Here is a 71,549-nt window from a genome sequence, read left to right as displayed (position 1 = left end):
TACAAATATGGATAAGTGTATATTTATGTATATGCCTCACATCTGAAAGGATATATATATAATGATATGTGTAATTATTCAGACCGTTTTAGGGCCCGGTGCTATACAGCAGAGAGGCAGTTATAGGGCCTTTTGCAGTCTGGCAAAGAGGCAGCATGGAGCTGTTCACACCTGACAGAGATCAGGTTGTAGGCCCCTCTGTAATCAGGTTGAGAGGCAGCATAACGTCCTATACAAGCCTGACTGAGGGGTAGCTTGAGGACCTGTGCAGTTAGGCTGAGAGACAGGATGGGATCCTGTTCAACCCTGGCGGAGAGGCAGCATGGAGCTGTGTGCAGCCCTGGCAGAAAGGCAGCATGGGGTCCTTTGTGTGGCATAGAGGCAGAATAGGGCCCTATGTAGGCCTTTCAGAAAGGCAGCGATAGGGCCCTGTGCAGACAGACAGGCAGCATGTGGTCCTGTGCACGGCTGGCAGAGAGACAGCATAGGGCCCTGTTCAGGCCTTGCAGAGAGGCAGTTGTAGGGTCCTGTGAACGCTAGCAGGGAGGCAGCATGGGGCTCTGTGCAGGCCTGGCCGAAAGGCAGCATAGGGTCCTGTGTAGTTCTGGCAAGGAGGCAGCATAGGGTTTTGTGCACGCTTGTTGGAGAGGCAGCATGGGACCCTGTGCTGTCTGGTGGAGAATTAGCGTGGGCTACTCTGTAGGCCTGGCAGAGAGGCAGCAGAGGGTCCTGTGCAAGCCTGTCAGTCAGGCAGTTGTAAGGTTTAGCACAGTCATAGCAAAGAGCCTGCACGGTGTCCTGTGCATGTCTGGCAGAAAGGTAAATGGGTCCCTGCAGGCCTGGCAGAGAGGCAGTTGTGGGGTTTTGTGTAGGTTTGGCAAAGAGGCAGCATGGGACCTTGCACCTTTTTTCTGAGTTAGTTCCTGCTTGTTAAAAGCTGTTTTCATGTGGGCTCTACTGGGGCGAGCACCCTAAGTTGAGCTTTTTAAAGACTCCTTGTCTGGACTGACAACAGTTTTGCAAAGTGGGGCCTGGTGGTGTCTGATGAGTGGGGCTGGAAGGGACTTGCTGTCTGGGTTTTTATCAACAAATGGAAACTGATGAGTTCTGGGCTGCCTAGAGGTCTTCTCTTCCCTTTCCCAGGAAGCCAGTGAAGGACTGGCTTGAAAATTGCTTTGAAATTGCACTCTAAGTAGGTTTTAGCTTAGTGCGTGCCTGCTCCTGAATGTACTCGCCCGAGGTAAGGAGAGACAGAGTCAAGGGGAAGATGTGAGCTTTGAAGGTCTCTTTGACAGGGCCAGGTAGACACTTGAAGTCTGGAGGATGCTATTTGGAAATGTTCAGTTGTTACATGCTGAGGTCTTGGCCTCACTCGTTAATCGACAGGTGTGATGCTGCTAGAAGAGTCCTTTGACCTGAGTGGATTTGCTGTTGCCAATCAAGTTAATTATCTTAATTATAATATTTTGGGATCCAAGTGGAGTATCTCTGCCCTTAGGTGGATTTTCTTTGGTTTTATTGGCTTTTTGTCTTTCTTTTCTGCATAGAAAATGATATCATCCTCTAATGATAGTTCTTTATATTTGTTAATGCATTAACTTACAAAGTTATTTTGCATAGAGAGATCATGTGGTATTTGTCTTTCTCTGATTGGCTTGTTTCACTTAAGATAATACTTTCCAGGTCCCTCCATGTTGTCTCAAAGGATAAGAGATCTTTCTTTCTTACAGCTGCATAGTACTCCATTGTGTATATGTACCACAGATTTTTTATCCATTCGTCTACTGATGGGCACTTGGGCTGTTTCCAGATCTTAGCTATTGTAAATAGCGCTGCTATGAACATGGGGGTACATATATTCTTTCTAATTGGTGTTTCAGGCTTCTTAGGATATACTCCTAGAAGCGGGATCACTGGGTCAAATGGAAGTTCAATTTTTAATTTTTTGAGGTAACGCCATATTGTTTTCCATATTGGCTGCACCAGTCTGCATTCCCACCAGCAGTGTACTAGAGTCCCCTTTTCTCCACACCCTCGCCAACACTTATTTGATGATTTGTTGATGGCGGCCATTCTGACAGGTGTGAGGTGATACCTCATTGTTGTTTTAATTTGCATCTCTCTGATGATTAGTGATGCTGAGCATTTCTTCATATGTCTCTTGGCCATTTGTATGTCCTATTTGGAGAGGTGTCTATTCAACTATTCTGCCCATTTTTAAATTGGGTTCTTTGTCTTCCTTTTGTTGAGTTGTATGAGTACTCTATATATTTTGGAAATTAACCCCTTATCTGATGTCTCATTTGCCAGGTATTTCTTGAGTGCCCAGCAGTATCAGACAGTTTGTGTGGTCACCAGAAATGTGGGAGGAGGAGAATCTGGTACTTTGCCAGTGAGATAACTAATTCAAACCCACACATTTTCCAAAAATTTTACTAATTTTAGAGAGAGAAGAAGGAAGGGAGAGGGATTTGTTGTTCTACTTGTTCATGCATTCATTGAGTTTTCTATTCGTGAGGTTTTTTTATTTTATTATTATTATTTTTTATTCCTCACCTGAGGATTTTTTTCCATTTATCACTAGATAGAGTGGGAAGGAGGGAGTGAGAGACAGAAACATCGATGTGATAGAGCCACATCGACTGGTTGCCTCTCGCACAACCCGACCAGGGCCGGGGACCAACCACAACCGAGGTACGAGCCCTTGACCGGAATTGAACCCAGACTCCCTGGTCTGCGGGCCGACGCTCTAACCGCTGAGCCAAACTGGCCAGGGCTCGTGAGGTTTTTATTTGGTATGACCTAAAGAGGTTTAAGAAATCATATGTACTTACATGTTAATAAATCCATTTTATTACAAAAATAAAATTTTATAAAATCAGGAAAGAGCCCTTCATTCCTGAACTGCTTCAACACGTCTGTGCTGGCTGCTCCTCTGTGGCACTAGCTGTACCTGGGTTTCAGGAGCAGGATCTTTACAGGTTACCTTTCAGGTGCTCAGAGGGGCTGGGAGACAGACAGGTGAAGATCAACAACACTTTATTTCAGAAGATACTAAGAACCATGGAGAAAACAGACTTAGGTGATGTGACTATGGAGTGAGAGGGACTATGTATTTGTTTCCTATTGTTGCCCTTACAAGTGACCTCAGACAGAGTGGCCTACATCACACAGTGTATGATCGCAGGGGGTGTGGGTCAGAAACCTGAAGTAGGTTCATTAGGCTGTGCTCCTCCCCAGGTCTGGAAGGCCCCCTGCTCATGGGGTGCTGGCAGGATCTGCTCCTTAAGGACAGCTCCATTCCAGTCCCTGCAAAAGCCATTCCCAGCTTCCAGAAACCTCCAGCATACCTTGGCCAGTAGTCCCTTTCTTCAGCCTCAAAACCAGCATCCCGGGTTGAGTCCCTCCCACAGCATCTCTGACCCACCCTTCTGCCCACTTCCCACTTTCAAGAACACTTGGTTACTGAGGGCCAGGACCTCTAGGTGGGGCCACACCTCTGTGCGTTCTGTAGAGGGTATGAGGTTTGTTAGTGCTCAATAAATGTTCACTCACTGATTTAAAAGAGAGAGAGAATGAACACCTGGTTACCTTGGCCACCCTGACCCCGGACGCTTGCCAGGTTACCTCTATGACCTGTCTTACCTCTGTAATCCGTTGCCATGTGATACCCCGCAGGGCTGGACTGGGGCCTCTGCAGGGTGACTCTTCAGCAGGCTCAGGGAAGGGCTTCCCAAGATCTTGTCATATTTAAACTCAGACTTGACTATTGAGACACAGCCGCCCACATGGAGAACTGGGGAAGCCGCCCCCACAGGGACAAGTGCCCTGGGGCAGAGAGAGCCAGGCTGGCTGGGGTGCAAAGGAGGGCAATCTTTTTAAAGATCCCTGGGATTTGATATTTGCGATGTCTTGAGAGAACAGGTAGGATTCAGACAGGTGAAGAGGATGAGAAAGGAGTTTCAGGTACAGAGAGTGGGCAGACGGCAGGAGGCAGGAGAGATGATGACTGGAGACCTGAGCAATCACCCCTCAGAGGCCCGTGAGTGACGGGAAGGGCAGGGAAACAGAAGAACCTCCATGGAGGAGACATAGCAGAGGGGAAACGGGACTATCTATGGAGAGGGCAGGGTAGGGGAGACAGGGTACTCTCCATGGAGAAGGCAGGGCAGGGGACATGGGACCCTCCATGGAGGGAGCAGGGCAAGGGGGACAGGGGACTCTCCATGGAGAAAACAGTGCAAAGGCGACAGGGGACCCTCCATGAAGTTTAAAGAATAGGGGGACAAAGGACCCTCCATGGAGGAGATCTGGCAGGGAGACAGGTGACCCTCCATGGAAGGGATAGAAAATGGAGACGGGACCCTGAGAGGGGGCAGGGCAGAAGGCACAGGGACCATTCATGGAAGGGGCATGGCAGAGGGGACAAGGGACCCTGGGAGGGGCAGGGCAAGAAGACAGGGGACCCTCCATAAAGGGGACAGGGCATAGAGATAGGGGACTCTCCATGTGTGATTACTTTCGGCCTCTGAGTTTGTAAAGCCCACCATGCAGGCCTCCCCTGAGCTTACCCAGTTTAGTATGTAGCCCCTTTTGCATCCACACTTCCGTCGTGTTCGCAAATCAAAGGATGCACCGGTGACCAACCTTTTGGTTGGATAATGTGGGTCCATGGTGCTCGGAAGGTTCATTCCTAGGAAGTTTTAGTGTCAGCACTTGTTTTGCTGAACAGTGGATCAGTGGGGATGGGCCAAGACCATAACCTTGGATGGAAGTCAATGTCATTTTTTTCTCAAAAGTAAAAATCAGGTAAAAGGGAGGTAGTTCTCTCTTATGGGCCTTCATTAAGAAAAACACCTTGGCCCTGGCCGGTTTGGCTCAGCAGTAGAGCGTTGGCTCATGGACCAATGAATCACAGGTTCAGTTCCGGCCAAGGGCATGTACCTCAGTTGCGGTTCATCCCTGGCCCTGGTAGGGGTCGTGCGGGAGGCAACCAGTCGATGTGTCCCTCTCACATCAATGTTTCTCTCTCCCTTTCTCTGCCTCACTCCCCCTCCCACTCTGTCTAAAGATAAATAGAAAAATATCCTCAGGTGAGGATTAAAAAAAAAAAAGAAAGGAAAACACTCTGGATCATTTCTAACCTACATGCTCCAGGTTTTATTGTCTGTCTCATTCTCTGCATTTTGCATCTAGTATAATATCTACTTATAGTTTGAGGGCATACCATACAACTCTTCAGTTTTCATAATCTGACCATGAGATGGTTTCCATTTACTATGGCCTGTCTACTTCCCTTTGGAAGCATTCAAGTGTCATTTATTATTCATCTGATGCCTGCTAGTTGTGCAATTGGAAGCTGTAACCTTAAGTTTTAATCGGGGCCAAGGCTGTAAGAACACAATGCTGTAAATTATAATTACCATCTAAAAATTTCCAGAGGCCAGGAAAACAGTGTTATGTCAGTAAATTTCCTGTGCTTCAGCAACTGTTATAGAAGGCCATATTTTTATAACCACGCCAGCTTCCATCTGAATTAATATAGTTAGCAGTCTCTGTTGGGTTAGGGGGTAAGCACATTTCTCTAATTGGGTTCTAGCATTATATACATAAAATTCCTTTCTTTTTGTTTTTGTTTTTTTTTAATCCTCACCCGAGGACATTTTCCATTCATCTTTAGACAGATTAGGAGGGAGGGCGAGAGGGAGGGAGAGAGAGAGAGATAGAGAGAGAGAGAAACATCGATGTGAGAGAGACACATTGACTGGTTGTCTCCCGAGGTACCCCGACCAGGGCCAGGGAGAAACTGAAACCAAGGTACATGCCCTTGGCCAGAATCAAACCCAGGTCTCATTGGTCCGCAGGTGGACGCTCTAACCGCTGAGCCAAACCAGCTAGGGCCATAAAATTCCTTTCTTGATATTTCTTTTTCACTAACTCTCTATAGCTTCCCATGTTCTTAGTTTGTCTCTTTACACACTGAGAAAGAACCAGCTTGTTAGAACACATTACTCTCTTAACTTCTCTTAAAAACATATACATTCCTTTCCTTCCTTCTGCACTAACATTCTTTTAAAATTTCAAAAAAGAAACCATAAAGATTACTATTGATAACACAAAAGTTATCTTATATACCTTCAGCAATTATTAACAGTTGAGCTATATACACAAGGTTTAAGAAAAGCCCAAAGAACAAGTGTAATTATTATTATGACTAATATTAGCAGACAGGTAATGGCAATCAAATAAAGTTCAACATCAGTTTGTAGGTACACAGGCCTTGCTGATGTCTTGGGAAAACTGTGTATCTCTGATGGTGGTGGCTTCTCATCTTTGAGAAGTCTGTGATCACCACTATTGGTGGAGGTAAATGTCAGAGACAGAGGCAGATGTCCATTCGTGGTTAGGTATCTGATAAGGTCCCTTCTGACAATGTTGGAGAGAGGCTTTAATTAATGTCTTTTTCAATGGACAAAATCTCATGGTTGTAAGTCATGGTCTTTGAAGTCCTTGTTTCCTGAGAGTGCACTGTGAAATGAATCAGTTACTAATTTATTAATCTCTCTAAGCTGGTTAATAAGCTCTCAACAATAATGCAGGATGCCTTCTTTTAGCAAGGTTGGTTCATATGCCCCTTCATCCAGATTTATAGGGTGGCCAGTGACTATTTCATACGGAGAAAGTCTATGTTTCCCAAAAGGAGTAGATAGGTTGAGAAACACTCTAGGGAGAGCTTTTGGCCAAGGGAAATTAAAAACTTCTGAAAATTTACTTCGTTGAATTTTAACTGTACCATTTGCATGTTCCACCAATCCAGAGAACTAGGGTGATAGGCACAACGAAAACACTGTAGAATAGGTAAAATATTATAAATGCATTATTTGAGCAATGAAATAAGTCCCTCAGTCACTGAAACTCTAAGGAATTGCCCAGTGGGAATTAACTTTTCCCTGGAGTAGTTTATCTACCATTAAGGCTGTTGCCCTCCTGCAAAGGAATGTCTCAACCCAGTGAGACAATATACAAATCATAAGTAACACATTTGTATTCTTGAGATAGTGGCATTTGGATAAAATCCAGTTACCATACTTCAAATGGATATAAATAAAATGGAAAATACCCTTGGCACCCATGGAATTATTTTCCAGGGTTGTATTTGGACAGATAGAACATCTGCTATATACTTTAGAAGCTACAGGAGAAGGGTTCCAGTAATATTGTTTACTCCATGAAATCTTTTCAGGACCCCAATGTGTTAGCTCATGTACATGTTGAAGTATAGAGAGTTGGGTCTCCTCTATAGGTAAGATTAGCTTCTGATTGGGTCCAAGTCATATCTGTTTGTTTGGGTCAAAGTTTCCCCCTGTTGTTGCCATACCATCTTTTCTCATGTAGCTGTCCATTGAAACTATAAAATAGAGCCTTTTATTAATTTAATAGGAAACAAGGAGCATTCTCAGGCTTAGATAATTTGGCTGTTTAATGCTGTCTAGCTGCAGCATCGGCTAAATGATTTTCTGTTGCTGTCATGGTGGCAGCTTTAGAATGTTCTGGAATTTTGATAATTGCCAATTGTTTCCACTTCTGTATGCCATTCAATAATTTTGCAATTTATTTTCTTTTCTTTATGGACTGCCCTGATAAATTAATAAGCCTTGCTGATTCCACAACATTTTAGTGTTGGGAGCTATACCAAGGGCATGGGTACTATCAATATAAAATATTGGCTATTTGATCTTTAGCCAACTAACAAGCCCAAGTTAGAACAATTAATTCAGCTTGCTGGGCAGATCTTATTTCAGGTAGATAAAAACTTTCAATTATGTCCACCACAGAAGTTATTGCATATCTCACTTAGTAATGTCTCTGTTCATCTTTTCAAGATCCATCTGTAAACCAATTACATCAGTGTTATCGATAGGAGCTTCCTGTAACCATTCCTAAAAACAAGAAGGTGGTCAGTAAGCAAAACACAATTGTGGATGTCTTTATCCTGCAAAGAAGATACCAACGTTTTGCTGGGTTAAGACTGTTACATCAAGTTAAAGCAATGTTAGGCATAGAAGGCAAAAGCCAGCTGACTGACAGACATGTTGAGTGTGATAAGAACTGAGTGGAGAGTCAACAGAATGAGGACCATAAACTAAGGAGAGTTCATAATTATTTTTTCTGTTTATTTACACAACATGGCTGTAGCAGAGATGGCTGCCAAGCAAGGAGGGAGCCCTTTGCTACCACTGAGTCTAACTGCTGACTGTAATATTCTATAGACCTATAATATTCTTTTTTTTCTATCCTCATCCAAGGACATTTTTTCATTTTTTTGTTCAGATAGAATGGGAGGGAGAGAGAGAAAGAGAAACATCTATGTGAAAGGGACACATTGAGTGGTTGCCTCCTGCACAACCCAACTAGGGCCGGGGACAAACTGCAACTGAGGTACATGCCCTTAGCGAGAACCAAACCCAGGTCTCTTTGGACTGCAGGCCGACGCTCTAACCGCTGAGCCAAACCGGCCAGGGCTAGAGCTATAATATTCTATAGGTCTATGATAATATCTATGTTTTGAAGTTAAAATTTCTAAAGTATTTCCCTTATATTCAGGTATAAAAAGTTAGGAAATTTATAATTAAGGTGTACCAGAGCAAGAGCTTCAGATAATTCTTTAGGGATTTTAGAGCATGTTTTTCTTCTGGATTCTACTGAATTGGATCAGATCAATTTGATTTTAATAATACATATAGAGGCTGTGAAACCAGACAACGAATGGGTCTGGGCTACCTGTCACTAGTTGAGCCAATGAAGCAGAGACACATTTGAACCATAGATGAACATGTATTCCCATATTGCCGGCAGTATGGGAGAACAGCAGGTCATCCCTGAAAAATCTGCTCTCCACTCCCTTGATAGTCAGTTGTTTATATTGGGTAGCTATGTGGGAAAGGACAGATAGGCAAAAAAGGAATAACAGCCCTGGCCGGTTTGGCTCAGCGGTTAGAGCGTCGGCCTGCGGTCCGGAGAGACCCAGGTTCGGTTCCCGCTAAGGGCACGTACTTCGGTTGCAGTTCATCCCCGGCCCTGGTTGGTCGTGTGGGTGGCAGCCACTCGATGTGTCCCTTTCACATCGATGTTTCCCTCTCTCTCTCTTCCTCTCTCTCCCTCCCACTCTGTCTGTACAAAAAATGGAAAAATGTCCTCGGATGAGGATTAAAAAAAAAAAAGGAATAACAATGAGGGAAATGGTTACAGATTAGTAGGCAAAAGGAATAACAATGGGTAAAACTGTTAAAGATTGTAGGCATGGGGAAGTAATGTCAGCTAGGGAATGTGAACTGGGGCCTATGGAAGGGTTGTCACCAATGCAATGCCTCCAGGGCTTCAAGGTTGTTAGTCTTCCCCTGATGTTGCACAATTTTCCCTTGTTCTCAGGTAAGGAGAATGGACAGCATTTCTGAGGTAAACTCCCAGGGCGTACTCCTCCCAGCCAGATCAGAATGGGCTTTCTTTAATCAGAACAAAGCAATCACGATGAACAGATCAAGAGTGTTTAACATGTCTTATATGTCTAGTATCCCCCCTATTATTAGTTCTCTATTATTCTATTATTCTCTCCCACCCAGCTGGGCCGTTAGTAAAACATTTTGGTATCCAACTGTGACAGTATCCAGTCAAAGCCAGGAACCCTCTAAGCTGTTTTTCTGTTTGTTTTAGAAGAAGAAAGGATATTATTCCCCCAAATCTTTCACAGTTAATTAGTAGCCCATCTTTAGATATTAAACAAAGCCCTGGCTGGTTTGGCTCAACGGTTAGAGTGTTGGCCCGCAGACCAGAGTGTCCTGGGTTCGGTTCCCGCTAAGGGCATATACCTCAGTTGTGGATTGTCCCCGGCCCCAGTTGGGGTCATGTGGGTGGCAACCAGTCAGTGTGTCTCTCTCACATTGATGTTTCTCTCTCTCTTGCCCCCACTCTCCCTCCCACTCTATCCGAAGATAGATGAAAAAATATATATATTAAACAAAATATTTTACCTGGGGTAAACAGAATCAAAGCTTGTCCTTTGAGACTTTATGTCCCTTTATGGTTAGTTGTTATAATAGGTAAATTGTGTCCTCTTGGGAGTTAATATGTTCTAGTCTAGAGCATAGAAATAAAGCATCTGCATGTTGGGTTAGAATGGAATCTCTGGGAAATTCAATGCCATTCAAATCAGCTTTTAGTATCTAAGACAAATTGGTGGGACTCTCCATATATCCCTGGGACATGGTAAAGTCTTGATCTTCCCAGGTGAAAGCAAAGAGATATTTTTCTCTCTCTCTCTCTTTCTCTTTCTCTCTCTCATTGCTGGAAAAGGCACTACACAAATCTACTACTGAAAACCATTGGTAGTCCACAGGAATTGCTGGTAATAGGTTATGTGAATTTGGGGACCAACCACAGCGGAGGTACATGCCCTTGACCAGAATCAAACCCTCGACTCTTTGATCCGAGGGCCGACGCTTTAACCACTAAGCCAAACGGGCCAGGGTGGTTATGTGACTTTGGAACCACAGGATGTTTGTGAATAACTATTTTATTTATAGCTATGAGATTCTGTACAAATCTCCATTCTTTCCCATTGAGTTTCTTTACTGAAAGGATAGGAGAATTACAGGGGCTCATACATGAAATTATAAGCTCCCTTTTATTTTATTTTTTCATTTTTTAATCTTCACCTGATGACATTTTTTTACTTATCTTCAGATAAAATGGGAGAAAGAGAGAAACATCAATGTGAGACACATCGACTGGTTGTCTCCTGCATGACCCTAACCAGGGCCGGGAACTGAACTGCAACCAAGGTACCTGCCCTTGACCGTTATCGAACCTGTGACTCTCTGGTCCACCAGCCAACACTCTAACCACGGAGCTAAACCGGCCAGGGCTATAAGCCCCCTTTTATTTATTTATTTATTTATTTTAATGTTTTTGTTTTTCTTTATTGATTTTAGAGTGAGAGGAAGGGAGAGGGAGAGAGAGATGGAAACATCGATGAGAGAGAACATTGATTGGCCGCCTCCTGCATGCCCCCCACTGGGGATCAGGCCCACAACCTGGGCATGTGTCCTGACTGGGAATTGAACCCGTGACTTCTTGGTGCATGGGTCAATGCTCAACCACTAAGCCACACCGGCTAGACTATAAGCCCCCTTTTAAAAGTAATGTACAATGGGCTCAATTCCAGCTCATGCATAAAGTATATCGGTGACTGGAAAAGGCCTGAAGTTGCACTGGAACATCCAGTGACAAACATTCAGTCAGGTTCCAGATTTCTTTCCTCTTGTGGAGCTTCCTTTAAAGTCATTCTTTTCCCAATTGGTTCAGTATTTGACTTATTTAGTTCTGAATACATTTCACCCTTCTGGAAAAAGGACTCGAGGGCATTATTGGTTTCAAGAAAATCTCACCCTTTTAGGTAAATTGGGGCATATTGTTGCCTGTAACATTCCCTAGTTGGAAGGGAACAGGTTCTGATTTTTATTTTTATGTATTTTGTTTTATTTATTTATTTTTTAATCCTCACCCGAGGATATTTTTCTATTTATCTTCACATAGAGTGGGAGAGAGGGAGCGAAAGAGAAACATCAACGTGAGAGGGACACATTGACTGGTTGCCTCCCGCATGACCCCAACCAGGGCCTAGGACGAACTGCAACCGAGGTACGTGCCCTTGACTGAAATCAAACCCGAAGGTCATTGGTCCACAGGCCAATGCTCTAATCACTCAGCCAAACCAGCCAGGGCAGTTCTGATTTTTAAAAAACAGACATTAGTTGATTAGATACATTTACCATTTGTACAGAAGCTTTACTGTGAGGGAGAAGGCAACTTCGTTGAGTGTGTTTAAGAACAAATAAAATAATCCTAGCATCTACAAGGGCCTTAGTAGCTTTATATGGTAATTTTAATTTCTCCTAAACTATTAATAAGGAGAGGGGGAAATACCCTTTCATAGTCTTCGGAGAAACCATATGCTTGCTTCTGTTTTTTTCCCCTTTCTATAACCCTTCTTAAGGTGACCTGGATTTTTACAATAACAACAGACTCCCCCACAGGAGTTTCCCAGCAAACCTTATTTAATATTTCTGTTGCTTTGCTCCCAGAAACCAGTAGGTATATTAATCGGAATAGGTTAGAATAACCAGGATCACATGTTCTAACCGTTAAATAAATTCCTCTTTAACCCATCAGGGTCATAGAGAAATTTGGGGAAATCTTTGGGTAGATTCCTTAATTCTGTTCTAGTCCAAGGAAAGTATACAATTGCTTCTTCCCCTGTTTGAGACTGGCTCTTCCTTGAAGGGAACAGCTAGAATCCCTGGATTACCCTTGTCTGAATTTCTATTCTCCTTTCCCCCCAGGTCAGTGGGGAGTGGTAGTGGAGGAGACAGGAGCAATAGAAGGGGAAGGGAAAGGGAGGGGAGGGCAAGTCCAGACAAGGAACTGAGAGTAAAGGAGATAGAGGAGGAGCTGTCGAAGGGGGAGGGGGAGGGTGTTGGCATGTATGAGCAACAGAAGCCTACTGTTCAGAGACAGTCTCTAACATTTTCTTATTAACTTCCTATAGAGACTAATTTCCAATCAACATATGCTTCTCCTTCATTCAATTAAATATTAGAGCTGGCATTTTCTAATTGTGCATGCAAAAAATTAATTCAGGTGCCAAAAAATCCTACTCCATTTTGGCCACTTGAAGGTGATAGCATTTTTAGTTACATCTCTCCATTTCTTTAAGTACTTGCAAGTAAAGGCTGCCTATTTATGGTATACTGGCAGGAATATTAATGGGGGCTGGGGGATGGGAGTTTCCAGCCTTGGAGTCACAATTTCCCATGTTAATTTTGGTTTTATTTTGAGATCTGAAAGTCTGAACAAATTTCTAGGAATATTGTGTGGTGGGTTGACGTGTGCTGCTTATGGGTGGGGCTCCAAGGGACTGTCACCACCTGAGTCACAGTCAACCCTCTTACATGTGTTGGTTTTTCTCCCTGGTTGTCTAATACAACCATGAGGACTCAGAGCACTAGGTCACCAACCTTTTTGTGCATATACCCAGATGAGTCAATTATGTAATTACAGTTGAGTTGGATTTCCCTATGGGGCTCCTGCATGTGGTGAGGGATGCCCTCTGACAGCTCCACAAAGAATCTAGTCACCTAAGAATACCTGAGATTTGAGCTGGAGGGAGGAAATGTCCCTTATCTTCCCAGCCGAATGAAGTCAAGCTCTCATTTATTAGGTAAAAGGTTTCGTTCAGACTCTCAGAAAGTGCCCTGGCTGGTTTGGCTCAGCAGTTAGAGCGTCGGCCTGCGGTCCAGACTCTCAGAAAGCAATTCCAATTAAGAAGCCAAAGCTAAAAAACCAGCCACCCATTTTCTTTCCTCCTGTTCTTAGTTATCTCCATTCTTAGCTTTAGCTTGGGTTCTCTCAACCCTTAACATTTAGCTTCACCTCTAGAATTTAAAGACAACAACAAAAAACACAGCTCAAATAAAGTCAGCCTCTTACCTTAGAACAGGGAGGTCCAGAATTCCAAGGGAAACTCACCCGAGTACATCCAATGCAAAACTAGGAGCCAATGGGGCAAAATGAACCCCTGCTGGTACCTAACCCCCTGCTGGATCCGAGTCTGCAAGGTGGTCCTGGGTGGGCTTCTTTGGAATCCTGCTGCACTATGCCAAGAAACATCTAAACCTGTAAGAATTTTTATGAGTTTATTTGAACCAAACTGATGACAATTACCAGGGAGTGAAATCACAACAAACTGAGAAAATGCTCCCTAAAATGGCAGTTTTACACTTTATTTTATATATTACAATGAAAAAAGAAAAAAAAAAAGGTGTAAGGGGGTTACATGAAATCTATCAGTGGTACATTAGGGAGGCGGGAGAAAGCAAAGCAGGGAAGTCTGTGAGATTGCATAGAACCAATAGACACATACTTCCTTTACATCGGTGGGCACAGAATAGTTAACAGTTAACATATAACAGAACAAAAATAATGAGTGATTTTTACTTTTTAATGATTTTAGAGAGAAAGGAAGGGAGGGAGGGAGGGAGAGAGAGATTGATTTGTTCCACACATATTTGCATTCATTGGTTGATTGTTGTATATACCCTGCTTGGAGATCAAACCCCCAACCATTGTTCAGTACAAGGCTCTAACCAACTGAGCTACCCATCCAGGGCACAATGAGCTGTTTCGTGGTATCTGCTCTGGTGCAGTGAGGGGTTCGGAAATAAGGAAATTACACTGTCATTCCAAAGGTATGTTATCGTACATGCAAAATGACAATAGACAGGCTCAGTTAAGGTCAAGATTGACCTTTTTAAAGAAAGAGACAGGCTTAGAACCTGACTACCAGCCATGACTCGCTTTTTGTTAGGAAGTTTTATTTCAGACCATGCAATGTGGTTACTTTTGGCCTCTAAGTTTGAAGGCCCACCATGCAGGCCTCCCCTGAGCTTGTCAGGTTTAGGATGTGGTTTTTTTTTCATCCACACCACCCTGCCCTGCCCCCTCCATGGAGTGTCTTATTTCACCTGCCCTGCCTTCTCCCAGGGTCCCCTCTACCCCCTGCCTTGCCCCATCCCTGGAGGATTCCCTGTCCCCTCTTCCCTGCCACCTCCATTGAGGGTCTCCTGTCCCCCCTGCCCAGCCTATTCCAGGGTCTCCAGTACCCCCTCCCCTGCCCCATCCATGGAGGGTCTCCTGTCCCCCTGCTCTACTCTTGCCTTGTAGAGTCCTCTGTTGCCCCTGCCTGTTCCCCCCTTGGAGGGTCCCCTCTCCCCCCTGCCCTGTACCTCCCATGGAGGGTTCCTTGTCACTCTGCCCTGTTTCTTCCATGGAAGGTCCCCTCTCCCCCTGCCCTGCCTCCTCCTTGTAAGGTACCCTGTCCCCCCTGCCTTGCCCCCTAAATGGAGGGTCCCCTCCCCCACATGTCCTGCCCCTTCCATGGAGGGTCCCCTGTCTTCCTGTCCTGCCTTCTCCATGGATGGTCCCCTGTTCCCCCTGTCCTACCTTATTTATTGTCCTGTCCTCCCCAATAGAGGGTCCCCTGTCCCCCTACCCTGTTTCCTCCTTGTAGGGTACCCTGTCCCCCCCTGCCTTGTCACCTCAATAAAGTGTCCCGTGTTGTCCTGCCCTGCCCCCTTCATGGAGGGTCTTCAGTTTCCCTTGTCCTGCCCCCTCCATAAATGGTCTCCTGTCCCCCTGCCCTGGCTTCTCCTTGGAGGGTTCCCTCTCCTCCTTACCCTGCCCCCTCCATGGATCGGCTCCTGTCTCTCCTACCCTGCCCCCTCCATAGTGGGTTCCTCTGTCCCTCCTACCCTGCCTTCTCCATGGAGGGTCCCCTGTCCCTCCTACCCTGCCTTCTCCATGGAGGGTCCCATCTCACTTGCCCTGCCCCCTCCTTGTAGGGTCCCCTGACCCCCCTGCCCTCTTCCCTCCATGGAGGGTCTTCTCTCTCCCTGCCCTGTCCCCTCACTCTCAGGCCTCCTAGGGGAGTGTCTTTGGTCTTTGGTCTTCATCTCTCTTGCCCACAGGCTGTGTGTCCGCTCTCTGTACCTGAAGCACAATCACCCTCTTCATCTGTCCTAACCTACCTGTGCTCTCAAGACACATCTCAAGCCATAAGAAAAGGTGAAATACTGCCATTTGCAACAGCGTGAATGGACCTTGAGAATATTATGCTAAGCAAAATAAGTCAGAAAAAGCTAAGAACTATGTGAGTTCACTCATATGTGGGATATAAAACTGAAACTCATTGAGACAGACAACAGTATGGTGGTTCCCAGAGGGAAGAGGGGTTGGGGTAGTAAAAAGTAAAGGGGGCCAAATATATGGTGACAGAAGATGATTTGACTTTGGGTAGTGGACACACAATGCAATATACAGATCATGCATCATAGAAATGCACACTTGAAACTTATATGATCTTATTTCCTGATAAACTTAATTAGAAATAGATACATCTCAAATATCATTTCAAATGTCAAATCTTAGAGTGATCTTTAAAAAATATAAATCAAATCACGTCATTCTCACATCTAAAAGCCTTAATGACTCCAGGGGTAGTCAGGTGTGCAGTCAGAGTCATTGCCGTGGTGGTTCCACCGCTGGGGGAGGACAGCCCTGCCTTCTCCCTCCAGGTGCCTCCACTGCTGCTCTGAGGGCTTCTGGCACTGGCGCAGGACAGAATCGCACCTCCTTCACGGTGCGCTAAGCATTCACTCCGGCTGCTTAGCTCTAGTGTGGGAGCAGACACAAAATTTTTTTTAAAGAAAATAAAAGCCTTACTGGTTCTGATAGCATTTTCAACCCACCCAAGGAAACTTTATCTAGCAGCCCACCCTCCCCTGCACCCTGCCAGCCTGGTTCACCCAGGCCCTGGGGGCAGAAGGCTGGGACAGTGCTGCCCGGGCAGCCAGTGAATGAACATGCATCTGGTCAGATGTCTGAACATAACTGCAGTACTCTTAGGAAGGATATGGAGGGAGGCCTCTGCTAAAATCAGCCATGCATGAGGGGCTATACTTTTCATAACACAGTGACGGGATCCAAGCTACATGATCCCACCATGCTCTTGCTCCCCCGCCACCTACCAGGGCACCCATGAATTGCCCACAACAGGAAGCAGTTCTCTGGCCTCTGAGAACTCACAGACCCTCTGCAGAGCCCTTGAGCTCACATGGCTAATCTGGGACTACAGATCCCAGACCCTGAAGTCCTGAGATGTGGCCTGTTTTGACATTTTAATTCCACTCTTACAAAGAAAGCCAGGTCTGGGTCTCTCTCGTACAATGTTGATGGGAATATAAAAGGGTGCAGCTGTTGTGGAAAACAGTGTAGAGGTTCCTTGGAAAAAAACACCGAACTATCATGTGATCCAGCTATACCACTTCTGGGTGTTTACTCAAAGAACTGAAGGCAGGGTCTTGAAAAGACATGTGCACTCCTATGTTCACAATAGCAAAAACGTGGAAGCTACTCGAGTGTTCTACTGATAGATGAATGGATAAACACAATGTGGTCCATTCACACAAGGAATATTATTCTTCCTTAAAAGAAAGGACATTGTGAGAGATCCAAGAGGGTGGCAGAGTAGGTGGATGTTACACTCGCCTTCTACCAGGACCAAACTGGAATTACAACTAAAATGTAAAGCAAGCAACCTGAATAACTAACTGAAGACTAGTTGAGAAGTCTTATAAACAAGAATTTATAGAAGAAGCCACATCAAGATTGATAGGAAGGGTGGAGATGCAAAAAGGGACAGACTGAGTTGTGCGGCTCTGAGGCAAGGACACTTCCCTCACCTTTTCCCAGCCTGATTGGCACCTCTCCCTCACAGGAGATCCACTAGCCCCACCCTTATGAGTCCCAGGCACCCCATCCTGCTGAGCTCAGCCTCCCAGAAGAATCTTGGAGAGACTGAGTTACGTGGTTCTAGGACAGGGTTTATTTTTCCCTCATACACCTGACTAGTGCAGAACCCTCCCATCACATGGCCAAATCTTTGTCTGTTGGGGCCAGATAAACTCTGCAGGCCTCTCCAGAATGACTCCCTGAGACCCTGGCACACCGTGTGCAAGTGGAAATGAAAAGTGCTGGGGTAGCAATACTTATATCTGACAAACAGACTTTAAAACAAAGGCTAGTAAGAGTTAAAGCAGGATACTACATAATGACAAAGGGAGCAATCCAACAAGAAGATATAACCCCTGTAAACATAGGAGCACCTAAATATATAAGGAAAATCTTGATGGATATTAAGGGAGAGATTGACAGTAATACAGTCATAGTAGGAGATTTTAACATCCCGTAGACATGAATAGATAGACTTTGCACACAGAAAATCAAAAAGGAGACAGCAGCCTTAATGATACACTAGATTAGATAGATTTAATTGATATCTTCAGAATATTTTACCCCAAAGCAGCAGAATATACATCTTTTCAGGGCATGTGGAACATTTTCTAGGATAGACCACATTGTTAGGACACAAAAAAAGTCTCAATAAATTTAAGAAGATTGAAATCATATCTTGCATCTTCTGTGACTATAATGTATGAAACTAGAAATCAATCACATGAAAAAAACTGGAAAACACATAAAGACGTGGAGGCTATATAACATGTTACTAAACAATAAATGGATTAAGCATGAGATCAAGGAAGAAATCAAAAGATACCTTGAGACAAATGAAAATGAGAATACAACTCAAAATCTATGAGACACAGTAAAAGCAATCCAAAGAGGGAAATTCATAGCATTACAGGCCTACCTCAAGAAACAAGAAAAAATATCAAATAAATAATCTAACTTTACACTTAAAAGGAACTAGGAAAGGAGCAACAAAGCCCAAAGTTAGCGGAAAGGAAATAATAAAGATAAGAGTAAAAATAAATAAAATAGAGTCTAAAAATCAATACAAAAGATCGCCCTGGCCGGTTTGGCTCAGCGGTTAGAGCATCGACCTGCGGTCCTGAGAGACCCGGGTTTGGTTCCCGCTAAGGGCACGTACCCCGGTTGCAGTTTGTCCCCGGCCCTGGTTGGTCGTGAGGGTGGCAGCCGCTCAATGTGTTCCTTTCGCGTTGATGTTTCTCTCTCTCTCTCTGTTCCTCTCTCTCCCTCCCACTCTATCTGAACAAAAAATGGAAAAATGTCCTCGAGTGAGGATTAAAAAAAAAAAAAATCAATACAAAAGATCAATGAAACCAAGATTTGGTTCTTTGAAAAGGTAAACAAAATTGATGAACACTTAATCAGACTCAGAAAAAAGAGAGAGAGGGGACCCAAATAAAATCTGAAAGGAAAGAGAAGCAACAACTGACATCACAGTAATACAAAGAATTATAAGAAATACTATGAACAACTATATGCCAACAAACTGGACAACCTGGGCAAAATGGATAAATTTCTAGAAACACACAATCTTCCCAAACTCAATCAGGAAGAATTAGAAAATTTGAATAGATCAATTACAACTAATGAAATTGAAGCAGTAAGTAGAAAGAAAAAACAAAACAAAACAAAACAACTGCCAGCAAACAAAGTCCTGGGCCAGTTGGCTTCACAGGCAAATTTTACCAAATATTCAAAACAGAAACACCTATCCTTCTCAAACTATTCCAAAAAATTCAAGAGGAGGGAAAACTTCCAAGCTGATTTTACAAGGCCAGCACTATTCTAATTCCAAAACCAGATAAAGAACCAGTTTTTATGATAAAAACTCTAAGCAAAGTGGAAATAGAGAGAACATACCTCAACATAATAAAGGAAATATATGACAAACCCACAGCTGCCAACATACGCAAGTAGAAAAACTAAAAAACTTTTCTTTAAGATCAGGAACAATGCAGGATGTTCACTCTTATTCACCATAATACTGGAATTCCTAGCCATAGCAATCAACAAAGAAGAAAAAAAAGGCATGCAAATTGAAAAGGAAGAAGTAAAATTTATTATTTGCAGATGACATGATACTGTATATAGAGAACCCTAAAGATTCCACCAAAAAGCTACTAGAACTGATAAATTAATTCAGTAAAGTATCAGGATACAAGATAAATATTGAGGTATCAGTTGCATTTTTTATACACCAAAATAAACTATCAGAAAGAGGAACTAAGAGAACAATCCCAGTTAGAAGTGCAATTTAAAAAATTACCTAGGGCCCTGGCTGGGTGGCTTAGTTGGTTGGAGAATTGCCTCATACACCAAAAAGTCACGGGTTCCATTCCCAGCCAGAGCACATACCTAGGTCTTGGATTCCATCCATAATGGGGGTACGTACAGGAGGCAACCAATTGATTTCTCACTCTCTCTTAAATCAATAAAAACGTATCCTCAAGTAAGGATTTTTTTTTAAGAAGAAGAAGAGGGACATTATCTCCTATAAAAATAAAATAAAATACCTAGAAATAAATTCAACCTTGTACTTGGAAAATTATAAGACACTAATGAAAGAAATTAAAGAAAATACAAATAAGTTGATGCACATACTGTTCATGGACAAGAAGAATAATATCATTAAAATGTCCATACTACCTAAAGCAATCTGTAGATTCAATGCAATTCCTCTCAAGATACCAATGGCATATTTCACAGAATTCGAACAAATATTCCAAAAATTTCTATGGAACCACAAAAGGCCCTGAATAGCCACAACAATCTTGAGAAAGAAGAGCAAAGTTGGAGGAATCACACTACCTGATATCAAACTATATTACAAGGCTATAGTAATCAAAATAGCATGGCACTGGCATAAAAACAGACATATAGATCAATAGAAATGAATGGAGAGCTCCCTCAAAAAACCCACGTCTTAAGGTCAAGCAATATTTGACAAAGAAGGAAAGTACATACGGGGGTAAAGATAGTCTATTCAATAAATAGTGTTGTGAAAATTGGACAGGTGCGTGCAAAAAAATGAAATTAGATCCCCTTCTTTTACCATATACAAGAATAAACTCAAAATGGATTAAAGACTGACATGTAACACTCAAAACCATAAAAATCCTTGAAGAAAACATAAGCAATAAGACCTCGGACATTTCTTGTAGCAATTTTTTTTTTTTCAAATATATATCCTCGGGCAAGGGAAACAACAACAAAAGAACAAACAAATGAGACTACATCAAACTAAAATTTTTGCACAACAAAGGAAACCATCAATAAAATGAAAAGACACCTCACTGAACAGGAGAACATATTCACCAATGTTACATCTGATAAGGGGTTAATATCCAAAATTTATGAAGAACATATAAAATTCAACACCAGCCCTGGCCAGTTTGGCTCAGCAGTTGGAGCGTCGGCCTGTGGACTAGAGAGTCCCGGGTTCAGTTCCCACTAGGGGCATGTACCAAAATAAATAAATAAATAAAATTTAACACCAAAAAAACAAATAAGCCAAGCCCTGGCCGGTTTGGCTCAGCGGTTGGAGCGTCCACCTGCGGTCCGGAGAGACCCGGGTTCGGTTCCCGCTAAGGGCATGTACCTTGGTTGCAGTTTGTCCCCGGCCCTGGTTGGTTGTGCGGGTGGCAGCCACTCGATGTGTCCCTTTCACATCGATGTTTCCCTCTCTCTCTCTTCCTGTCTCTCCCTCCCACTCTGTCTGTACAAAAAATGGAAAAATGTCCTCGGGTGAGGATAAAAAAACAAAACAAAACAAAACAAAACAAAAAACAAATAAGCCAATTAAAAAGTGGGCAAAAAACCAAAGAGGACACACAGATGGCCAATAGACATATAAAAGATGCGCAATGTCACTAATCATCAGAGAAATGTAAAGTAGCAAAACAATGGGTTATCACTTCACACCTGTCAGAATGTCATCAATAAATCAATAAACAACTTGTGTTGGTGAGTATGTGGAGAAAAGGAAACCTTTGTGCACTGTTGGTGGAAATGCAGACTGGTGTAGCCATTGTGGAAAGCACTGTGGAGTTACTTCAAAAAATAAAAGATGGAACTTCCTATGATCCAGCAATTCCACTTCTGGGAATTTATCAAAAGAAACCCAAAACACTAATTTGAAAAACTATATGTATCCCTATGTTCATTGCAGCGTTATTTACAATTGCCAAGATTTGGAAGTAGCCCAAATGCCCATAAGTAGATGAGTAGATATAAAAGCTGTGGTACATTAACACAATGGAATACTACTCAGCCATAAAAAAGAAGGAAATAAAGGAAATCTTATCCTTTGCAACAGCATGGATGGACCTGGTGAGTATTATGCTAAGTGACATAAACCAGTCAGAGAAACTCAAGTACCTTATGATTTCACTTATATGTGGAATCTAATGAACAAAATAAACTAACAAACAAAATAGAAACAGACTCATAGATACAGAGAACAGATTGACAGCTGTCAGAGGGGAGGAGGTTTGGGGAACTAGGTGAAAAAGGTAAAGGGATTAGCAAAGAAAAAAACTCATAGACACAGACAACAGTGTGGTGATTACCAGGGGGAAAGGTGGGCTATAGAAAAGGGCACAGAAAGGGTAAAAGGTGATGGAAGGTGACTGGACTTGGGTGGTGAACACACAATACAATGTATAGATGATGTGTTATAGAATTGTATACCTGAAACCTGTATAATTTTATTAACCCATCTCACCCCAATAAATTCAATTTTTTAAAAATTCTCACCCAATTGAATTTATTGGGGTGAGATGGGTTAATAAATTTATCCCATTTATCTTTAGATAGAGAGGGAGGGAGGGAGGGAGGGAGGAGGGAGGCAGGGAGGGTGGGAGGGTGGGTGTGAGGGAGGGAGGGAGGGAGGGAGGGAGGGAGGGAGGGAGGGAGGGAGGGAGAAAGGGAGGGACAGACAGAAACATTGATGTGAGAGAGACACACCGACTGGTTGCCTCCCGCAAACCGGACCAGGTCTGGGGACTGAACCACAACCGAGGTACATACCCTTGACCAGAATCTAACCTGCGACTCTGGTCTGTGGGCTGACAGTCTAACCACTAAGCCAAACCTGCAAGGGCTATAAATTCAATTTTTTTTAAAAAAAGGAAGGGCATTGTACATGTGCTACAGCCTGGATGGATGGACCTTGAAGACTTTATGCTCAGTGAAATAAGTTGTAGTTACAAAAAGACAAATTCTGTGGATTCCACTCACATAAGGTCCCTGGAGCCATCGGAGTCATAGAGACAGAAGGTAAGATGGCGGGTACCAGGGATGGGGAGAGGGTGGGGAGTTGTAAGTGGGGACAGAGTTTCATTTGGAAAACACAGAAATAGTGATGGAGATGATGGTGGTGACAGCCACATAACAACACGAATGTACTTAACACCACTAAACTATGCATCAAAAAATAGTTCAAATGGTAAATTTTATTGTGTATATTTTACTGTGATAAAAATATCCAACAAAGAAAAAGAAGACCAGGCCTTATAAACAGAACCGTGGTGGGATGTGCCGGGCTACCTGAACTCCTGCTCTCACCAGGCCTCTGGACACAGTGATGAGACAAGCCTGGGGTCTGGGGTCCATTGAGCAACCTCGGACAAGCCTCGGTTCCCTCCTGTCTACCTTACAGGCCTATTAAGAGAAGCAAAGGTTGTCATGTGGGGGGAGTCACCAGTGTGTGCAGGTGCAGAGAGGTGCACACGAAGGCCAGCCGCTGCCGTCTCCTGCATCTAAGGACAGCTGAGCAGCCCTGCCCGAGGCACAGCCACCTGCAGCTGACGGATGGGACCATGCATGGCGACTCCAGCAGCGCTGAGAAGTGCCAACAAGGCTTAAAATGGTGGCCTATTTTAAATGTTTACATTAATAAATAAATATGTGTGTGTGTGTGTGTGTGTGTGTGTGTGTGTGTGTGTGTGTATATGGTGGTTTTTTGGGTTTTTTTTTTTTTGGTTAATCCTCACCTGAGGATATTTTTCCATTTAATTTTAGATAGAGTGGAGGGAGGGAGGGAGAGAGAGAGAGAAAGAGAGAAACATCTATATGAGAGAGATACATGAATTGGTTGCTTCTTGCACAACCCCGACCAAGGCCAAGAATCGATCCTGCAACCTAGGCACGTGCCCTTAACCTGGAATCGAACCTGCGACCCTCCGGTCCGAGGGCCAATGTTCTAATCACTGAGAAACCTGGCCAGGGAAATAAATATTTTAATTTGAAATAATTGATGCCATGTGGTAATTGTGCTATCAGAAGAAAATTGTAGAATACTCTCTAAAATAATAACTCATAGGGCCGGGTTGGTGATGTGTCCACTATAAGACACATGTTAGAAATGCATGGCATCATTGTTCAAGGGTCGTTGTGACTTTGTTTAACTTCATCTGAAGAGGAAACCAAAGATCTAAATTTAAGGCCTTGAGGTTACAATGGAAGAACTCTCTTCCTGTGGCACATACACAGACACGCATATGCACATTCATACACACCCATTCACAATCATTCCTACACATTGACATTTACATTTACACAGTCACACACACACACACACACACACACACACAGTCTGTTGTGAAGGGCTGGGGTAGACTCTCATCACTGCCTGCACCTAGAGTTGGTCCCAGGGTCTTAGTCCTGCTCACTCCTCAGGTCTGGGCCAATGTCAAGATCTCCTACTTGAGAAATGTCATCAGGTTTCCTTGGGTTTCCTTAAACTCCCTCCTGGTGCAGCATTTCCAGCTGTGTACCCCTCCCCCAGACTGTCAGAACACTGTCAAATGACCTGTAACACAACAGCTGCAAACAAAAAACCAGAGGAACAGAAAGCTAGTCATGAAATTTACATTTCATAGGATCATTAAGAGCTCCTAAGAAAATGCTGAGCTTTGCAGATTCTTTAGGTCCCAACCTCTCTCTTCTTCACAGATAATTTTCTTCCTTTCCTTTCTAGCTGTCATCTGAAATGCATCTTTTATCAGAGAAGAAGAGAGAAAAGTTAGAGCCCAAATCCCACCACTGGCTGAGGAGAGGGAAATGATGCAGCCTGGTTCCCTCCTCGGGGGACATGCCCCTGAGTGTTGAAGCTGCCTCAGCAGACTCCTTCCCTATCTCCTTTCACATAAATTTCCTTGGACAGGTCAGTGCTGTAAGACAGATGTAAGACCAGGTTTCCTATGTGGCACATGTCATGTGCAGGGTCACTGTAACAAAGCAAACTGATGCATCAGTGACAGGAGCAAGAAAGATGGAATAGTTACTGACATTTACCATGTGTCCTGTGTATAGTAGTTAGGGCTTTCTGTGAATGCACTTGGCTTCATTTAGATCTCAAAACAGCCCATGTTGCAGTTATTATTACCCCATTTTGCAGATGTGAAAATTGAGGGTTAAATATCCTTCTCAAGGTAATAAAGCTGCATTCAAGGTCAAACAAGGAGGCTGGAGCCTGACCTTCACTGAGGTACAGCTAGCCAAAATGTCTGGTTCCACACCACTCTCCTGGCCACCAGGAAATATGTCAATCAACCAGAACCTGGGCTCCCACACGCCATCACCAGTCAGTCCAGCCCGGCTCCCACACTGGTGTATGGATGAAGACCTTTCCTCCTGCCCCTTCCCCCACACACAGACCCGGGAGTTGCTGGTTATCTATGTCACCAGCACATGGCCAGAGGCCCATCCCTCAGCACCTCTATCACTGGCTGAATGGACAAACAGATGGACAGATAGATGGTAGATGATTTAAGGTAGAGGAAAGGGCATGCATACATCTTTTCCATTCTCTTTAAGTCAGGCAGGATACTTCTCAGAGGACTGTGCTTGCAGTATTTCAAGGTCAGGCAGTGACCCCCAATGACTAACATTGGGGGTGTCCCAAGGCCAGGAACATGGAGCCTGCATTAATAAACAGATAAGAATGGTGCGTAAATTGCATATCAATTAATAATTCAGAGCCCCTCAAGTATTCAAAAAAACCTCTTGTTCTCTTCAGTAACCTAATTTCTAATGTTTACTTACTTTGCAAACCTTTAAATACTTTAAATGTTAATGAAAATAATGAACACACATGTTTAACATATGAAAGAGTGCAGAGGGCTGATTAGACAGGGAGAGAGGGGGGAGGAGGGAGGGAGCAAGGGATGGAGGAGGAGAGAGAAGGGGAGGGAGGAGAGTGGAGATGGGGAGGAGCCCCCTAACCCACCTCCCTATCTCCAGACTTGCTCCTTGGAGGGAACCACTTCAACTGGCTCTGAGGTCAGATCTCAGGGGTCACCTCCACACCTCTCCATACACCTAATGGCCTTCTTGATCCGCCTCAGTGCTTTTCCTGCTGACGGGGAAGGACATGGCTCCTTGACCATTGCCCCAGTTTCCAGTATGGTCACATCAGGCTCTGTATCGTATCATATTTGCTGATGTATCTACAGCAATCATTGATTCACAGCACTTTCCCCTAAAGAGGGAGGTGCCCTTGATGGCCCGCCATGCACGTGAAGGTGGCCGTGTGGTCACCCTCTGCTGCCGTCCTCCCCTCTGCCGCTGAGAAACGCTTCACCTTGTTAGGGTTGACACCATGTACAGTCTAATTTTACTCATTAAGTCTTCTGTGCTCTGCCTGTAGAGTCTAGAAAGTTGAAAACAAATTAACCTGACTTAGTTAGCATAGCTAATCACTGTACCAGATAAACCCCAAATGAAGAGTGGCACCAACACGACCGATGGTTTCCTATGTGCCTGCTCACAAAGGCCAACAGCTGCCGGAGCAGCGGCCTGGACCCCAGCTTCGAGGCTCTGCAACCCTGACCCTGTGACTTCCATGGCCGTCCTGGTTCATCACATTTCAGCCACAGCCCAGAGGACCCAAGCAGGGTCCACTCACGCGTCGGCAGCACCTGGTCACAGAGACCCCCCCTGCCCAGGTGGGAAGTCCCCTGGCCGGCTGACCCATTGCAGCTTGTCACACACACACGCCCCTGACTCAGGGGACCGTGTACCTAACCTGCATCAGGTCAGAATTATGTCACTCGTAGGAGAGGTTCCTAGTGCCAAACTGGGGAGAGTTTTTCTTTCTTACACTTTACCAAGTGTTCAAACCAGCCCTTGTTTTCACTGAACCACGCTGGGCCGGAGGTGACTACAGATGCTTGAGCCCAGCCTTGTGGGCCTCCAGGACTAGCTTTCCCGTAAGCGCCCACCATGTTCCAACCGGCTCGCCCGGTGGGCTGCCTGCTGTTCCCACACCGTGCTGGGTGCCTCCCACCTCCAGGCCCTGCTCATGCTCGTCCTGCCTGGAGTGCCCTCACCCCTGCCTTTACCTGAAGGAAAACTCCCACCTCCGAAACCCAATTCAAGAACCAGCCACACCCAGAAGCTGCCCAGGCAACCTGGCTGGACGTGGCCTTGTCCTCCCGTCACCATCCATAAGGCTGTCTGCCCACCACATTCTACTTCAATGATAGTTCCTCGTGTGTCTCATCTTTCCTCTGAGTGGGGGCTCACCGAGAGCCTAATTCATCGCAGAATAAGAGTAATAACAGTACAATCAACCAATGCTTACTGAACTCCTACTTGGTGCCAGACTCTACCTGTGTTATCTCTGTTAGCCATCCCAGTGACTCAATGAGGAAAGTATAGCTCTCCCCACTTTACAGATAAGGAAACTGAGGCACAGGGAGGAAAGTTACCTGGCCAGGCCACACGGCTGGTGAGCAGCAGAACTGGGGTCTGGCCCATGCCAGTCCATCTGGGAACACACCTCCACCTGTATGCCCAGCCTGAGCACAGGATCTGGCCCTTGGTAAGAGCTCAGCAGAGGTTTGTTGAATGAATGCATGATCTACAGCATTGGAAAACAGGGATCAATCCTTCATGTTCCCCTGTACCCCTCCCATCTGTCCTGAGACCCAGTGCCATGAAGAGCGAATGGGCTGTCCACACGGGAGATGGCAGACAGACAGAGCTACACCAGTGGTCACTGGCTCACATCCTTGGTGGCCCAGAGGTTCCAAGGACAGGTCATGGTTCAAATGCTGGCTTCATCCTCACTACTGTACTGTGTGACATGCCATCATGTCACCTCTCCCAACCTCATTGTCCTCATCAGTCAGTTGGCTTAGTAGTGCCCACTGCCCACCAGTTGTTGGGGTGACAAGCAAAGGACTGGGCACCATGGTCCTGGGGGGGCTTCTCCTCCTGGTCACTTGTACCCAAAGGGGCCCCCTCATGGAGAGAGCACATGGCTTTTTCTTCTCTATCATACGTCGTGAGTGACGTGGTCAGACACAGGCCAGGAGGGTGAGCCCGAAGGATGGGGCCTAAATGGGTCACTTTTTGTGAGCCACAGCCAAGGGCATGCCAGGGGTGATGGAGACAGGCCTGAGAAACGAGCTGGCACAAGGCACGTGCCCCACACATGTCAGTGTGCCTAAGTTTGCTCCCAGTCAGACCTGTCAGGGCATGATTGCCTGCGCCGAGCCTTGGCCCTCAGATTTAGAAGCCAGTGGCTGCAGTTAAACAGGCTGGGGTAAGAAGGAGGGGCAGGACAAGATTTGTGTGGGGGCTGAGGGGACAAGTGCACAGACGGTGCAGAAGCCAGCAAGGAGGCGGCTTTCTAGAGTGGGGAGGGGAGCTTGGATCAAGCAGAAACCAGGAGGACAAGCCCGGCTGTGTGTGGCCTATGGTTGTGCTGGGGGAAGGCTTCCCAGCCATCACTTGCCCTCCCAGCCTCCAGGATGCTCCTACCCCGAGGGAATGAGTGCTTCCCTCCTGAACAGGTCCCTGTAGCCCTTGTGGGATCCAGCTTCTGGCCGTCCCATGGAGGTGGGTCCTGGTTCTACCCCATTTTACAGAAGGGAAAGTGAAACCCAAAGTGTTTGGGAGTCTTGTTCGTGGTCACACAGAGGGCAGTGTGCACCAGGCTGTAGGACTCCCTGTCTTGTAAAGGGTTGTGGTTGTCTACGGGCAGCCAGGAGGGCCATCTGTACTCAGTCATCACCTCTCTCTCCATCAGTGCCCTCCCGGCCCCAGGACCACCTGTGCAGCCTAAGTGCCTTAGGTGAGCTCTTCTGCCTCCCAGAGCCTGGGTCTGTACCGGGAAGGTGGGTCTGGATGGCAGCAAACTCGTGGGGGCAATAAAGAAAAGCCACCTGTGCTGGGCCACCCTGGCCTTGGGAACCCGTGGAGGTTCCCAGGACCGGCTGCGCTTGCCTGGGGAGGCCAGGCCCAGCCCCGTGCAGGTAACTCACACCCAACCCCATCTCCAGCCGCCCTCGTTGTCCAAGTTGTTCAACCTTTGCTTTCCCGAAGGCGTGAAAGTGAGGGGCGGACTGGGGGGCCCTGAAAAGAAAACAGCCCCCCACCCTCAACTGAGGAGGTGAGCCAGTGCTCTGCATCAGGGCTCGGCCACCTCAGCCTCAGTTTCCCCACTGTTGGCCACTGCGGGCCCTGCAGAGTGGGCACAGCTTGCAGCTTTGTGTGGCCACACAGACAACGGCCCTGCCTGTGGGCTCCCCAGTCCCTCTCTCTCCTCCCCCAAATCTTTGTCACCATTTCTCGCTCAAGAGTACACTTTCAGGAAAGTCTCCAGAGAGTACTGCAGGACATGCCTGGGTGACAAAGGTTTTCATCTGTACATCTGGTTCCTGCCTGAATCCCTTCCCCCACTCCCTGGGCACTTACAAGGCTTCTCTCGCTGAATCACTGCGGTGGAGCGTGAAGGTGAGAGCCGCTGTCAGAAGACTTCCCCCACGGTCACTGCTTTATAAACTTTCCCTTCAGGGATCATCTCACTGGAACTCTGAAGATCTTTCCACAGAGCTGACCCCTCTTATTTATTTAATTTTTTTTTATCCTCACCAGAGGACACTTTTCCATTTCTTATTCAGACAGAGCGGGAGGGAGACAGAGGAAGAGAGAGAGAGAGAGAGAGAGAGAGAGAGAGAGAGAGAGAGAGAGACATCGACATAAAAGGGACACATTGAGTGGCTGCCACCCACACAACCTAACCAGGGCCAGGGACAAACTGCAACCGAAGTACATGCCCTTAGCGGGAACCGAACCCGGGTCTCTCTGGACCGCAGGCCGACGCTCTAACTGCTGAGCCAAACCGGCCAGGGCTGACCCCTCTTATTCTTCAACACTCTGCTCTTGCTTTTATTACATCCCTTCCTACTTCTGACTGTTCCTTATCAACCTCCTTTACCAGTCGTCTCCTCTACGAGGTCTTTAAATATCAGGGCTCATGAAGGTTCTCTCCTGGCACCTCTTCCTCTTTACCCTCACTGTTCATAGCGACAACGCACCAAGTCTTAGATCAGACAGGACCTGGGTTCAGCAACCTCCTTACTTGAGTTCTGGCTAGGAAAGAATTCAGAGCCAACACTCAAACTACAAGACAAAGATTATTTAGAAAGTCACAGAGGTAGACAAAATGAGTGGTAAAAGAAATGGGCTCAGGAAACAAGTTACGGAGGCAAAAGAAGGGCCCTTGGAGCTTGGAAGAAAGAGAGAGGCAGGGAAAACTCCCTGTGGGGAAGAAGTGGAGGAGGAGGAGGGAAAGGCAGGAAGAGAGTGAGCACTGTGTCCCCCTTAACTAAGGGTTTTTAAGGGTGGAGATTTTAGGGGCAGTCCCTGGGGAGGATCTCAGTAGAATATCCATCAACTTTCCAGGTGTATCCTTCCAAGTCATGGTCTCTAATGATTGGTTGGTGCCAAGGCAGGGGGGCATTAGTCAATGCAGCTAGTCCTGAGGTCAGCCATGGCTTAGCTTGTCTGGTTTTGCTTTTCTGGGCCTGGGTCTGAAACACAACTGAGGCCTAGATGTATTTGATGCAGGTCAGAACCTCTTTGTCCTGTGTCTTAATGCTTAAGGGCAAGTCTCCAACCCAATTGTTTGTTTCCCCTCTAAAGGAGTCTAACCAGCATGACTAGCAACAGGCCAAGGGAGGAAAAGTCAGGGGAGGGTGGGAACTGCTTGACCAGTGACATGAATAATCAGATGGCCTAAATCACATGACCAGAGATATGCTAGGGGAGGAAAGATTACCCTGGGGGTGAGGTTCTTGTTTTCCTAGTTTTGCCCATTGCTAGGCACCCGGGGCTTTCCGCCCTGGTGGCCTTCTGTACCTGACCCATCGTCCTCGATCCGCTCATATGTGTCCAACTGCCTACCACACTCACCTCAGTTATTTTATCCACTGCCATGCCTTTAAATACCGATATGCTGACAACTCTCAAATTTATCTCCATCCTGTTCTCTTCTCTGTGCTCCAGATCTGTATGTATCTGTTGCAGAGTTAATACATTTACAACAGAACAGATCTACCCCATAAGCTGCCTTTCGTCCCAATCTTTTCCATCTCAGTAATTGGAAACAACCAGTTCCCAGTTAGTTGACTGTGCCAGAAGCACAGGGTTCAGCCATGACTCACATCCAGCTCATCACTGAGACCTGTATATTCTTTTTCCAGAATAGATGTCAGTACCACCTACTTCTCTTTGTTGATCTAGTTCAGGTCAACTCCATCTCCTGTCCAGACAACTACAATAGTTGCAGTTGAATCTTAACTGATTCAGATTTTAAAGTGTAGATGGCATCATCCTTCTCCTGAAAACTTTTCAATGGCTTGCCACCTTGCTTCAAATAAAAGCCAAGATTCTTGGTGGCTGGTTACAGCCCCCTTCACTTTTCTCCTTGCCTGCCACATTCTTATCACACTGGTTTCTTTCAGTTCCTTGATCATAGTAAACTCTTACCTTCTTCAAAACCTTTGTACATGGTGTTGACTCTGAGTAGGACATCTTCCCTCTTTCTTCATTCAGTGAACTCATTTTCTGGGGTCTTGGCTTGAATAACATCTCCTTCAACACCCCAGTCTCTTGGGTTTCTCTTGCCTGTTTCACTCTCTAAATATATTTTTTTAGATAAGTTTTTAGAGAGAAAGAGATAGAAACATTGATTGGCCGCCTCCTGCATGCCCCCCCAACTGGGGACTGGACCCATAACATGGGCTTGTGCCCTGACTAGGAATCAAACCAGCAACCTCTTGGTGCATGGGTCGACGCTCAACCACTGAGCCACACCAGCTGGGCTCTTAATATTCTTAATGCATTCTATGCCTTTCCTCCTACTACTTACTGTGTAATTATTTGATTAATATTTGCCTTCTCCAATTGAATGTAAGCTCCAATAGGGCTATGTATTTTATTCCCCAATGTATATGACGGCAGAGGTCTGACCTTAGACTTAAGACCAAAATGGAAACTTTCATATGGCTTCTTTGCTGAGTGAGTTTTCACTGCCTGATAACTTGGGATTTCCCTTTTACAATCTTCAACCAGAGTCCTGAGATGACGGGCAGGGACAGTTTAGCTACTTCATTGTCTGTCTGCCTTTTTTTCAGCCTCTTATGATAGGGTCTAAAACAGAAACTGCGTCAGACAGCACCAAGTAGCTGGGAGGGGCAGAAACCTTACTGTGACCACAGCGGGAAGAGGCCCAGCATGAGGGAAGAGGCCCAGCATGAGGGTGGTTGTTAGGTTAAAGCTGGAGTTTTGTAAATGATGAGACAGGACACTTACACAGAATGAAAATGCAAGGTTGCAAATTCTGCCCCAGGGAGCTGGAAAGGGGAACTGTAATGAATGGGTGTTGGGGCAATGGGGGGTGGCAGAGGTTCAGGAAAGGCAGTACTGATGGCTTTATACTTTGCTGCTTAGCTTCTTCTTTCAAGCATCTGCTGTGACCAGATGGCGTGCAGAGATCGCTCTGACCAATTGATCTAAGGAAAGAGTAAAACCTTCCCAGTCTTTGTAAACTGTAGGCTGTGTGTGTGTGTGTGTGTGTGTGTGACAGGGGCAGACAAATTGCCCAACAGAAATTAGCACTGGCTCTCTATCTCAATCTCTCTCTCTCAGAAATTTTATCTTTATTAATAACCTGGTCCAATATTGACCTAGGATTTTTCCCAAATCCCTGAGGCTCCTTGCCTCTACCCCCACCCCAAATCTGTCTATCCTGAAAGGTTTTCCTAATACATAGCCAACTTTTTATATTCTCAGTGATTCTCAACTTGAAGAACAATGCCGTTAATGGGGAGTGCAGACTTTCATAAATTTCTTTATCTTCATGCTGCCTGGAAATATTTTTATGATAATTACATTATTTAAATAATATAAATGATTATAAAAGTACAAATCTATAAATATCCTTGCTTATAGCTTTTATACCACTATCAAATCACATGGCTATAAATTAAACACCAACAAAATTACAAAAGTTCAAATAAAAATGATATCATTATTTGATGTGACGTAATTTTTTGGATGAAATAAAATCATCTGCAACATGAACATGGTAGTGACAGGTACAGGGAAAGTTCTTTTGTGCTGGGCATCCTGTATCACCATTTCCTGAGCTGTGACTTGATTCTCCCACAATTTTTCTTTTCCTTGGTTTCTTCATTCCACCAGGTGTCATGACTGTTCCTTGGTGTTACTGCATCGTTTTCATATTGTATGCTTCCGTTAATGTTTCATTAGATAGTAACAACTTGGCACTTTGGTACCAACACAGCAAGCACAAATGGACCCATGGTACTGAAATTGTGTTTATAAGAAGATCATACAGATGATCTAGAACTGCACTGTCCAATATGGCAGCCACCAGCCACTGAGCATTTGAAATGTGACTAGTCCAACTTGAGCTGTAAATCTAAAATACCCTCACAACATATTTTGATTACTTAAAATGAAAAAAGTTAAATATCATAAAAAAATTTTAAACTGATTCCTAGTTAAAAATCACATTAGTTTGAATATATTGGGTTAAATAAAATATATTATCAAAATTAATTTTACCTGGAATTTTTGTTTTTATTTTTGCCTTTTAAATATATATATACTAAAAAATTTTTGATTGTACATTATACTTCTATTAGACCACACAGTCTAAAATAATTGTGTGTGAGAGAAAGTGTATACAACAAATTGAAAACACCATATAGAAAATTCTCATGGAGCCTGGCTGGTGTTGTTCAGTTGGTGGAGTGTCATTTTGTGCACCAAGAGGTCACCAGTTCAATTCTTGGTTGGGGCACATGCCCAGGTTGCAGGCTGGATCTCCAGCAGGGAGCATGCTGGATGCAGCCCATCAATGTTTCACTCTCTCTCCTTCTCCTTCTCCCTTCCTCTCTCTCTAAAAATCAGTAAAAATATTTTTAAAAAATATTCTCGTAGAAAACACATAGGTATCCAAGATACTTAAATTTAGTTTCCAGGGTAAACCACTGCTCTAGCATTTAAGGGCTATGTTCTTTCTTATAAGCCAAGGGTATAGAACCAACACAGGATTTTCCTTGTGGCTCTCACTCCAGTATCCTAGTGATATAATATCTCTGTGGTTTTCCCACATGGCTCCCTTACAAAGGTGTTTGGGGAAGTATCCAGGCACTTCCTTCCCTCCCGGGAAATATGTACTGCTATATCTGGTCATTTCACTACCATTTGATAAGAGATTGTTCTCCTGTAAGGAAACCCAACGTACATAAAGGTGAGAGAGAGAGAAAGAGAGAGAGAGAGAACTCTAAAATAATAGTAAAATATCCAATTGCATTTACTTAGCAAATATTTGCTGAATATCTACTCTGACACAAGACCCCACAGTAGGCACCTGTAAAATACTATACAAAGATAAGCAGTCAGGGATTTGCTTTCAGGATGCTGATCATCTAATAGAGGTGATAAGACATGTCAAACTCTGGTCGATGTGGCTCAGTGTGGTTGGGAGTCATCTCATGCACTAAAAGATTTCTGGTTCAATTTCCGGTCAGAGTGCCTGCGTGGATTGTGGGCCTGTTCCCACAATGTTTCTCTCTCTCCCTCTCCCTTCCTCTCTTTCTAAAAAAGTCAATTACAAAAAAAAAAAGAGGTCAAAATTTCTTTTTAAATAGCAAATGTTGATTGAGTGTGTCTATGTTTTAAGAACTAAGTGCGTTCTTTACCTTTCATTTAATCCTCACAACCCTATGATGTCGCCCCCCTCCCCATTTTAAAGATGAGAAAACTGAATCAAAAGGTAATGAAAATAATCAAAGTCATACATATAGTTATCAAGTAGCACGAGCAGGGTTTAGCCCAAACTGTCACCTCCAAAATATGAGCTTTTTGGTCACTGTTCTGTCTTGCTTCTCTTTTTTCAAAACAAAAGTTAAAAAAATAATATTAGTATTTGCTTACTAGAGAAAAATTGGAATATTTAGAAAAGTAGAAGAGAACAGAAACTTCAAAGAACAGGAAGGCAATTTACATATTGATGAAAAAGCAAATATTTGGTAAATAAATGTTTGCTGTGCCACCTTTAACAATGGGACACAGAGAGGAATTTGATTAGAGGGCCTTGCTAGGCTCCTCCCTGTCTGTCACATTTAATTTATGTATGGTAATAGCTCCCTTTCTGGAGCATGTTCTCTATCAAAAATGTTTTTAGGGGCAACTAGGGGAAAGGTTAAAGGTTCTTTCTTAGTCTCTTGTTTCTTGAAAATAACCAGCTTAAAATAATCAATATTCCAAAAAGCCTATTTTGGGGTGGCAAATTCTGCTCCCTCTCATGAACCAGCCACTCTTAGATATATACCCAAGAGAAATGAACGTATTTGTTCACATAAAAAACTGGTACAGGAATGAACATAGTAACTGTTCATAATAGCTAAAAAGTGGAAATGGAAATGTCCATCAACAGGTGAATGGATAAACAAAGTAAGGTATATTCATACAGTGGAATATTATTCGTCTATAAAGAGGAATGGAGTACTGATACATGCTACCACATAGATGACTCTTGGAAACATTATGCTAAGTAGAAGAAGCCAGTCACAAAAAGACCATATGATTCCATTTATATCAAATGTCCAGATTAGGCAATTGCATATAAAAAGAAGGTAGACTAATTGCAGCCAGGGGTAGAGAAGAGGGAGGACTGTTAATGGGTACCGGTTTCTTTTTGTGGTGATGAAAATATTTTAGAATTAAATAGTGGTGATGGCTGCACAGCTCTGTGAATATACGGAAAACACCACTAGAGCATACATTTTAAGAGGGTGACTTCTATACTATGTGAATTATATGTCAATTTAAAAATCAAATTAAATTTTTTAAAATTGTGGCTTTCATAGAGGCCTCACACTACCTAGGGAACATAAACCAACAGCAAACAGCTGGACCAACCACAAAGCCAGCCACTCTCCCCGGGGTAAGACCGCAATCCCACCACGCCTCCCAGAGAAGGAAGACCTGGCCTGGGGACTGATGATTGGGTGAGCTGAAAAGTGGGCGTGCACCAAAGGGGCCAGCCGCGTACCTCGCGGCTGGGGGCGGGGCGGGGCAGGGCAGAGCGAAGCCTTTTCTCGCGAGATTATGCTGGTTCCGCATTTCGGCTCTGCTAAGTGGGGGAGGCGGACGAGGTGGGCTTATCGCTTGCATCCGCTGAAACGGCTCGACCCCGGCTCAGAGCAGCGGCGGCCAGTGTTTCAGCCGTCGGCGGGCCGAGGACTGTCGCTACCTCTCAGTTCCCGTGCGGGCTCCGAATCCTAACTGCGGCAGGGGCCAGCGGCCCCTCCCCTCCCCTCTGAGGATAGAAGATGAGCTTCCTCTTGTGAGTGCTTCCCGGCGGAGGGGTCCAGGGCTGAGGGCGGGGGTCGGAGCCCGGGCGAAGGGGCGGCGGAGGCGAGGGCCGGCCCCGGGGTCGGGTGGCCGGCGCTTGGTTTGCCCGGGTTTGGGGCCACGGGAGAGGCGAGGACGTGGGCCGAGGAAGACGGAGCTGAAAAAGTCGACGCAAGGGAAACGGAGCAAGAAGGTTGAGGAGTAGAAAGGCCCTGAGGCCCGTAGCACCTCCAAACTTTTCCGCCCCAACGCCCCTGAGGGCGAAGGGACGACCTGGGGGCTCCCAGTTTTTCTCAAATCTGGGGCCGTCTTCTAGTAACTATCCCTACTGACTTAGCTTTTTATTCCACCGTTTGTCCAGTTTTATTATCGTCAGTATTAAGTTACCCCCGTGAAAAATGCCGCCCCAGGAAAACGTGCAGCGCTGCAGTTCGAGAGGCATTGCTCTGTATATTATTCTCAGGTGGCTCTCTACGTAGCATATTGCTCAAATGTGTGATGTATACGTGAATAAATGTCCATTTTTAGTCACAGACATTACCCAGATACTTGACATTTTGTTAAAATTTTAAAATGATATTTTATTAAATTTTTAAAATGACCAGAGTTAATCCACCTAGTTCCTTATTGTGAGAAATTTGGATTCTTTAGCTATTTATGAAATAGTACTACTGAGAATATTTTTGTCCAGATCGTCTTTTCTCTTTTATTTTTTAAGGGTTTAGTCTTCAAAATATGATCACTGTATCAAGAAGTCTGTATGATTTACATTTTAATTGCAAATTTCTATATTACTAGAACAGCCTTTCCCCCCCCACCCCCACCCCCAGTTTTTTTCTTAGGAGTTAATGTTTATTTAATGCTTTGTCTATGTATTCACGTTGCTTAGTTGCTTTTGGATGTAAATGTGAGGCTGTGTATTGCTTCTGAACTTTGTTTTTTTGATAATGTAGTTTCCACCTTTTGGGTTTTATGTATAAGGCTGCTATGAACATTTATGTTCGACACATTTTCGTATTGGATTGGTGTGTTCATTTCTCTTGGGTATTATACCCAGGAATGGAATTGCTGAGTTACATGGTAATTATGTTTAATCTTTTGAGGAATTGCCAAACTTTTTCAAACCACTGCACCATTTTGTATTCCCGCCAGCATTGTCCGAGTTTCCTTTTCCCCACACTCTCGCTAGCACTTGTTGTCTTTTAGATTACAACCATCCTAGGTGGATGTGAAATGGTATCTCATTGTGATTTTAATTTGCATTTCCCTAATGACTAAGAAGGTTGAGCATCCTTTCATGTGCTTATTGGTCATTTGTATATTTTTTTGGAGAAATGTCTATTCAAATCTTCTGACCATTAAAATCTTTTTATTTTAAATTTTAGTTGGCAGTCTTTGGCCATTTTGAGTTTTGAAGCTCTATTGTTTTGTGCATATACATTTAATATCTCTATCTTGGTGGATTTTTTTTTTTTTTTTTTAGTTCTCACCGGAGGACATTTTTCCATTTTTTGTTCAGATAGAGTGGGAGGGAGAGAGAGGAAGAGAGAGACAGAGAAACATTGACGTGAAAGGGACACATCGAGTGGCTGCCTCCCGCATGACCCAACCAGGGCCAGGGACAAAAATGCAACCAAGGTATATATGCCCTTAGCGGGAACCGAACCTGGGTCTCTCTGGACCGCAGCCCTACGTTCTAACCGCTGGGCCAAACTGGCTAGGGCTCTTTGGCCATTTTTAAATTGGGTTCTCTTTTTGTTTTAGAGTTGTAAGAATTCTTTATCCCTGATGCAAGTCACTTATCACATCTATTGTTTACAAATATTTTCTCCCATTTTGTGGATTCTTTTCACTCTCTAGGTGTCATTTGAATCACAAGTCTTAATTTAGACAAAGATTGTATTTGAATATTCAGCCATCATTCCATGTTTTCCAGATTTAGTTTTCTGTCACTCACAGCTTTCTATCTGCAAATGGCCATTCCTGCTAATTTAGTACTTCCCTAATAAATACAGGTATTTATCATGTTAAAAAAACTTTCCATATTTGATTTTTAGTGTTTCTTAATCAGTCTTATTTAAAATTCAAGTTACCTAGGTAAAGTGGAAGCCCACATTTTATTTTCCCCTTCTTTGAAGTAACCACCACTATCAGTTTGATGTGTATCCTTTCTGACACTTTATGTGCATTTACAAAATGGGCTCCTGCTGTACATTTGGGTTTTTTTTAACCATGTCTTGAGATCTTCTCATGTAAATACATGTAGCTCTGTCTTGTTCTTGTATCTTGTTCTTCTTAACTACAATACAGTACTCCGTGATGTGGATGTATTGTAGTTTATTTATTCATTCTTCTAATAAACCTTAGGATTGTTTCCAGATTTTTCGCTATTAAAAACAATCTTGAAAAACACATCCTTACTATATCTAAGAGAGATACTTAGAAGTGGGAGGAATATATTGAGAAGCATTTCAGTGTTAACATATACTGCCGTATTGCCCCCAAAACACTTTACACTTTCTTTTTTTTTTTTTTTTTTGGTATGTGCTCTTAGTGGGAACCGAACCCAGGACTCTCTGGTCCACAGGCTTGATGCTCCAACCGCTGAGCCAAATCGGCTGGGGCAACACTTTACACTTTCACTAATGGTGTATTAAAGTGCTAATTTCTCTATACCACACTTAATATAATTGTTTTAACTTTTAACACTCAATTTAAGGAAAGATAAATCTTACTTTAATTAAACAGCTTTACAGATGTTCATTGGCCATTGTATTTTTCTTTCCGAATTGACTATTCATTTCCTTAGCTCATTTCTCTAAAGGGATCCTTACCTTTTTCTTAACAGATTATAGAAGCCCATTATTATCCAGTTCATCCTTTGTAATGTATGTTGCAAGTACTTTTTTAGTTTTCATTGTGATTTGAAATCCATCCATTTAAGGTTTCTGAGTTTTGTGACATGTTAGGAAGACCTTGTGGATGGTGTGAGATAGCAATAAAATCTTTTTTTTTTTCTTTTTTTTTAATTTGTATTGTTAGAGTAGGAGGGAGAGAGAGAGAAACATCGACGTGAAAGGGACACATCGAGTGGCTGCCACCCACACGACCAACCAGGGCCAGGGACAAACTGCAATCAAGGTACGCGCCCTTAACGGGAACCGAACCCGGGTCTCTCTGGACCGCAGGCCGATGCTCTAACCGCTGAGCCAAACCAGCCAGGGCTAAAATCTTATTTTTTCCCCAATAACCAGTTGTCTTTGTCTCTCTTATTTTTCCTGCTTAAAACTTAAAAAAAAAAAAAAGGCTGTTATCTCCACTGTGGTTTGATTTTAACAGCATCCCAAATATTTTGGTATAGAAACTGGTGTTTTGAGCTATTAGAATCTTAGGTCTGCTTTCCTCCCAGCACCATTTTGTGTAGGTGGAAATTGAGGCCCAAAAGGAAGATAGGTTTTTCAAGCAGCCACAGAGATGTTGTCCGATCAAGGAGTAGAATCCAGGTTTTTTCTTCTTTTGGTTCAAGTTCTCTATTACACTAGACTGCTTCATGAGGCATAGTTAAATTGCCTTCTATGTGAAATTGTGCTGCCAATCCTGTTTATACATGAAGAAAGAAATTTAAGTCCTAGCCGGTTTGGCTCAGCGGTTAGAGTGTTGGCTGGTGGACTGAAGAGTCGCAGATTCGATCCTGGTCAGGGGCGTGTACCTCGCTTTTGGTTTGGTCGCTGGCCCCCGGGCTGCAGTCATGAGGGAGGCAACCAATCCATGTGTCTTTCACATAGAGGTTCCTCCCACCCCCCCCACCCCACCCCTCATACTCTATCTGAAGATGAATGGAAAAATATCCTCAGGTGAGAATTTAAAAAAAAAAAAGTTTAAAGCATTCTTTTATTGTGATCATCACCCACCCCATCCTCAAATCCTGACACTTTTCAGGGAGTATTTTTTATTTTATTTTATAGAACAATTTATATTATGCCATTAAAATTTTACCATTCTGCTTCTAGTCCTAAAAATTGACACAGTTTTTCTTTTAACCTAACAGCAGCAGCCGCTCTTCTAAAACATTCAAACCAAAGAAGAATATCCCTGAAGGGTCTCATCAGTATGAACTCTTAAAACATGCAGAAGCAACTCTAGGAAGTGGGAATCTGAGACAAGCTGTTATGTTGCCAGAGGGAGAGGATCTCAATGAATGGATTGCTGTTAACAGTAAGTTTTTAATAACATTCAACTTTACTGGTGTATAGGAAGATTTGCTCAAATATTTTTGTTAATGAATTTTATTTTACATGTATGTGAGAGTTGTAAAATAATAATTATCTGTAAAGAAACACATAAATACAAATATATTAAAAATTGTAGTGTTCTCTTTAGAGTACTTGGTTGTAGCTTTTGTAGGTGAGTAGAGAAACCTAAGGAGAAATGATGAGGACTTGGGAGAATGCAACTGTGTAAGGTCAAAGAAAAGATTGATAAATGCAAAGATTCTACCTGTGGTGGACCATAACTTTGTAGGAAATCCTTCTGTATAGTTAGTTGTGCTCCTACTCTCAGCAGCTCTCATCTGCCTACTATGTATACAGAAAAGTCAATTGCAATTTATATCTTCAGTCATTTATTTGTTGTGACTTAAGAGTAGTCATAATGCCCTGGCCGGTTTGGCTCAGCAGTTAGAACAACGGCCTGCAGTCCAAAGAAACCCAGGTTCAGTTCCCGCTAAGGGCATGTACCTTAGTTGCAGTTTGTCCCCGGCCCTCGTTGGGTCGTGCGAGAGGCAGCCACTTAATGTATCCCTTTCACATTGATGTTTCTCTCTCTCTCCCTCCCACTCTATCTGAACAAAAAATGGAAAAATGTCCTTGGGTGAGGATATTAAAAAAAAAAAAAGAGTAGTCATAGGAAATTGAGAGATTGGTAGAAAGTGGTGGGACCCATGAACTGAAAGTACCTGTTGAGTTCAAGAAAGTGAGGGCATGACATGGAAGAATATACTGAGGCTAGAGATTTGAATATTAAGAATATATAATTTCTGAGATAAGAACAGTTCTGGATGATAACGTTTAATCTATTAAGAATTTCCAAAGTTCCAGTAGTTTTTAAAACTTTTTAATGGAAAATTTCAAACATACAAAAGTATAGAGACTAGTACAATGAATTCTTAGGTATCCATTATGCAGCTCTAACAATGATCATTTTATGGCCCATTCACGATTCTTCTGTGTATCTCACCTTGATTATTTTGAAGTGGAATATTATTTCATCTATAAAGATTTCAGTATCTCTGAATGACAACTCCCTTTTTAAAGGTAATGACAATGCCATCGTTTTCTTCATGTTATCAAATATCCAAGTAGTGTTCACATTTCTGCTGATTATCCTATAAATTTTTCTTTAAAAAAAAAATAATAATAATGTGTGGTTGGGCCTGGCCTGTGTGTGTTTCAGTGGATTGAGTGATGTCCCATGGACTGAGAGGTCCCAGTTCGATTCCCTGTTATGGCACATGCCGGGATTTCATGTAATCCCCAGTAGGGGGAGTGCAAGAGGCAGCTGATCCATGTTTCTCTCTCTCTCTCTCAAAAAAAAAAGTGTATGGTTGGTATTCAGGTAAAATCTGTAGGAGCATCACTTTGCAGTGAGAAACCTAAAAATCCAGACCTTTCTGAGTGGTTCTCATCCAACAGGTTTGGCTGGTATGAAGTTACTTTAATCACACATTGGTAACAGAAAAAAGGATGACTTGAAAGTAAGGCATCCTTGGCCCTCCTGAAGAGAGGAAATTAATGGCAGGTGGACAGTCTTTGTACGGAGTTTTCTGATGCCTTCACCAGAATAACAAACCTGCCTCAGTCAGGACCTCAGATGTCTGACAGGCAGCCCTGTGAGACACCAGGATATGTAATAGAGGAAGGGAGAGGGAGAGATGGAAACATCAATTGGCTGCCTCCTGAATGCCCCCTTTGGGGAGTGGAGCCTGAAGGCCAGGCATGTGCCCTGACCAGGAATCGAACCTTCAACCTCCTGGTGCATGGGACGAAGCTCAACCAACTGAGCCACACCAGCCAGGCTATGTAAATATTCTTCAGGACATGTGGCAGTGTAGAATATTGACAACATTTACTGTATATTGACCATGTTCCAGAACTGCTAGTAAATCATTCTACAAAAAAAAGATGTATGGTCGGGCCCTGGCCTGTGTGGCTAAGTTGGCTGGGCATTGTCTTAGACACCAAAGGGTTGCCATTTCAATTCCCTGTCAGGGCACATGTCCGGGTTGTGGGCTTGATCCCCCAATAGGAGGTAGCTGATCAATGTTTCTTTCTCACTCTCTCTCCCTTTCCTTTCCTCTCTCTCTCAAATCAATAAGAATATATATATATATATATATATATATATATATATATATATATATAATATATGTATTTTTTTTATGTATAGTTGGTTTAAATCAGGATCCAGGAAAGCCTGTTTCTTTTCCTTTTTAAATTTTTAAATTAAATGTATTGGGGTGACATTGGTTAATAAAATTATAGACATTTCAAGTGTAGAGTTCTGTAATACATCATCTGTATATTGCATTGTGTGCTCACCACCCAAAGCCAAATCTCCTTCCATCACCATGTATTTGACCCTCTTTACCCTTTACTCCCTGCCCTTTCTCTCTGGTAACCACCACAGTGTTGTTTGTGTCTTGAATTTTTGATTGTTTGTCTTGTTTGTTCATTGGCGTGTCCAGTTTTATATCTCACAAATTAGTAATATCATATGGTTCTTGATTTTTTTCTGTCTGACTTATTTCACTTAGTATGATATTCACAAGATCCATCCATGTTGTCGCAAATGGCAATATTTCATCTTTTCTTATGGCTGTATTCCTTTGTACATATGTACATGTGTTTCTTGAATCTCTTGCTCCTAGGTTTCCCCTCATTATAGTCTTTTTTTCTTTGCTGTTTTGTAATTCTTGAAGAAATCATTTCATTTGTTCATTTATTCTCTGCAGTGTGAATTTTGCTGATTATATTCCTAAGACATTGATTATCATGTTCTGTTCCTCCTTTTGTTTCCTGTAAATGTTAGATCTAGAGCAATACTGTCCAATAGAACTTTTTGTGATGATGCAAATGTTCTATATCTGCACTGTGGCCACTTAAATGTGGCTAATGTGATGAACTGAATATTGAATTTAATTTTATTTTAATGTAAGTATCTACATGTGACTAGTAGCTACCATGTTAGCACAGATTTGGAGCTTGGATCAGTCAGACTTGATTTTGTTTGGAAGATTACTTCATAGGTGGTGGTATATACTTCCAATGGTATAGCTACTTCTATAGTGTTTAGTTATCTTTTTATGTGGTGTATTATTAATCAGCTAATAACTTTTGCCTTGATCAGCACATCTGATAGAAATACAAAGTACAAATATAATTTAAAATTTTCTAGTAGCCACATTAAGAAAAATTTTGTTTCTTCCCACTCTTTAAAAAGCCATTATTCACCCGGCCGGTGTGGCTCAGTGGTTGAGCATTGACCCATGCACCAAGAGGTCGCTGGTTTGATTCCCAGTCAGGGCACATGCCCAGGTTGTGAGCCCGATCCCCAGTGGGGGGCGTGCAGGAGACGACCAGTCGATGTCCTCACTCATCAATGTTTCGATCTCTCCCTCTACCTAAAATCAATAAAGAAAACATATTTTTTTAAAAAGCCATTATTCATGCCCTGAGCATTGGTTAGAGCATCGACCCGCAGACCAATGAGTCTTGGGTTCAACTCTGGTCAAGGGCATGTACCTCGGTTGCAATTTGTCCCCGGCTCTGGTTGGGGTCACGCCAGAGGCAGCCAGTCAATGTGTCTCTCATCGATCTCTCTCTCTCTCTCCCCCCCCTCCCCCCCCCGTCTCTCCCTCCCTTTCTCACCCTCCCTTTCCCTCCCTCCCTCTCTATCTGAAGATTAATGGAAAAGTATCCTCGGATGAGGATTTTTAAAAAAAGCCATTATTCATATCACTAAGAGAAAAAAACAAGGTATAGCCCTGGCCAGGTAGCTCAGTTGGTTAGAGTATCGTCTCGATATCCAAGGTATTGTCATCCCTGGTCAGAGCACATATAAGAATCGACCAGTGAATGCATAAATAGATGGAATAACACATTGATGTTTCTCTTTTTCTCTCTCTCTCCCCCTTCCTTCCTCTCTCTTAAAAAAAAAAATCAATTAAAAACTAATAATAGCCTGGCCAGTGTGGCTCAGTGGATTGAGTGTCGTCCCATGCACCAGGTGGTCACCAGTTCAATTCCTGGTCAGGGCACATGCCCAGCTTGCAGGCTCAATCCCCAGTATGGTACGTGCTGGAGGCAGCCAATTGATACTTCTTTCTCATCAGTGTTTCTGTCTCTCTCCCCCTCTCCCTTCCTCTCTATCTAAAAAGTCAATAAAAATATATTTTATAATAATAATAATGATAATAAATGGTTCCAACTTCACAGATCCCCCTGAAACAGGGAATCCCTGGACCACATTTAGAGAACAGTTGCATTAGACAAGAAGTTTTCACTGTTTTTTGTCTCATACATAGTACCCATAACTAATTGCTAAAATTCTGCGGCGTACCAAAAAATATTTTTTGCTGATCTGACAAAAAGAAATAGGTATAATTTGGATTCATCCTCACCAAGCGATAGCATTGGCTGTTGTCATTTTTTTATTTGATAATCTAAGGGAAAAGAGGTCAGTGCCCCTGACTAAATAGTCAAGTATTGCATATTTTAAAAATTCTTGCAGAACACTGGTTGAAAATAGCTCTTTAGACCAATAAACTAGCACACCATCTGAGCATACTCTTTGTTTTGATTGAATATTGAGTACTTAGGTATTGCTTTCTTAGAAAAATGACTAATTAAGAGGAAAGTTTGTAAGTGAGGAAGTTTTGTACAAAGTTCCTTTAATATGTTTTTTAAGAAACTTGGAAAGGCCCTAGTGGATTTTTAGGTACTCTTTTAGACAGGAAACTAAAACATTTTTTAAAACTTGTGTGGTTATGCCCTGGCTGGTATGGCTCAGTTGGTTGGGCATTGTCTTATGCACCAAAGGGTTGTGTGTTTGATTCTCAGTCAGAGCACACGCCCAGGTTGCGGGCTCAGTCCCATTAGGGTCAGGGCATGCAGGAGGCAACCAGTCAATGTTTTGCTCTCACATCAGTGTTTCTCTCTTTCTCCCTCCCTCCCTCTCTCTCGCTCTCTCTCCCTCTCTCCCTCTCTCTCTCTAGAAATCAATTTAAAAATCTTTTTAAGTCCTGGCCAGTTTGGCTCAGCGGTTAGAATGTTGGCCTGCGGTCCAGAGAGACCTGGGTTCGGTTCCCGCTAAGGGCGCGTACTTTGGTTGCAGTTTGTCCCCAGCCCTGGTTGGTCGTATGGGTGGCAGCCATTCCATGTGTCCCTTTCACGTCGCTGTTTTTCTCTCTCTCTCTCTCTTCCTTTCTCTCCCTCCCACTCTGTCTGAACAAAAAATGGACAAATGTCCTCAGGTGAGGATTAAAAAAGAAAATCTTTAAAAAAAAAAATGTGTGTGATATTAAGGCTTATGTGGTTCTCTCTGTACAGAATGTAATATGTTTCACTCAGTTAAGTTGTTTCATTCACCTTCCTCTTCCATTGTATTTGCAGATCTAGCTGAAGCTCCTTTAGGTACTACTCCCTGACTACCTCAGCTCTTTAATATGTTGCCTTTTCTCTGAACTCTCACACTTATTGTTGGCCTTTGTATAACTACCTTTTTATATTATTCATCTCTTACAATTTTGTCCCTTCTGTTAGATGGAGAATCCAGGGCAAGGAACATTATCCCGTGTCTTTTTTTTTTTTTAATGTTCTCAATATGCATAGCCTCAATTTTTTTTATGATGAATTAGATTTTTTTAAATGCCTGTTGATAATAGCTGATAAACCTTCTCCCTCACAATGTATTATTTCACAACACTTTGCTAACAAATGATATTGTCTGGTCCAGGTGAATAGAAGTTATGGCTCTTTTCATTCCCTTGGATGTAATCAAATTGTATATTGTAACAGTCACCACGAAGTTAGACTTATCTCTGATTTTTATTTTTCTGCTGTTAAAAGCTTAGTATATTAAAAATGAATGTATACTAAAAGTTTACTTAGGTATGACGGCTTACAAAGAGAAGAGAATTTACAGAATCCCTGGATTGTTGAATTTCTCAAGGATTCAGCCAAGAATTTGAATACATTTTCTATTTTTCCTTCAAGTGAGAGGTCTAATATTTTGTTGGGTTTACATGGGTATTTTAACACAATTTTGCTATTATCTTACCAGCTGTGGATTTCTTCAACCAGATCAACATGTTATATGGAACTATTACAGAATTCTGCACTGAAGCAAGCTGTCCAGTCATGTCTGCAGGTCCAAGGTACATATTACTGCTTTTTATATAGATGTTTAGATTACTAAGTAAAGCTAATCACTAATTGATAGAAATTAAATAATAGTTTTTTTTCTTGTCTGCTTGTGTAAAAGCAGTTCAATTTTATGAGTTCTTGAATACTTACCTATAAGCTTTTAGTTATTAAATACATAGGCATTAGGTAATTAGTGTTTGATTTTGTTAATTGCATTACAGTAATGTGAATGTTTAATTGGAGGAGTGAAGGGAAAAAATTAGAATTTATTAACATGGTTCTGTTTCTGTTTTTTATCTTTTTAAAATATGTTTTTATTTTAATTTTTTAGAGAGGAAGGGAGAGAGCGAAACATCAGTGTAAGAAACATTGATCAGCTGCCTCCTACACGCCCCCTATTGGGGATTGAGCCAGAAACCTGGTCATGTGCCCTGACCTGGAATGGAATTGGGACCTCTCACTGCATGGGATGATGCTCAATCTACTGAGCCATACTGGCCTGGCTGTTTCTGTTTTTAAAATTTATTGAAATCAAGTTTTTAGGTGACTTTTAAATATTTAATTCTTTTTTCTTGTATTTTAGTGTTAACTGCTTCCAAATTGTGCTGTGTTAGTTATCTGGCGTAAAGATGCTAGATTTAAAAAATTTGACTGTAATAAATTTCAAGAAATATTAAGAAATGGAACTCTTTGTCACCCATATGTTGTGATGGTGTGTGACTTGGGTGTTTCCTTCTAGTTTTCAAAATAGAAAATGACTGCTTTTATGTGGTGATAGTTGGTATCAAGATATTTATTACCTCTTGGGGGAAAATTTGTGTTTTCTGAATTTGCTATAGGTATAAAGGATAAATAGGTCCCCAATGAGTTTGTAGTCCCATTTTTATTACAGTATTTTTGGAGAGATGCTTTTATTTTGTGTTGTTTTAGTTCTCAAACTTCCTTAAAAGAAATTTAAATAAAATAAGTAAGAAAATTAAACTTATCTATGGCTTAAATGCTTTGCACAGTGAAGTTTTGTGTAAGTCTTGTTAATCATTCTAGTTGAGCAAAGGTGAGGGGTGGGGGGAAAATGCATGCTTAAGGATGTTTCTTTAACACTCTCTTCAAGAAACAAGATTTTATGATCTTACTCTGTTGATGATAATTTGGTGGCCAAGGATTTTATTTTATTTTTATTTATTTATTTATTTTTTATCCTCACCCGAGGACATTTTTCCATTTTTTGTACAGATAGAGTGGTAGGTAGAGAGAGGAAGAGAGAGAGAGAAACATCGATGTGAAAGGGACACTTCGAGTGGCTCCCACCCGCACGACCAACCAGGGCCAGGGACAAACTGCAACCGAGGTACATGCCCTTAGCGGGAACCGAACCCGGGTCTCTCCGGACCGCAGGCCAACGCTCCAACCACTGAGCCAAACTGGCCAGGGCAAGTGGCCAAGGATTTTAGAATGTGGTGATCTCTCAGTCTCTTCCTCCGTCCTCTGCATCCTCTGTCTGAAAGACAGGAATGCAGTTCCTTTCTCTTTCCCAGGTTTGTGCTAGGAAACATCCATTCTGGCATGCTGTCATATTATCTTCTCTTTTTCTTCCAGTTATAACCATCACATTTCGAAATAATTCCTTAGGAAACTCAGTAATTTTCAGTAGAAGTTTAGGTAATTTACTAGAGATAACTTAGAGATATGTATATAACTTCTGTTGACAAAGTGCGAACCAACTTTGATTACAAGTTGCATAATTTGTTAATGTGAAAATTTTTACCAGTAAAACCTTTTTCTCCTCAGATATGAATATCATTGGGCAGATGGTACTAATATTAAAAAGCCAATCAAATGTTCGGCACCAAAATACATTGACTATTTGATGACTTGGGTTCAGGATCAACTTGATGATGAAACTCTTTTTCCTTCTAAGATTGGTGAGTTTAATGTTGTAGAATTGTTTTCTTTTTAAATGATAAGTGTGTGCCTTTTAACACTATTACTTTTTTAAAAATGTAACAGACTCACATTTCTCTACGAAAGATTATAAATGTATATTCCTTTCAGACATGTTTGTGTCTGCCTGTGTTTCTTCACCAATACTGGTTGTTACTCATTTTTTAAATTTTTTAATAATTTAGATAAATAAGTTTGTTTTAAGGTACATTTTTAAGACATTGATGAGATTGAGCATTTTTTTGTTTTATTGATCATTATGTGTTTTCTCTTTTTATCCTTTGTTCATTTCTCTGTATGTTAAGGATATTAGCTTTTTATCATAAATGTTGTATGTTTCTCCAGGTTGCCTGTTGTCTTGCTGTGTTCATCAAGTGTTTTTGCTATATATAACTTTATTTTGTCTTATTAATCTTTTCTTTAATGATTTCTGGATTTTAATCAATGATTAGAAAGGTTTTCCCTACTTCACTATTATAAAAATATTTGTCCATGTTTTCATTTAGTACTTTTGTGGTTTTGTTTTTACATTTAAGTCTTTGTTCTGTCAGGAATTTTTTCTCACTGTTTCCTTCATTTTTTTCCAGTTATAACAATGCTAGTCAGTTTGTCCAGTACTATTTATCACATACATGTGTCTTTTCTTTCCTGATTATCAAGTTGTCGAGTGTTCTGGAGTCTTTTAATCGCTATATCTGTTTCTGTAGAAATTCCACACTGTTTTAATTAACCATGGCCATATATCTTTGAGCATCTTGTAGGGCTAGTCTCTCTTACTTGCTCTTCTTTTTCAGAATATTCACGACTATTCTGGGATATTTGTTCTTCCAAAGAACTTAGAATCATTTTGTCAAGGTAAAAAAAATCTTTGTGAGATTTTTGTTACGAATTTATTCAATTGTAGATTAATATAGGGATTCTTGTTCTCTTGACAATATGGAGTCTTCTTGTCCAAGAACAAGGTATATTTCTTCATTTATTCATGTCTCTTATTTATTATCTCCTCTTATAAAATTCTATAGTTTGCTTTATGCAAATCCTTCAAGTTTCTTAAGTTTATTCCTAGGCCTTTAATATTTTTTATTAATATTTATTTTCCAATTGGCTAATGTTTAGTATGTAGAAGAGCTGTTGATTTCATATAAATCTCATAATTGACCATCAGAATTTGATTGTTCCTGTTTTGGGTTGTTTTTCTTGAGTTTTTAAAGTATACAATTACATCATATTAAGGTAATAGTAGTTTTGCCACTTTCTGATAATGTATACTTCTTGTGTAACTCTTACCTAATTGTTCTTACAACTAGTACTTCCAGAGCAGTGCTGACTAATGCTGATAATGGCAGACATCCTTTTCTTGTTTCCGTTTATGAGTGCTTCTAGTATTTTAGCATTAAGCTAGAATCTTGCTTTTGGTTAGAGGTGTGTGAATTTTTTTAAGTCAGGTATACGGTTGTATAGTTTTATCAGATACTTTTCCAGTATTTGTTGTTGATGGCCATAAAGTTTTCTCCATTTTTTTGTTTATTGTTCTCCTGGAAGAGTACTTTTTATTTGCTAATATTTTTATTAAGATTTTGGGATTGGTATTTATGGATGAGATTGGTCCTTGTCATTTTCAGTGTAAGGGTGTCTTATGAACAACATATCATTGGATCCTGTCTTGTCTGTTTGGGCCCCTATAACAAAAATGCCAGAAAGTGGATGGTACATAAAGAAGAGAATTTTATTTCTCAAAGTTCTAAAGGCTGAAAGTCTTTTGCCAGCATGGTTGGGTTCTGGTGAAGGTCCACTTCTAGGTTGCACACTGCTGACTTCTTATCACATTTCAAAATAATTCCTTAGGAAACTCAGAGTGGAAGGGCAGCTCTCTGAGGCCTCTTTTTATAAGGGCATAATCCCATTCATGAAAGATCTGCCCTCATGGCCTAATCACCTCCCAAAAGCTCCACCTACTAATGCCATCCAGGAGTTAGGACTTCAACATAAGAATTTTGCAAGGGGGTGGGGTGGGGTAGAGGGGAAAGATGCAAATATTCAGACCATAGCAGGTTCCTTTTTGCAGTCTAATTAAAGGTTCTTTCAGGAGAAGTAGTTATATCATGTTACACTTGGTCTGTTTGCTATTAGTCAACTTTTCCATTCTATTATTAAGCATTTTATTTCCTTTCTCATAGATTTGTTATTGTATAGTGACTGTGCTTGAATGTTTCTTGTTAAATTCAGCTTGAAAGTGCTTAGATTAAAACAAATTAAATTTCTTTATTCATTAAAGTTTTCCTTATTGAAGAGAAAGAATACTTTTGACTTTATTCTCTTTTCTCAGCTTCCCATTCATCAATAATTTATCCTAATGTTCTGTGATTCTTCCCCCCCTCATTAGGTTATTATCCACATCTTACTTATGCCATTTATTTACTTATATTAGACAAAATTATATATTCATTTTTAAACTAGTATATCCAAGTTACTACTTTTCATTTTCTTAGCAAGGTACCCATTTATAAATTTTGAAAAGGAGTTTGATATAAAAATTCATCTTTTTAGTACATGAGTACAAGACCCGTTTCAGAAAACATGCCCATAAGCTCCAGAATAATGTTTGAAAGGGCAAATTGTTAGCCAAGACTGGGAGTGGGGGGAATCCCCCACAAAATCAGTTTAGAAGAGCAAAATACACTAAATTTCAAGCTATTAAGGACTGAGAAATAAAACCAAGTGCAGAGAAGGAGAGAGTGTTTCTGTTTTTGTCCTTTGAAAGATTAAAGAAAGAAAATGTTTTTAAGAGTGAATGTTCTGGAACAGACCTTGAAGGTTATTTTGGAAGCAGATTCCTTCTTGTGTGTGCATTTACTGTACTCAGTGCCCATTGTATTGTCTTTCTCCTACCCCCACCTTCTAAGAGATTTTGGTCTTGTTAACCAAAATTATCAGGAATGTAACCAGTTGCATACCTACCTATACTGCTTGGAGAGGAATTACCAAACCCTCTCCCAGTTCTTTTCTAAGCAGGTATATATTTTCTTTGAAAAATAGGGAGCTGCCCTTCCTCCCTTTTTCAGGAAGTAGATCCCCTTCTTAGACTATAGAAAAATGAAAATAGCACTTAAAAAAATAAAATAAAAAGTTTGTATTCTTATTTTAAGAAAACTGGCTTTTCAGACTATTTCAGAAGATAAAATACTTGTAAACAGTAGATTATGATGACTTGAAGTGTGCCGTTTTTTTTCTTTTGCTTAGGAGAGTTTCCAGTCTAGTTGAGTGTGTAAAAACTTTTTTTAGAGTTATAGGTTACAAAAAGTAAAAGTTTTCTATTTATAGTCAAAATGCTTAATATTGTTGCATTTAATCTTAGAAAGAAACTCTTTAATATTAAACAACTAAAATTAGGTTTATTTTAACTTTGATTCAGTAGCATCTTATATACAACTTTTGAAACCTGCCTGCTGCTATTCTAAGACAGTAATAAAAAGGTATGGCATGTGAGCGTAACTCATGTTTGGGATTTTTTCTTTCCTTGCCTTTAAAAAATATATATATGGCAGTAGGCTTGTATTTGTGAATGTGTGTGTTTGTCTGTTGGAGTTGCTCATGGCCGTATCTAAACTTTCTGCTGTTCAGTTAGATAAAAAACTAATGGATATATATGTATATTTGATTATAGGTGTCCCGTTTCCCAAAAACTTTATGTCTGTGGCAAAGACCATTCTAAAGCGTCTGTTCAGGGTTTATGCCCATATTTATCACCAGCACTTTGATTCTGTGATGCAACTGCAAGAGGAGGCCCACCTCAACACCTCCTTTAAGCACTTTATTTTCTTTGTTCAGGTAAGTTGAACCATATTGACTTCTGTGTCCTTCAACTTTGATATGCTTGGCTTGGTAACTTTAATAAAGGGCAATTTATAGAGTCTTAGTTATAGATGTAGAGCTAAGCAAAAACAGGTTCTCTTTTCCACATTATTTCATTGATGTATGTAGCAACATAGAAAGCATCATCCCCGTTTTGGGCTTTTTGCCTCTGGCTGCCCAGGTCTGTGGTTAGAATATGACAAGGAGCACCAAAAACCCAAGAAAGCTTGTCCATACCCTTCTGTTCCATCACCACTGCTGGGTAAAGGAATGCGATGGAAAAACGTCTGAAGCTGGGTTGTTTCATGAGATGTTTATGCCTGAAAGAGAAACTTTTGGAAGAACCTGTTACTTGCTGTCTTGGGTTCAGTTTCCAGAAGTCCCACCTAAAGCCAGATCTTATGAAGTCAGCAGCTCGAAACTTCAAAAATCAAAATAATTCACATTGTTTGAAAACAATGTCGAAGAATTGAGACTTGTTTAGTCTCACTTTAGAGATATATAATTCTATATGCAAAATACACATGTGTCTAGATACTATTTTTTGATGGAAAAACCAGCAGCTTTTTAGAAGATAATTGTGTATTACAGTTCTATGTATCACACAAAGGAGAATGTACTGTGCTCTTCTCTATCTTCCTTCTGAGACCTGTTGCATGGCACAGCTATAGAGGACAGCTATGCCTACAGTATATGAAAGGAAAAGGTCTGCTGCCCCAGACGTGGCCACTAGCAAAGGTTCAGAGTACAGTTTTCAGATAATTTCTATGTAAATGTAAAAATACAATTTTGCTTTTAATGTTTTACCCAGTAACATCATGCTATTACATACAGTTGTTTATTTAGTAAGTCCCCTATATTTTAAAAAGGAGTAAAAATTATTCCATTTTTAAATGTTCAGAGATCATTATTCTTTTGGATTTCAGAAAACTAGGGTTGGGAATACTTTGACATTTACAGAGTTTTCATTTTAGATCTTTTTAAATTTTCTTTTTCTTCTCTTTTTAGGAGTTTAATCTGATTGATAGGCGTGAGTTGGCACCTCTTCAGGAATTAATTGAGAAGCTTGGATCAAAAGACAGATAAATGTTTCTTCTAGTACACAGTTACCCTCTTGCTTCACCTACTGCTAGAGCTATCTCATTGCTATCTGTTATAGACTAGTGATACAAACTTTAAGAAAAACAGCATAAAGACACCTATTGTCTGTGTCTACTGATAAAAATTGTCCCAAAGGTAGGGTGGCCTAATACTTTCGGAGTGAGAAATTCAGGATACAGCCGAATCTGAGGCACTATGTCACCACTCTTGTCACACTTGGTTTTAATACGTGATGATTAATCTGTAGTTTATCAGTTTACTTGTTATTCTTTTATTAAAGAAAATGATTTAGTCTGTTTCAGATTACAGCATAATGGATATTAAGAATTTCCACCAATAATTTATTAACAAGTTTCCACAACAAATTTGCTAATAATTCAGTCAAATAGGTTATATTCTACTTATAGAAGAGGTATTTTTAAGTTTCCTTAAGATTTAGAACAATTTGTATCACTTTGGATAACCATTTAGTTTGAAGTTTTTACTAGTGTTTTATAGATAAAACATATTTTTTCAAAATCCATGATTGCCATTTAAATCATCATATGACATGTATGGGAGAAACCAAAGTTAATTCTAAAATGACTTTATTTTAAATCTTTATTTGGGATTTTATTCACATACGAGCCTATTTAAATGTTTAGGAGGAGTATGTGTGTATCAGAAATAATTTTTTTCTAAGGCATCTAAGATGGTCTTGCAGGTTTTTTGTTGTTGTTGTTTTTCGTTTTTATTTTTTTAATACTTCGTATGTATTTGAATATATAGCTTTTGGCTGGCAAAAAGCAAACTTCCAAAAAATTACAAATTTAGGTCTCAAACCACTATTTTCATTCATGTTGCCTTTCAGAAGGCTTTGAAATGCTGGATAGGAGGATGGAAGAAAATACTCAGATTACTTGATTGTTTTGTGTTTAGTTTCCTTTTTTAAAGAATTCTGTATGCATGTGTGTGTGTGTCTATCTTGAGACTTAGTGAAGAGTACTGTAGAAATGCACCAACTTTATCCCAATAAGGATAAAACTTAAGGAAAACCACAATTTAAAAAAACCTTAAAAGGTGTACACATTTTATAACAGAGCTAAAAGTTTGGTGTGTTTCCTATTCGTGTGTGTGTGTGTGCGTGCGTGCGCGCATTTAAAGGAGACAACATGGGAGAGATAAGTAAATATCTTCATTCTGTTAATAGTCAAGGGATGGATTGAGCCCTCATAGGGGTTTTATCCTGTGTTGTTTTTGTATCAAAACTTGAAATTACTCTATTTCTATTCAGATAAAAAAAAAAAATCGTCCACTTAAGTGAAGAAAAGATCCGATTTTCATTAGGTTTCTAGGATTTAGTAAACTCTGACTAAATGTATTGAGGCACAAGTATACTAAAGACCTGCCAGACTGGCACCGCTTGAAGTTCATCGGCATTCTGTTTCAGAGGGGTACTTTTGCAAAGTATTCACTAGCTTCTTGATGGCTTTGGCAGAGGTTAATTTTGATAGAGTGTTTTTGTTATTTATTTTTATTATTCCACTAGATATAAGGAAGAGGATTACTTAGAAACTCCATTTTTATAATAATTCAATTTCAATAAATTATTAAATATATACAGAATTTTAAAGGAAACAAAACATCTCATCTAATTAGGCTGAAATCATACTTCATTGTTTCAGGAATTAAAAGAGTGGGATAATCACTTATGAAAAAAAAGAGAAAAGCCCTCTGAGACATTCCACAATCCACATTTTAAGGTTATTCAAAGGTCCCTGTCAGGCGGTCATTTACAAAAGTCTGCAAGGAATAAAGTCAGATTTCTCAACTAGGGTTGTACTTGCACCATCATTTCTAATATTCTCAAAACAAAGGGTTCTCACATTTCTCCATTTATTTTCAGTGATAGAAATCCTCTCTCTCTCTCTCCATGATTCAGCCCCAAAATGAATCAAAGACGGTTACGTTAGAATAGTAGTAAAGGCAGCTTATTAGTGACACAAGTAAAATTGTTGGTAATTTGAGACTCAGAATGTCATTTTAAAAATAAAAAATAAAAACATTACCAAGTTCACATACGAATCCGGCTTAACCAACAATGCATCTAAATATCAAGGAGTTGAGGGCAGGAGAATTGGAGGGATGGGGAGAGGATGGCCCCTTCCCGACTTGGCTAAAAGGCCAACTTTTGATATGAGTTGGAAGAAATCAGTCTGTCTTGGACTCCTCTCACTTTTTATTTATCTCCCTGTGCCCAGGGTCTGCTTGTTTGACAACACTCCCTACCCTGACCGCTCCTAATCACAAGTCATCTCCTCTCAATGTCTCATCTACTCATACCTGATAACAGTCTGGGGTGGAGAGTGCTTTGTACATTATGCAGTTAATCCTTTGGTGCTTTTATTTTCAGGCCTTTTAAAAAAATTAGAGAATGATGTGGAGGTTTTTGTTTAAATATTGAAACTTCTTTGTACTACAGTTTTTGTATTGACAGCCAAATGTATCCTTTATTCTTCTCCAGACTGAATAAAGTGATTTTAGAGAACTGCCAGCTACAAAGTATTTCCTTTTGTCTTAGACTTGTAGAGCCCTAACTCTTGTAGCTGACTGCTCAAGAAAAGCAAATCTGGAGCCATCATGACTCTGATATCAACCAAAGGAAAGTTTTCCTAGTCATGTGAGGCAAGAGGATGATCCTGATGATTTTAACTTTTGCAAACATTGCTGAGGTTTTCTGATTATACTGTTGGCCTTTTCTCTGAGCAGTGCGGTTATACTAGAAGTGGAGCTTCTAAGCTTAACATTATTACCTCAGAAGCATAAACAAATCAGGCCCAAAGAATATAGGTCCTAGAAATTTGTTTCAAAGCAGCCCCAGTCATGGCACTGGTGTTAACCCTTCATGGTTAGGGGAGGGTGTCTTCTGTCTGTAGGACTCTGGCCTAAAAATTGCAGCTCGGACACCAAACTGAGCACCTTTAACAGGGACATTATTTCCTCCTGATAGCCGTTCAGTACGTGGACTTACTATTGTAGAATTCTGGCAAAGAGGGAAAATAGTAGTCCCTCAGTCTTCCTGTGTTTTTGTATTCGATACTGATATTTCAGACTGTAAAAGGCTCTTGGGGGATGTTAAATGTGATAGTAAGTTTATTGAAGCAACTGCTTCGAAATCCACTTGGGTTTTTCTCTCATCATCAGATTCTGTTCCAAACAAGTATTCTGTAAATCCAAATGGATTGCCAGTGTGCATAGATTTATTATAGAACATTCTGTGTTTGGTCTGCATCAAAAAATAGCTTGCATAAGTTAGTCTTGGTTACCATCTAAAATATTTTTAAATGTTCTTTATGAAAATCTATGTTGTATTTTTAAATCTTTAGGGGCTTTATCTATTTTTCTAAGTTTATTGTACTTTTTCAAAGTATTTTGTATCTACTTTTGTAACTTCATCAGAATAAAATATATTGAAAGAAAGAAATGACTCAAATTTGTGTCTCAACACAGTTATTTGTGAAACTTGAGAATTTTGCAGCCGTTGTAAAACATTGTCTTTGCTTATCATTTAGAAGCTAAAAATGTTTTCTTAACTCTTAGAAGAAAGGGTACAGTGGCTAAAACCCATTCCAGAGAAAAAAATAAGTTAGTCTCCTTTCTACCATGTTAACCAAGGTCTTGACATTCCTGGCTGTGAGGTTGAGAAAATGGACGAGGGGAGACTGAACTTAATTTCCTGACCTAGAAATTGAGTACTCTGCATTACCTAAAAGACAACCCCCTCCCAGGCATTTTTCATTATTGTAGGGAAAATATTAGTTATTTTTAGAGGTCCAAATTATAGACACCTAATATTAGGTCTATTCAAAATAGCAGTGTTAGAATTGTTTTGACCTTTTTTTGAGTAAAAGTCAGAACTTAATGTGGCTAAATAATATGGGTTAACACTCACTGTCTAAGATACGGGTAAGCTACAGTCAGTTTTGGGTTTTGTTGACAGTTTTATTTGGCTTAAAATTGGCCACAAAAATGTTAAGTTTGTAAGGGTATCTAATGGCTAAATTTGAAAGCTATTTGAATTTTTATAAATGAGTAGTAGAATAAACCAAATATTCTTTGGAAGGGCCAGAGTTAGTCCTCAAAGCAAAGCTGCACAGTCAGAAAAAATGTCCAAAACATGTCTTGGGCCTTCTCTAGCAAATACTCCATTTCTGTGGCAGTAGGTATGGACACTACAGCCTGCACCACTAGGTGTCAGTCTCTGAGTTCCTAAAAGCTAGATATATGTATCCCGACCAGAAGAATTTTACCTGGTACCTTCTTCCTTTTGTGTATCTTCCTAATCAAAAACTTACATGGATGCCTTTGATTGGCAGTTTCTAGGTCACATACCTTTGTTCTGGCTGCAAGAGAGACTGGGGGAAAGTTACTGGGTTTTATTTAAGAGCTCAGAGTTTATAGCAAAATTGTTTAAAAGATGCTGGATGGTCCAGCCAGTGTGGCTTAGTGGTTGAACATTGACCCATGCATCAAGAGGTCGCCAGTTTTGTTTTGTTTTTTATCCTCACCCGAGGACATTTTTCCATTTTTTGTACAGACAGAGTGGGAGGGAGAGAGGAAGAGAGAGAGAGAGAAACATCGATGTGAAAGGGACACATCGAGTGGCTGCCACTCGAGTGGCTGCCACCCGCACGACCAACCAGGGCCGGGGACAAACTGCAACCAAGGTACATGCCCTTAGCGGGAACTGAACCCGGGTCTCTCTGGACCGCAGGCGGGCGCTCTAACCGCTGAGCCAAACCGGCCAGGGCAAGAGGTCGCCAGTTTGATTCCTCAGGACATGCCCAAGTTGTGGGCCCGATCCCCAGTGGGGGACATGCAAGGGGTAGCCAATCGATGTTCTCTCTCATCGATATTTCTCTCTCACTTCCTCTCTATAATCAATAAAGGGGAAAAATAAAAATAAAAAAGATGCTGGATGGTCCTGGCCAGGTGGTTTCATTAGTTGGAGCATCATCCAGTACACTAACAGGTTGCATGCTCAATTCCCAGTCAGAACACAAACCGAGGTTGCGGGGTGCATACAGGAGGCAACTGGTCGATGTCTCCATCCTCTCTAAAATCAATAAGTATATCCTTGGGTGAGAATATTTTTTTAAAAAAAAGATGCTGATGGTTCAAAAGCTTGGACAAGCTGCAGCTCTGTGAGCTTTTTGTTACTGTTATGTGAAAAGATAAGGGGTTTTCACCAGCATGTATCTGAGTGCACTGTTTAGTTCAGCCAACTTTTTTTTTTTTTTTTTTGTAGCATATGTATTTGCTAAATGAAGGGAGTAGATTATTGATCCAGATTCTGGCCAAGCTCCTTATCTTGTGGCTGACCCACGCTTTAAATATTCCTTCCTTAGTGGAACCTACCTGTTTTAGGAGAGTCCTTTAGCAAGTTATCTCATTTAATCCTTACAGCAACCTGGAGAGGGAGTGGCGATTGAGACACATTAGGAAGTTTTCAGTGTCACAAAAGCTCAGACTTCAATTAGCTAGATCAGTGGTTCTCAACCTGGGGGTTGAACGACCCTTTCACAGGGGTCACCTAAAACATAAAAGTAGCAAAATTACAGTTATGAAGTAGCAACAAAAATAATGTTATTGTTGAGGGGCACCACAACATGAGGAACTGTGTTAAAGGCTCGGGGCATTAGGGAGGTTGAGAACCACTGAGCTAGATCATAATGAGGTAGGTCTCTGTTTCTCTAGGTTGCATTTGTAAAAAGTGTGTGTGTGTGTTAAAGAGTGCTAAGAAGTTCTTCAAAATGACTGCTAATTATTTTTTACTGATAAGGTAAAAAAAAAAAAATGTATTCAAAGAGATCCTGCCTAAAGAGTTTTCTGCAGTTACCTCAGATATAAATATAACTATGAAAGCTGGGAGTGATCATGGACCAATACAAGTGAAGACAGGAGAATCTCAGGTTCAGGGCAAAAAAAGTAAAATGCAGAAGAGCTAGACCTATTTCCTGAGACTAAAGGCATTACATTTATAATCATAACAAAGTAAAACTGGCCTTTTATTTATTTATTTCTGTCATTTTAAAAAAGTCATACTTGAACTGTTAAATTGTAATTAACTTGCAAACCCAAGATTGATTATAGACGAATAAAGCAAGATCCTGTCATGGAACTTACGGGCTAGTGGGAGAAGTACATACATAAATTGATAGTACCGAAGGGCCATATGTGCAATTAAAGTTAAACACAAGTTGTGGGGTAGTCAGAGGTGGCTCCCTGAAGAAGACAAGGCTTGAATTGGCTTAAAAGATGGGTAACTGCATAACTAAACTTGCAGCATAGCTTTTACAGGACGGTACAAGCAGTCAGTATTAGTGAAAGGTGAATTTCAGTTTGACAGAGATAGGGGTTAAAATCATATGAGAGAAGTTGGGTTTTTGCCTGTCGGTAATGCAGAGTCTGAAGGATTTTAAGTAAACAAATAATGGACAGAGTTTCATCTCAGATGGCTCTGATAGTCGAGCAGGGCAGTGGTGGATACTAGGGCAGAGTATCAGTTCAAAATAACAGATAATGTGAGCAATTGTTAAATTATGGAGAGAGGAAATCTGGAGATAAGTACTGACTTTCAATAAAGGAAAGGAGGAGGGATTCTACAAATACAAATCAGTTTAACATGGGTCTCTTAGTTACAAGTGACAAACCCAATGTAAACTATAATATAAACAGAGCCACCTTAAAATGAAGCCGGAGCTGCCATGCCAAAGGAACCGCCTTGCATGTCTTATAAATCAAACCTTGGAATTTAACTTTTCGATTGGGCCTAACCAACCTTGTTTCCCAAAGAACAGTGCAAAGATAACAAAAAAGCAGTTATTATGACTACTGGACTGAAAATTTAAAATACTTTAAAATTAACATCCCTGCCTGACCTGTATGGTTCAGCTGGTTGAGCATTGGCCCATGCACCAAGAGGTCATTGGTTTGATTCCTGGTCAGGGCACATGCCTGGGTTGTGGACTTGATCCCCAGTAGCGGGTGTGCAGGAGGCAACCAATTGGTTTCTCTCTCACTGCTGTTTCTATCTCGTCCTCTCTCTAAAATCAACAAAAACATATTTTTTAATAACATCCCTGTGTTATCTGCATCAATAGAAATGCTTTCCTTCTATTGATGTAATTGTTCTCTTTTCCTTTCTCATAAATATCCATTATCCTAGTCTCCTAATCAGAACATTATTTGGGTTTCTGTCTGATTTAATGATTCCTGAATACCTAGTCTTATTGATCTCAAATAAACACTTATTTGCCTTTCACTTTGAGAGGTCTTTTTATTTTTAAGTTAACACCAACTAAAATGTCTTTAGTGCCCATTTCTGGCACTGCTGGTTTCTAGCTGCACAAGCAACATCAAACTTGTCTCCTCTCAGCTCATCTATGTGCTTCATTCCCAAAGTGGCTCTGTTCACATGGCTGCAAAGGTGATCACTAGCAGTAGGCTTTCTACCAGGTTAGCAAACCAGTTGAAAATGATCTTTTCTATAGTTCCAGAAAAACCCCTGGACCATCTCTTGTCTGGCTCAGAACATGTGATCAACCCTCAGCCAATCCCTATGTCTAATTGGTCAGACCTGGGTCTAGTTATCACTCCTAAACTGGGGTTGGATCTGCCTCACCTAAACCATGTGGTTTGAGGAGCAAAGGGGTGGATCACTATTACACCAGTGGATAAAATATGTTTGGTGGTTTTAGTTATATCATTGACATCAAGGAAGAAGAACTAAAAGTTAGCAAACTGTCCTTAATCCCACCAAGTATAACTTTTAAGTTATCAACAAAAAAATGTGAGAAAGGCTATTGCAGTAATTCAAAGGAGAAATTAATAAAAGGCAAGAGGTAGGAGTCACTCAATACTGGAATGAAGGAGCATTTTTAGCTGAGCGCTTTAAAGAACAACCAACCGTAGGTCTGACCAACCCATCCATTTGAAACACTTAAGGTTATTGACTGGATAGGCCAGAATGAAATAGCAAAAAGAACTGGTAAAGGCTCCAGGATATACCAGAGCACCCACTGCAAACAAATACAGCTAGAGAGACAAAGCGCTTGGTCGAATTTTCGCCTCGACTTCTGTCTGATGTGCAGTTTTTTACTAATAATCTTACCTCATGGCTGTTAGCTTCCACTTCATTCTTGGGACTCCACCATCTGTGGGGCCTACGCCTCTGGTGGGCCATGACCCGTAGGGACCTTAAACTCAGGCAAATCCAAAGCTGAGCTTGCCCCCCCCCTCCCTTCACGCCCAACCTGGGCCTCTTACACCCATTTCATTGTCCAAGCCAGAAACTTGGGAGTCATCCCAGATGTCTTCTCACCCTCACCCCCAATCCAGTCACTGCATGGCACTCACCTCCCAAATATCTCAGTCCTCTCCTCCCACCCCTGCTGCCGCTGCTCGGGTTCAGGCCTCAAGTCTCACCTGGACTGTACCCATGGCCTCGGAACTTTCGCCCTCAGTTCCAATTCCAGCCCCTACAGTCAGTAAGCTCCTCCTCGCAGGTCAGTTCTGACCTTTCTAACACGCAAATCTGAAAACGACACGCCTGTTAGAGTCCTCCAGCTCCCCTGTTCTGGAGAAAAAACCCAAGCTCCTTAGTGGTGAAGCCAGGCTGCGAGGCGCCGGGGTAGTGAAGTTCCGCCTGGGGCACGAGGGGCACGAGGGGCACAAGGGACACGAGGGGCACTGGGATGGAGGAAAGGCTGAACCCAGGCTACCCGGGCAGTGTTTCCAGGCTGAGGGGGCGGGGCCCTGAGCCTCAGTACCGCAGGTTCCGGGGGGCGGAGGGGGGCGGAGGGGGGCGGAGGGGGCGGAGGGGGGCGGAGGGGGGCGGAGGGGGGCGGGGCCCTGAGCCTCAGCGCCGCAGGTTCCGAGTGGCGAGTCCCCGCCGGGCAAGGGGCGGGGCCGGGCGGCCCGCGGCCTCCGGGCGGCAGGGGGCGGCCTCGCTCTCGGCGGCGGCTTTCAGTCCCGGGCTCCGCGCCTTTCTGGAGACGCGGCGACCTCGGGCGGCGGGTCGCGTCGGCCGGGCATGGCGGCGTGGAGCCCGGCGGCGGCAGTGCCTCTGCTCCGCCGGATCCGCGGGGTGAGCACGGGCAGGGGCCAGGTGCTCGCCCCGGGGCGGGACCTGCGGAGGGGCCGCGGGGTCGGGCAGGGGCTCCCGGTCTTCCATTCATTCATTCATTCGTGGATTCGTTCATCCAGCGGCCCGGGGCAACCGGCGTTCGGAGAGGTGTCAGGCCCCGGTGCGCTGGGGGACATCCCGAGCCGGGTGGAGGTCGGGCGAGGGGAGCAGACACCTAAACATCCATAATAACAGCGGGCACGAGAGAAGCAGTGTTATCTATCGAGCAGAAGACATAGGAGCCCGGGCCCGGAGTCACGGCGTGGTGCCGGGCACTGTGGCGGGGTCCGGAGCGTGGGAACGTCCGCCCGGCCTCATTGACCTTGACCCGCACGAATCCCACACACCCGGAGACGACGCCCAGCAGAGGGCACTCACCACGCGCTCTCCTAATTTTCTCTCCCCCTTCCTGATCCATCCTTTCATTTCATCCACTTCTTTCCCTTTCCTCTGATATTCTTCCTTCTCCCCTGCTGGCCTTGGACCTGCCTCCCGAAAGCAGTTCTACTGGCGACTTTCAGCGTGGACCGGCCGCATCTGGGAGTTTTGTTAGCAGATTGACTGTTTAAAGGGCGCCGCCCACAGATCTGCTAAGATGGAAAGGCTTCTCCTGGGAAATCTTCAATGCTAACCATCCTCACACCTCTGCCTGCCACCTGATTATTTTCTGCCTTTGTTCCCCAAGGTGCTTTTCTCAGAAGAGGCTCCACCCCACCCCACACTCCAGGTCCACAACATTGTTTCTTTCCTTCTGCACAGCACTCAGACAGTCCAAGACCAGATCTTTCTCCTTAGCTGCATTTCAGCTGCCTGCCAGACTTCTTTGCCGGTGCCAGTAGGCATGTCCTGAATTGTGTGGTTCTTCCCCTGCTTATTCATTTATTCACACCATCCATCCATCACCCAAGTCCTCCAGACCACCTGCCCTGGCTCAGCTCTGGAAGCCTGCAGTAACAGAACAGACTCAGTCGTGACCTTTGAGACCAGTTAGTGAAAGAGCCAGTGGCAAGGTCATTTTAAAGAAGGTGCTCGGAGATTCTGTAACATAGGACCCTGCTCTGAATCCTCAGGAAAAGCTTGAGGATGGCCCGGACTGAGGTTCCTTTAGCACCAGCACTTGATAAACAGCGCTGGTGTTCCCTCCTCCAGACAGGGACCCAGCTGGTGCTACTCCCTTTGCCTCTTATCCGGGCATCTCTACTGACTAGCTTCAAAAGGCACTGCTTTGGCCCTGGCCGGTTTGGCTCAGCTGTTGGAGCGTCTGCCTGCGGTCCGGAGAGACCCGGGTTCGGTTTCTGCTAGGGGCATGTACCTCGGTTGCAGTTTGTCCCTGGCCCTGGTTGGTCGTGCGGGTGGCAGCCACTTGATGTGTCCCTTTCACATCGATGTTTCCCTCTCTCTCTCTTCCTCTCTCTCTCTCCCACTCTATCTGTACAAAAAATGGAAAAATGTCCTCGGGTGAGGATTAAAAAAAAAAAAAAAGGCACTGCTTTGTGCCAGGTTACTTTGGCACCAAGGTGCAAAATCTTTAGCTTGACATCCACAGCCTGCCATACTCTGTTTTCAGTCTCCTTTTCGGCATCAACCCAGCCAAGGGCTTGCTGACCTGGTTTTCTGCCCCTTTACCCCTAAGTGTTGAGATACGTTCCTCTCAGAAGCACTGGCTCCCTGTGGTAGCCATCAGGGGAGGGGAAAGAAAGGTTGCCAATGGCAAATAATCTAAAAATGTTTCTCCTAAAGGTGGTTTAATAGAATTCTTCTCCCCGGTGAGAATTCACCTATCGAAGGGTCGTTGGCTTATTGAGCATTAGTTCACAAGGTCAAATCCCACCGGAGAGACTGGAATGTTAATCAGGTCTAAAGAGTGGGTGGCATTTGGCCCCACCACTGCATGGTTAGTGGCAAGTTGTTCAGCAGGACACAGCTGCCTGGCCTCTCCCAGCTCTGCATTTTACTAATGGATCTAGCCTTGGGCATATTACTTAATGTCTGTTTTCTCACCTATAAAACTGCCATCTCTCTCTCAGGGCATTATGGAAAGTTAAAACATCTATTGAATTAGGTTTGGGGCCCTGTATCTAGAGTCAAAGTGAGTTATTTACAATCACCCCCCACCCCAAGAAAGTGTCTTCTGCATCCTAGGCCGTTTACATGGGCATCTGACACACCCAGCCCCTCTGACAGGCCATGGCCACGCTGGCCCTGCCTCGCAGGAAGAGTGACCCAGCAGGGGCAGCGTCACCTTGCTCAGCCAGGCCTCTTCTCTTCTGTGGCAGCTTCCTCTTCACTGTGCCCAGCGGATGTTTGCCTCGCAGACTGAGGGGGAGCTCAAAGTAACCCAAATTCTCAAAGAACACTTTCCTCGAGCTACAGCTATCAAAGTCACTGACATTTCAGGTAATGTTTTCTGTCATCTTCCCACAGAGTTTGGTAGGATTTGCCCTCTGGAGGGGCAGAGGGTGGGAGGGGATGGGGGCTTGGCGGAGGGAACCTGACGGCTCCATGTGTGTGGCTTTGGGGCAGATGTGGAAGTGGGGATGAGGTCCCTCTCAGTCACCCCTGGACTCTGGTCCACAGTCTTTAATTTGACTGCAAGATAGGCTTTACAAAAATGTCCCTACATTCTTCTGATACCCCCGAATGTCAGAGCTGGCGTGGACCCCAAGAGGAGATTGTCCCTTTGAGGAAAGTAACTGCCCCACTTTCCCTACGAGGAGATGAGCCCAGAGAGACTGAGGAACCTTTCCAGTCCCTCACAGGGAGGAGGCAGCAGAACTGGAACCAGGACCAGGACCCAGGACAGACTCTGACCTGAGCCCAGTTTCCTGCCCCAGCCAGACCCCGCATTTCTCAGATGGCCATTGGCACCTCGCAGCTCAGGTTGGCTGTGTGTTAGGAGTCTGCGAGGAGTCGGAGGAGTCACCTTCTGTACCCACAGGACGGGGGAGAGAGGGCCTTTTCCAGACACACCCATGGAGCGGCTTGGCAGTGGGCGGGCACCTGCCTGCCACCCCAGACTCGGTCTTTGCCACTCTGCATTGCCACAACGGCTCACAGGCTTTTCCGAGAACATAGCATTCACAAGGACTGGAGAAGGGTTAGAAAAATGGTTTTTATTCTGGAAACTAGAGGAAATTAATCAATCTAAAGGTCCTGGGGAGTGGTCGGTGGGGTGACCACTCCGCAGGAGTCTCAGAGCAATGCTGAAGCCTTGACCTCACCAGCTCTGAACCTGCCCCAGGCCCAAGTAGGGCAGAGCTGGAACTTGACCTCCTGTCGGGCTCTGCCCAGCCCCGGACCGAGTACAGAAAGAGAACTGAGGTGGGAACCTTGGTTTAACCAAAACTCGGATTCCTGGAGCTCATTAGAGAGGTGTAACAGAGCACTTCTCGTCCAGTGGCCTGGTGTTGGCAGCACAGGGGCTGTGTCCTGCCCAGGTTGTGTCATGCTAGAGCAGCATGGTTTCTCTCAGTCCCCACAAACTCTCCAGCTGTGGAGACCAAGCCTGGTCAGGGGGTGGATGAGTCCACCGTGAGCGCTGCCTGAGCGCTTCACCAGAAAGCTGCTCCCTCCCCGCAGGAGCCCAGGATGAAGCACTCAGTGCTGCTTACAGATGGGGAGGGGGGAAGGGCCCAGGAGGGAGGGACCCCAGCAGCTCTGTGCCCCGCTTGTCTGCAGTTTTTATTGTAATACTGTGTCCCTGTCTCATACTTCCTTGTTTCTTTCTTTTCTTTTGGATAGTATTATACAGTTTTCAAACCAAATTTTAGGGTATTTTTGCACTAAAAAAAAAAATGATTGCTAGTATATTTTGAAGGTAGAACACTGAAATTCAGTCCCTCCCACCCTCTTCCATGGCATTTGTTGGTTTAATAAAAGGAAATACTAGGAAAACCTACCTTTCCTAGGTTTTCCATGCTTTGTGCCTTATCCTTCCTACCCCACAAGTGATCATCCTGGTGGCACAGCTGCCTTGCAAAAGGAGGAGCACATTTTGGGCGGAGGCAGCCTGCGAGGAGGGGTGTGTGGTCGAGTGGTAGGCCACGACCTTTCTAAGAGTCTTAGCAACTTTCTGCTGAACAGTAGTATTCAGACCTGAGGGCACTTCAAGGACACGTGGGGCTAGAGCTGCTGGAACTTAATAACTGAAACACTTTCAAGTTGCATTTCTTTCAGGAGGCTGTGGGGCAATGTATGAGATCCAAATCGAGTCCGAAGAATTTAAGGAGAAGAGGACTGTCCAGCAGCACCAGATGGTAAATCAGGTCAGTAGAGGCAACACCTCCCTTCGCCGCTGGTCTCCTACCTCCGAAAGGGCCTGCCGGGGGCGATGGTGTTTTGTGGCAGTCCTAGGAAAGAGGAATGCAATATCGCAGTCATGCAAACAGGATTTAAGACCCGAGAAAAATAGAATCTGGAACTTTCTGGAATCCGATTGTGGACAAATACGACTTTTATTCAAAGCTGAAAACAAACCACCCATACTTTTTTTGTGTAATGTTACCAGTGTTTACTGGTGTTGTCACATATTGAATGGTATTTGTAAACGTGAGAGTACTAAAGGATAAGTTGTTGTAGATGTGAAGATTTTTTAGCCTCTCTTTAGGGCTGCTTTACAGATGGGTAAACTGAGGCTGGCTCATTGAGAATGGCTCCCGTTGCCCCAGACCCAGTGACAGACAACAGGGGTCTGAAAGGCCACGTTGATTTATCTACACTTATTTTACTGGGAATTAATACCAGTCTGACCCTTGGGCCTGTGCCTGTAAACTCACCCCCGTCAGCAGGTGTACTTGACATCATTCTGGAAGGTCTTGACCATTGTGAACTAGTTTAACTTGTAAAGCACAGCTTTGGTCATGAGAGTCCCTCTGTGACCCCTTACTCATCGAGCTCAGGTGTCCCAGACTGCTTCTCTGGGCCCTCCCGCACCCTGGCACACACCCTCCAGGGTCTCTGCATCTGGATCTTTGCCCAGATCAGGCCTCCTGCAGGGTTCCCCCTTCTCGCCAGCTCCAGTGCTGCCTCCCTGCCTGCCGCACAGGGATGAATGCCCTCCGCCCTCTGACTCCGGCATTTTCTGCCTCAAACCCTGGATGCTCACGTCCCTGCCCTCTGTGCCTTGGCGGTGTCAGCCCCGAGAGGGCTGGTTCCCCTTGGATCGGTCTGTGGAGCCCAACTCTTCATTTGCACGTGGACACCCACAGCCCAAAGGTGCCGGCGGTCTGCCTGGTGGTCCGGGGTGAACCGGCGACCAGTTTGCTCCTTGAACTGGTCCCCCCCTGTGGACAGGGCGCCCCTGCCCCAGTAACTCACACCTGTTCCACCCTCAGGAGCGAACTCACCAGTCCTCTGGGACCCTGCGGACTTGTGGCCCCGCCTCTCCCAGCTCCCTGGTTCATCAGCCCTCTCTTCTGAGTCCACAGCATCTGCTTTGGGCCAGGCCCCGGGGATGCCTGGAGGACGAGTGTTTCTTCCCCTTCCTCCCGCCCTGGGGAGCAGCCACAGGGAGGAGAATGAGCACTGACTTGGTCTCTGCTTCACAGTAGGATCTGAGCCTCGGTTTCCTCTCTGGCAAAGATCACATGAGGTATTGACCACACGTGCCCAGCCTCATGCCAACAGGTGGAAGGCACATGGTAAATAGCACTTGCCTCTCCCCTTCTCTGACCTCTTTCCTGCCTGGTGCCCATCGCTTCCCTCCCCACAAGGCTGCCTCTGCCTGTGTCTTCCCAGCTCAGAGCCCTTCAGTGTGCCGCCTGCTTGCCCAGAGTCCAGCCCCCCTCTCCTGGCCTGGGATTTCCAATCCCCTGTGTGGCCTGCCTTAGTCTGCCCCCTCCTACGCCTGACCTGAAGCCAGGCTTTTCCTGGTGAATCGTCGTGTGTTGCCTGCCTTCCCTCACCCTGCACTCTGGGCCCGATGCCTGTCCCTCTCTACCCAGTCCGCTCTCAGCTGTCCAGCTCCTGGGTGGCCTCCTCCATGAATGGCCAGTTCAGTAGTAGACACTCCCTCCTGGGAGCATCACCACAGTCCTGAGCCGGCGTGGGGTCTGGTAGCACCCATCACTGCACTGAGTCGATTTCTTGTGAACTTGTGTTATTTGCCTTCCCTTTCTTGTCATTTTCCCATGACTTCTTCATGTGTGTCCCCAGCTGCCAGCACAATTCAGGGGGCATAGCGGGTGCTGAAAATCTTTATCCGAGCTACATCTGATAAACAGGGACTTTGGCCAAGTCACTTCCTCTCCAGGACCTCAGTTTCCTTAACGCACACTGACCCCGGGGATCTCTAAGGCCCTCTGTAGCTGTAAGATACTGTGACCTGTGTTGGGGAGCCCTCAGAGGGCTACCAGAGAGCTGGGGCCAGGCACTGCTCAGGGCACAAGGGGTCAAGACCTTTTGTGTGAAGGTGTGACTGCACCCTCGCCTAGTCATGAAGGCTTTAGGGACTTCGGCCTGGCACAGACAAGGGACAGCCTCTAGTGAGTGTTCTGTGCCTGCAGAAAGCTGACAGCATGTGGTCTATGGGGCTGTGTGCTCTTCCCCAAGAGATGACATGAGGACCTTCCCAGGGGCATTTCTGCTTGTCTGCAGAGTTGAGGGAGCTTATATGTGAACATGGAGACTGTGGGGCAGCTCACTGGCTCCCAACACAGCAGCAGCTCCCGGCATCAGGGCTGTACAGGAGCCCAAGGGCAGCAGGTGGCCAGGACATCAGGATTCCTGGGTTCAGGTCCTATCTGTTAGTCACTGCTGACTTTGAACAAGAGGTAAACTATTTCTTTTTTATCTAAGAAGGAGATGGGACTGAATTATCTCTAAGGCTCCTGACTTGATAAACCCGACCACATATGTTTGGATTCTTTTACTTGTAAGTGACAGAGCAAGTTAAAACTAACATAAGCAAGCAAAGGGAATGAATTGGTCCATGTAATGAAATGATCTGGATTCTGGCATATCAAGATTCAGAATTTTAAACAGGTTCATCTGCTTGCTCTCTTTCATAGCCTCTCTCTCTGAACTGTCATCTTCTGTATGTTGGCTTCATCTTCTTCTACTAGAGATGGCCTTTCTCTTCTAGGTGGGGACCATGGCCCCCAGCTGCCTCCAATTGACATTATTCCTGTATAGTGACCCAAGAGTGAAGGCTCTGTACTGAAAAATCCCAGGGGAGATTCCAATTGGCCCAGTCTGGGTCATGTGCCATACCTGAACCAATCAGGGTGGGCCAGGGGTGCATAACTCCCTCAAGACCAGGCCAGTTGGTAGTCTCACCAGCAGTACACAGTTAAAGTGGAAAGGAACTGTTCCCCAGGAGCAGGGAGATTGCTGGACAGACAGGGGAAAAACATGTCCACCCCACTGTGATGATCAGGTTTGGATCTAATATAAAGGACTTTGACTCTTCCTCCGTAGTGATTATAAAGTCTAGTGGTTCGCGCCTCCCTTGGGTCCTGTAGCTTCTCTCTCTCTTTTTTTTATCCACACCTGAGGACATTTTTTGATATTTTGTTCAGATAGAATGAGACAGAGAAACATCAACATGAAAGGGACACATCAAGTGGTTGCCACCCACACGACCCGACCAGGGCCGGGGACAAACTGCAACTGAGGTACGTGCCCTTAGCAGGAACCGAACCCGGGTCTCTCCGGACCGCAGGCCGATGCTCTAACTGCTGAGCCAAACTGGCCAGGGCTGTCGCTTCTCTCTTGATACTGCAGAGAAATGATATCGATTTGACTGATGGCTCATTCAGATTTGTGCCCTGACACCATTTGTAGCCTTAAATGAGTCTCATAATTATTTTACAACTTTATTTTTAAAGTCAAAGTGGGGAATTTGTGCTAAATAGTGTGGTTTTAAAGAACAGCTGTTGGTTGTTCGAAATAGCAAAACACACACACAAAAAACAGCCTAAAAGTTCATCAGAGGATGGGCTGAGAAGTTATGATAGCTCCGTATGGAATAGCATGTTGATGCAAACAAGGAAGGTGCTCTTTACACCTGATATAGAAAGATCTCCAGTGGTTAGGGTGAGAGCAAAGTGCAAAACACTGTTTAAAGTGCTACATTTTTGTTTTCAAAAGGTAGTGTGGGGTGGACTACATATTCATATTAGCTTGAATATGCACTTTTAAATCCTCATAAACACAAGAAACTAACAGTTTTCTATTTGAGGATAGAAGTGGAAACGGGCACGGAGGGCAGGTGTGGGAGGGAGATGTCACTCTATGCCTTTTTATGCCTCTTTGATTTTTGAGCCAGGTTATATTTGGATTAAAAATAAATTTAAAAAATAAAATTGTTTTCCAAAAAAAGGAAGACCTGCTGAAGGAAAGTGTGTGCAAATTCTCCTACAGATACAGAGCTGTATGAAGATACTCTCCAAGGGACTTACTGAGATCAATGTCACATGCAAAAGAAATGATGATGCTCTTTTACTTACTTAGGCACTGAAAGAAGAAATCAAAGGAATGCACGGACTGCGAATATTTACTTCTGTCCCCAAACACTGACCATGTCCCGGCTGCATAGAAGCTGCTGCTTAAAACCTCGGATGAACTTGACCATTCTTTAGGCATTTGCCAAAAAATTAATCTATTTTGTTCAGAGACATTTCCATATTATAATTATAGAAGAATATGTTATCTATTTAGATGTTAATTAAAGGCAACAGACAACTATCTTTTGAAGAGTCATTGGTAATACCTCCAGATCCTGTATTTCAGAAGCAGTGTCCTTTTGTCCAAGGAGGTCTCATCTTTGGACAGTCACGTCCTGCTGCCGCAGAGGCAGAATGGAGTGCCAGCTACTTTTGTCTCGTCATGAGACTTCCTTGCTTCTCATCTGTGAAACTGCTCAGCCCCCTTAATCTTACCCAAAAGAAAAGATCTTTTCCTTTTGCTCTTCCCATAGTTGGCCACTCTCTTTCCTTTCCCCT

The 71,549-nt window shown here is 43.1% G+C and overlaps 2 protein-coding genes across 3 annotated transcripts; both read left to right on the top strand.

Moving 5' to 3' along the window:
• The first annotated feature begins 35,886 nt into the window (after positions 1 to 35,886).
• MOB1A (MOB kinase activator 1A) lies at positions 35,887 to 57,309 on the top strand. The gene is made up of 6 exons (XM_036262730.1): positions 35,887 to 36,118; positions 40,175 to 40,341; positions 46,465 to 46,558; positions 48,336 to 48,469; positions 52,153 to 52,316; positions 53,349 to 57,309. Exons 1-6 carry the CDS (start codon positions 36,105 to 36,107, stop codon positions 53,424 to 53,426), a joined length of 651 nt encoding a protein of 216 aa, XP_036118623.1. The 5' UTR covers positions 35,887 to 36,104; the 3' UTR covers positions 53,427 to 57,309.
• A 5,180-nt stretch (positions 57,310 to 62,489) lies between these two features.
• BOLA3 (bolA family member 3) lies at positions 62,490 to 71,291 on the top strand. Of its 2 annotated transcripts, XM_036262954.1 has the most exons (4): positions 62,490 to 62,568; positions 64,884 to 65,004; positions 66,784 to 66,872; positions 71,059 to 71,291. In XM_036262954.1, the coding sequence occupies exons 1-4, from the start codon at positions 62,515 to 62,517 to the stop codon at positions 71,122 to 71,124; spliced, it is 330 nt and encodes a 109-aa protein (XP_036118847.1). In that variant the 5' UTR covers positions 62,490 to 62,514; the 3' UTR covers positions 71,125 to 71,291. The 2 variants fall into 2 exon arrangements, with proteins under 2 accessions (XP_036118847.1, XP_036118848.1); XM_036262955.1 differs by lacking the exon at positions 66,784 to 66,872 and having other exon boundaries at positions 62,492 to 62,568; positions 71,059 to 71,284.
• The last annotated feature ends 258 nt before the right edge of the window (positions 71,292 to 71,549 follow it).

The sequence above is a fragment of the Molossus molossus genome, unplaced genomic scaffold (assembly GCF_014108415.1).
Source record: "Molossus molossus isolate mMolMol1 unplaced genomic scaffold, mMolMol1.p scaffold_m16_p_15, whole genome shotgun sequence".
In the NCBI taxonomy this organism is placed as follows: domain Eukaryota; kingdom Metazoa; phylum Chordata; class Mammalia; order Chiroptera; family Molossidae; genus Molossus; species Molossus molossus.
The sequence above is the reverse complement of the archived record's forward strand: the minus strand, read 5'-3'. Positions and strand labels throughout refer to the sequence as shown.

What these genes read in the sequence shown, in the direction of transcription:
- BOLA3 (XM_036262954.1), top strand. Translation starts at nt 62,515, where the DNA reads ATGGCGGCGTGGAGCCCGGCGGCGGCAGTGCCTCTGCTCCGCCGGATC. An exon ending in TGCTCCGCCGGATCCGCGGG is followed by an intron (nt 62,569 to 64,883) that starts GTGAGCACGGGC and finishes CTTCTGTGGCAG; the next exon opens with CTTCCTCTTCACTGTGCCCA. An exon ending in AGCACCAGATGGTAAATCAG is followed by an intron (nt 66,873 to 71,058) that starts GTCAGTAGAGGC and finishes TTACTTACTTAG; the next exon opens with GCACTGAAAGAAGAAATCAA.
- MOB1A (XM_036262730.1), top strand. An exon ending in GTCATGTCTGCAGGTCCAAG is followed by an intron (nt 46,559 to 48,335) that starts GTACATATTACT and finishes TTTTCTCCTCAG; the next exon opens with ATATGAATATCATTGGGCAG. An exon ending in TCTTTTTCCTTCTAAGATTG is followed by an intron (nt 48,470 to 52,152) that starts GTGAGTTTAATG and finishes ATTTGATTATAG; the next exon opens with GTGTCCCGTTTCCCAAAAAC.